This window comes from Hordeum vulgare, chromosome 5H (genome assembly GCF_904849725.1).
Source record: "Hordeum vulgare subsp. vulgare chromosome 5H, MorexV3_pseudomolecules_assembly, whole genome shotgun sequence".
In the NCBI taxonomy this organism is placed as follows: domain Eukaryota; kingdom Viridiplantae; phylum Streptophyta; class Magnoliopsida; order Poales; family Poaceae; genus Hordeum; species Hordeum vulgare.
Window position 1 is genome coordinate 483,974,693 of NC_058522.1, and position 71,063 is coordinate 484,045,755.

General features: G+C 44.6%; 3 protein-coding genes across 11 annotated transcripts; 2 read left to right on the forward strand and 1 right to left on the reverse strand.

Annotated features, from left to right (window-relative positions):
* The first annotated feature begins 26,659 nt into the window (after nt 1–26,659).
* Nucleotides 26,660–34,190, forward strand: LOC123399608 (RNA-binding KH domain-containing protein RCF3-like). 8 transcript variants are annotated; one of them, XM_045094005.1, is made up of 7 exons: nt 26,660–27,197; nt 30,437–30,859; nt 31,115–31,366; nt 32,533–32,913; nt 33,121–33,215; nt 33,439–33,553; nt 33,755–34,190. In XM_045094005.1, exons 1-7 carry the CDS (start codon nt 26,706–26,708, stop codon nt 33,896–33,898), a joined length of 1,902 nt encoding a protein of 633 aa, XP_044949940.1. In that variant the 5' UTR covers nt 26,660–26,705; the 3' UTR covers nt 33,899–34,190. The 8 variants fall into 8 exon arrangements, 6 of the variants coding, with proteins under 6 accessions (XP_044949940.1, XP_044949941.1, XP_044949942.1 ...); XM_045094006.1 differs by having other exon boundaries at nt 26,663–27,197; nt 33,442–33,553; XM_045094007.1 differs by having other exon boundaries at nt 26,663–27,197; nt 33,139–33,215.
* Nucleotides 34,191–39,126: 4,936 nt separating this feature from the next.
* Nucleotides 39,127–51,430, forward strand: LOC123399610 (calcium-transporting ATPase 5, plasma membrane-type-like). 2 transcript variants are annotated; one of them, XM_045094011.1, is made up of 34 exons: nt 39,127–39,279; nt 40,044–40,160; nt 40,246–40,288; nt 40,890–41,005; nt 41,094–41,225; nt 41,548–41,637; nt 41,772–41,841; nt 44,124–44,194; nt 44,289–44,372; nt 44,463–44,540; nt 44,630–44,701; nt 44,833–44,916; nt 45,058–45,140; nt 45,241–45,349; nt 45,449–45,504; nt 45,582–45,624; nt 45,701–45,784; nt 45,920–46,057; nt 46,124–46,189; nt 46,317–46,415; nt 46,770–46,880; nt 46,949–47,113; nt 47,639–47,698; nt 48,364–48,528; nt 48,714–48,830; nt 48,921–49,019; nt 49,357–49,494; nt 49,728–49,828; nt 49,921–49,966; nt 50,062–50,196; nt 50,399–50,506; nt 50,635–50,726; nt 50,962–51,065; nt 51,169–51,430. In XM_045094011.1, the coding sequence occupies exons 1-34, from the start codon at nt 39,142–39,144 to the stop codon at nt 51,192–51,194; spliced, it is 3,240 nt and encodes a 1,079-aa protein (XP_044949946.1). In that variant the 5' UTR covers nt 39,127–39,141; the 3' UTR covers nt 51,195–51,430. The 2 variants fall into 2 exon arrangements, with proteins under 2 accessions (XP_044949946.1, XP_044949947.1); XM_045094012.1 differs by lacking the exon at nt 46,317–46,415.
* Nucleotides 51,431–51,918: 488 nt separating this feature from the next.
* Nucleotides 51,919–55,490, reverse strand: LOC123399611 (protein MANNAN SYNTHESIS-RELATED 1-like). Its single transcript, XM_045094013.1, has 6 exons — nt 55,255–55,490; nt 54,175–54,310; nt 54,019–54,086; nt 53,843–53,928; nt 52,754–53,336; nt 51,919–52,540 (listed from the first exon to the last, which is right to left on the reverse strand). The coding sequence occupies exons 1-6, from the start codon at nt 55,354–55,356 to the stop codon at nt 52,262–52,264; spliced, it is 1,254 nt and encodes a 417-aa protein (XP_044949948.1). The 5' UTR covers nt 55,357–55,490; the 3' UTR covers nt 51,919–52,261.
* Nucleotides 55,491–71,063: the final 15,573 nt, after the last annotated feature.

Consider the following 71,063-nt stretch of genomic DNA (forward strand, 5'->3'; position numbering starts at 1 on the left):
CACTCCTAGTCCCAATGGACCTATTAATGGTGATGCTAATACCTCAACTATATGACAATAAGGTCCTTTGAATTTAGATACTACCAAAAGAATGAGCTTAGATGACATTACTACCACTTTAGTTAATGGTAGTAACCATGATTTTGACAATTGTAGTCTTTCCGAAGTTATCACCTTTTTGCAAAGAATGGCTAAAGACCCCCACACTAGTACACTCAATATTGCCTTCACCGAGCATATCACCAATGCTCTTATCAAAGCTAGGGAGGAGAAGCTCAAGCTAGAGACTTCTATCCCTAGGAAACTAGAAGATGGTTGGGATCCTATGGTCAAAATTAAATTGAATAATATCTCTTGCTTTGCTTTATGTGATGTTGGAGCTAGTGCTTCCGTTATGCCCAAAAGAATGTATGTTATGCTTGATTTGAAATCTTATGATCCATGTTCTTTTGGTGTTCGTCTTGTTGATTCTTCCATAAAGAAACCTTTAGGGATAATTTATGATGTGCTTATTGTTGTCAATAATAATTATGTGCTCGTTGATTTTCTTATTATGGACATTGAGTGTGATCCCTCATGTCCAATTATTTTGGGACGTCCTTTTCTCCGCACCGTTGGTGCTATCATTGACATGAAAGAAGGGACCATTAGATTCCAATTTCCCCTTAAAAAGTGAATGGAACACTTCCCTAGAAAGAAGATTAAGTTACCTTATGAGTCTGTTATTCGGGCAAGTTATTCTTATGGAGTTGATAATACTTGATCTTTTTGCATTATGCCTAGCTCAAAGACATAAAAGAAAGCGCTTGTTGGGAGGCAACCCAATTTGTTTTTACTTTCAGTTTTAGTGGTCTTGATGTGTGTTACTACTATAGCAACATTATTGTATCTTTATTTTTAAGCTTTGTGCCAAGTTTTAGCCTCCGATTGCAAGAAAGTTCAAAAGTTGTGACATGCTGACCAGAAAGAGATTATGTCTGCTTGACGGAAAATTTTGCCAAAAATCATCAAATCATCTTTTTTATCTGAATTGTTTTTGACAGCATGGTCTATATAATTGCCTTTATGGCATCTGTTCTGAGTTTTTTGATTTGAGTTGCACAAGTGCCCCGAATAAATTATTTACTACCTGTTGTTCTGTTTTTCACAGATTCTGCCATGTTTTGCGTTTTCATCATTTTGCAAATCTTAAGCTTGCTTTTACTTTGCAAAAACCTTTTGGCAATCATGAGAAACAGTAGCTTTTCATGAAAATCATTATTTCCAGTAGGTATTAAATTATTTTATTAAGGGTACTAACCACTCTAATTAGCTTATGATGAGTTTCGTATGAAGGGAGCTTTCAAGTATGTGATGGGAGATGATGAAAGAAGATACAGGAGTGTCAAGCGCTCAAGCTTGGGGATGCCCCCATGAACCCCAAGAAATATTCAAGGAGACTCAAGCGTCTAGGCTTGGGGATTCCCCCGTGTATCCCCTTCTCTATCAAAAATCATCAGTTCGTCCATCTCCATGCTACATTTTTATCACTTCATATGTTATGTGCTATGCTTGGAGCGTCCTTCTCTTTACTTTTTAGTTTGTTTTAGTTTTTCTTGTTGTTCATAACAAGTCGGAACCTAGCCTACCTTGTTTGGGAGAGAAACACGCTCCATTCCACTCTAGAACACAACATAGGTTTTCATGCTTATCTTTTTGTGTGTTCTTTATCTTTTCGTAGCTACTGTTATGCCTAGCTCTTATTTTTCATGCTATATCTCTTTAAGATCTACTCCCTCCGTTCCTAAATATAAGTCTTTCTAGAGATTCTACTAAAGGAGTACATACGGATGTATGTAGACATACTTTAGAGTGTATATTCACTCATTTTGCTTTATATGTAGTCACCTAGTGAAATATCTTAAAAGACTTATATTTAGGAACGGAGGGAGTATTATTCAGGTTTCTTTTGGAACTCTCTTGAGTTATCATGCTTATCTTTTTTAGAGAGTTGGCCTGTTGCACTGACTTATGTGTCTTGCATGAGTAGGTAATTGAGGTTGCTATTTAAGTATAGTAGTAACTTGCAATAGTTTTGAGGTATTGATTTGAGTAATGTTTGAACTATTGGTGCCAAGATCTTGAGCCCATTAGTGATAGGTGTCGTATTGTCACGCCCAAGATGCGACCCTATCCTCAATTTGGCACGAAGGCCTCGTCAGGGATAGAAGTGCATCGCGTCGTGTCGCAAGAATGGATATCGTTACAAGTACATGTACTGAAAAGATGAGATTTATATATAGAATTGGCTTACACTCGCCACAAGCTACATCAGAGTCACAGCAGTACAATACATAATCATCAAGAGTAATAGCAGGGTCCGTCTACGGACGAAAACAAAGGAGAAAAGAAGAACGACGTCCATCCTTGCTATCCCAGGCTACCGGCCTGGAACCCATCCTAGATCGATGAAGGAGAAGAATAAGAAGCAACTCCAAATGAACAATCAACACGCTCGCGTCAAGTAACCTTTACCTGTACCTGCAACTGGTGTTGTAGTAATTTGTGAGCCACAGGGGACTCAGCAATCTCATTTCCAAAGGTATCAAGACTAGCAAAGCTTACTAGGTGAGGTATGGTTAAGTGGTGAGGTTGCAGCAGCGGCTAAGCATATATTTGGTGGCTAAACTTACGAGAACAAGAATAAGAGGGGGAAGATCTACCCATAACAGACGTGAACTACTGAAGATCAAATGAATGATCCTGAACACCTACCTACGTCAGATATAACCCCACCGTGTCCTCGATCGGAGAAAGAACTCACGAAAGAGACAGTCACGGTTACGCACGCAGTTGGCATATTTTAATTAAGTTAACTTCAAGTTATATAGAACCAGTGTTAAACAAATTTTCCACGTTGCCACATAACCGCGGGCATGGCTTTCCGAAAGATTTAACCCTGCAGGGGTGCTCCAACTAGTCCATCACAAATTACCACAAGCCGCATAGAAATCCTCGATCACGACACTCGCGATCTCGTCGAATTCCTTAGTGGAAAACCTCAACTCTAAGATTACCCAAAGCATTACCGGAATCCCGATGCACAAGATATCTCGCCAAAGGTAAAACTAATCCAGCAAGGCCGCCCGGCGTGTCGACGATCCCGATAGGAGCCGCGTATCTCGTTCTCAGGACACGACGGATAAGCACAGCGTACGGTGGCCTGATAGAAATCTCCTGAGTTGCCCCGGGTTGGCCCCGCAAATGGCTCTAGTTTTGGACCAGCACAAACAGCACTGGCCCCCCTGTATTATGTAGAATTACTCGTCGGGTAGCGCTAACTCCCTATGCATTTCAATATTATCAAGTTATTATGTTGCGCAAATGTAGTACCAATGTTGGGCCTTGCCAGACCAGCTTTAATCTAAAACGAATTATCAAGGGGGTCCCCATAACAACCCCGATCATGTTAGGAGCGCTCAATTATGGAACATAACAATGGTAGTCGAAACTAAGGGGGCAAAGGTGGAACAAAACACCAGGCTACAAAGGCCGAGCCTTCCACCTTTTACCAAGTATATAGGTGCATTAAATTAAATAACATTTAATAGGGTGATATAAAAAGGAACCCATGTTTCCACATGGAAGCAACTACACCTGCCACTAGCAACGCTATCAACAGGGTTAAGCAAGCAGTAACATAGCCAACAGTGGTTTGCTAGGTTGAACAGGTTGAAGGTTTTCTTGGCATTGTTGAGAGGTTGATATTTAACATATGGTAGGCAACGAGACATAAACGGTAGAAACGGTAAACTAGAATGGCAATGATAGTAATGGTATCTGGGGAAATGGTCATCTTTCCTAAGATCCCGCTTGGAAGAAGAATGACTCTGTGAAGCAGACGAACCGACGTAGTCGAACGGGTCCTCACATCCGACACGCTTGCGGAACTCTATCGAGACGGGGAAAACCGGAAACAAGCATCAACACACGAAATTCAACACATGATGCAGAACACATATGATGCATGAGCAGCTGAATACATGCAAGTCACGGCATGACAATTCACAACAACCAAATACTACACATTAAGTGAAGTTCAATTTGCAACGAGTTGCATATTGACGAAACTCCACATACAAGTTATTTAGTTCTATCCCGATTAGATTCACGGCAATATTAAATGTGGTTAAACATGGCAAGAGGTGAAGCGGAAATTAAACTACCTATCTAGGCATTTTAAATGAGGTCGGAAATGACTTATAGCACCTCCGAAACGACCTCACATGTTAATTTACAATTCTGTCCAGATCTGAACTAACACATTTAATTAGTTGTTAAACATCAAATCAAATAGGTTCACGTGATTCTACGCGTCATTTCAAGCAATCTACACATAAAGAACATCTCCCACGGAGCTACGGATCAAAAGTTACAAGCACCGCAAGATATGATGGCATGAATGCAATATGTGTGCAACGGCGGTCACGAGCACTTCAAAACACACAACCAGCAAGAGAAAATGAAACTACACGAGATTCTAAGCAAGTTTCATGTAGGACACGATCAAAACGGGGCTACGGTTCAACATCTACGAGCAAAACAAGATATCACTACAATCTGCCAAAATCAGCCACATAGCACTTTCTACACCCCACAACTATGAGCTACACAACTCAAATATAATCAACCAAGGCATGACACGGAAGAGGGCAAGAAGCACTACAACAAACAACTAACAACAACTAGCATGGCATCATGGGTCACTAGGGAAAGAAGTCACAAAAAGGCATCCCACTCACTATTTCAGACTTAGTGAAAATTACACCTCATGAAAGTGCAGTTTTCGATCTGAAGCGATATTGACAGCAGCAAAACCTATAGCTACAGGCCTCCAAATGGCATGACAATTCACAGCATGCTAGAGAAACACAAGGGCTACAACTAACTCCATTGGACCAACCTCAAAAGAGCTACAGATCTAAAGATAGAAGCAAAACAAAACAGCAACAAAATATAACAGATTTCAGACTTAGAAATATTTCAGCACCCCCAAATCAGCACTATTTCTAGCAACTTGAGAGCAAGCAAACCACACCTAAACATGCATTTATATTGCAACCAAAAATACCAGGGGCTAGAGTAAACATCCAAGAACAACTCCCTAGTTGACAACTTAATCAAACGGAGCACGGAATAAATCCTACGAAAAAGACAAGAGGGCAACATGACAAAATATCGCGCGAACTAACTTGCTCTAATGCTAATACTAATTGCACAGAAAAATCCCAGTTGTGACAGCCCGATGCCGACGTTCCAGAAGATTCCCCCCTTTATTCCGTTTTCGTCGTGTGCCTATTTTCTTTTGTCGCATCATCATCGCATCATGCGCATCATCAGCATTGCATCGGCTTCCCGTTGCCGCCCGTTTTTAAAACTTGCGTTCGTTGTTAGTTGCCGGTTCTCGTCGTTGTTCGTTCCGAGCCCGACCGCACACGCACGCGCCCGCGACATCATCGTAACCCTGTGTTAAAAGTGTGCGTAAAACTTTCTCTGATCGGGGTGAAACTTGGCATGCGTTCATGATTAGTAATAGCCAGGCCGCCTGTCGAATTTTGTCGCGATCGGAGTTCGTCTGGTACCCGAACGGTCGACCGTAGTAGCACCGTATTCGGTCTACCGTCAGACGTTTGTCGGTGTTTTAAATTATGTTGCCGTGCCGCCCGTTTTCCCTCTCGTCTCCGGATAAGCACTCTACACAGCTAACCCTAGCCCGCCTCTCCGATCGGACCGCACAATCGCGATCGGAGGGTCGAAAAACCCCCAGATACCCTCTAACCTAGCCCCTCTTCCCCATTTAAACACCCCTAAACTGCCCCTAAGGGAAACCCTAGCCACTACCTCAGTTTCCGTGCCACCCCACCAGACAGCCGCCACCTGAGCCTGTTCCTCCTCCCACCTCGAGCCAGGCCCACTCGGGCCCGAGAGAGGCCCGCCCGAGCCCATCTGGACCCGGGACAGCCGCCACCAGCCTCTGTCTAGCCCCCATGGCGCGCCGCATCCAGCCACAGCTCCTCCCGCTGGCCCCGCGGCTCGAGCCGCCGCCAGGGCTGCCCCTTGCCCTCTCCCATCGCCGGAGGCCGCCTCCCTGCCGGAGCTCCCGTCGCCCAGCTCCATTTCCCGCCACCATTAAGCTCGCCAGATCCTTGCCAGCCGCCGTCCTCCGCCCGGAGCTCGTCGCCGCCGCTGGGAATGGGGCTCCCGTGCCCGGATCCCTCCAGATCCGGCCAGCCCCCACCAATTCCCCTCCCCCCCCCCCGCCGGATCGAGCCCGCCTGGAGCCGCCAGCAGCAGCAGCCGCCATGGCCTCGTGCTGAGCACGGGAGGACGAAGACGCTCGCGGAGTGTCCGCTCGCGAGCGCTAGCAGGCCGCGTCGCCAAGCCTCGCGAGGCCCAGCGCCAGAGCCGCCTCCACCAGCCTCCCCTCATGGGCCCGAGGCCCACCGAGGTGAGCCTCTTCCCCCCTTGTAGCATTAGGTAAATTCGGCCCGGTAGTATTTTTATTTAGGGTTTTTCGAATTAGTTAAATTTCAGGAAATAGGCATATTAAAACGCCCGTAGTTTTAAATCCGTAAGTCGGATGGCGACATATTGTATATGGTTTTGGGGTAGTTTTGCGCGTAGATCACGATTTCACAACTTGCATATTTGTTTGACGTCGTTTAGCGTGCCGGATGCCTAGAATAACGTGCTGTTTTAATAGGATATGTCCCGTATTTAATTTGCCCGCAAGTCCGGATTGCTCGGATGAGGTGGTACAAATGCCCATGTTTTAGGAACCATTATTCCATGTATTTTAGAGCAGTCATTTGTATTTTTGCGTGTAGGGAATTGCGGTAGTTTATTTTCCCGTGTATAGGTTGCTTTCTCGCATTTCTGTGTGGCATTATTTTTATTTCAGCACCCCAAATCAGCACTATTTCTAGCAACTTGAGAGCAAGCAAACCACACCTAAACATGCATTTCTATTGCAACCAAAAATACCAAGGGCTAGAGTAAACATCCGAGAACAACTCCCTAGTTGACAACTTAATCAAACGGAGCACGGAATAAATCCTACGAAAAAGACAAGAGGGCAACATGACAAAATATCGCGCGAACTAACTTGCTCTAATGCTAAAACTAATTGCACAGAAAAATCCAATGGATTTTTCTACCCCGAAAACATATAAAATATGTGGGGTTGCGCAACAAAATCAATGCCACACATAAATGCGAGAAAATAACCTATACACGGGAAAATAAACTACCGCAATTCCCTACACGCAAAAATACAAATGACTACTCTCAAATACATGGAATAATGCTTCCTAAAACATGGGCATTTATACCACGGCATCCGAGCAATCCGGACTTGCGCGCAAATTAAATACGGGATGTATCCTATTAAAACAGCATGTTATACTAGGCATCCGGCACGCTAAACGACGTCAAACAAATATGCAAGTTGTGAAATCGTGATCTACGCGCAAAACTACCCCAAAACCATATACAATATGTCGCGATCCGACTTACGGATTTAAAACTACGGGCGTTTTAATATGCCTATTTCCTGAAATTTAACTAATTCGAAAAACCCTAAATAAAAATACTACCGGGCCGAATTTACCTAATGTTACAGGGGGGGGGGGGAAGAGGCTCACCACGGTGGGCCTCGGGCCCATGAGGGGAGGCTGGTGGAGGCGGCTCTGGTGCTGGGCCTCGCGAGGCCTGGACGGCGCGGCCTGCTGGCGCTGGCGAGCGGACACGGCGCGAGCGCCTTCGTCCTCCCGTGCTCAGCACGAGGCCATGGCGGCTGCTGCTGCTGGCGGCTCCAGGCGGGCTCGATCCAGCGGGGGGTAGAAGGGGAATCGGTGGGGGCCGGCCGGATCTGGAGGGATCCGGGCACGGGAGCCCCATTCCCAGCGGCGGCGGCGAGCTCCGGGCGGAGGACGGCGGCCGGCAAGGATCTGGCGAGCTTAATGGCGGCGGGAAATGGAGTTCGGCGACGGGAGCTCTGGCAGGGAGGCGGCCTCTGGCGACGGGAGCGGGCAAGGGGCAGCCCTGGCGGCGGCTCGAGCCGCGGGGCCAGCGGGAGGAGGTGCGGCTGGATGCGGCGCACCATGTGGGCTAGACAGAGGCTGGTGGTGGCTGTCCCAGGTCCAGATGGGCTCGGGCGGGCCTCTCTCGGGCCCGAGCTGGCCTGGCTCGAGGTGGGAGGAGGAACAGGCTCAGGTGGCGGCTGTCTAGTGGGGTGGCACGGAAACCGAGGCGGTGGCTAGGGTTTCCCTTAGGGGCAGTTTAGGGGTGTTTAAATAGGGAAGAGGGGCTAGGTTAGAGGGTATCTCGGGGGTTTTCGACCCTCCGATCGCGATCGTGCGGTCCGATCGGAGAGGCGGGCTAGGGTTACCTGTGTAGAGTGGTTATCCGGAGACGAGAGGGAAAACGGGCGGCGCGGCAACGCAATTTAAAACACCGACAAACGTCTGACGATAGACCGAATACGGTGCCGCTACGGTCGACCGTTCGGGTACGAGACGAACTCCGATCGCGACGAAATTCGACAGGCGGCATGGCTATAACTAATCACGACCGCATGCCAAGTTTCACCCCAATCAGACAAAGTTTTACGCACACTTTTAACATAGGGTTACGACGATGTCGCGGGAGCGTGCGTGTGCGGTCGGGCTCGGAACGAACAACGACGAGAACCGGCAACTAACAACGGATGCAAGTTTTAAAAACGGGCGGCAACGGGACGCCGATGCAATGCTGATGATGCGCATGATGCGATGATGATGCGACAAAAGAAAATAGGCACACGACGAAAACAGAATAAAGGGGGGAATCTTCTAGAACGTCGGCATCGGGCTGTCACACGTATTTTGGGAAATCCGTGTGTTTTTCAAAAACTGAAAATTAGTTGAGAACTCTAGCTACTAAATTGACCGCTAACCTCTGGAGGGGTTGGAATATATAGAGTACCCTCACGTTACCATGGGGCGAGGATGCGCAAGGATAACCAAACCCCCAAACACTCCTCCTCGGGGTACTTGTCTCTTTGTTATTTTCCTAACTAGATAGAGAGTTATCGATAATAAGTGTATGAGTTCTTCGGACTAATGTGAGTATTCGATTGTTGGCACTTCCACCATCCATATTTTGCTAGCCTCTTCGGTACCGTGCATTGCCCTTTCTCACATTGAGAGTTGGTGCAAACTTCGCCAGTGCGTCCAAACCAATGACATGATACGCTCTGTCATACATAAGCCCCATTATATATTTTCTCAAAACAGCCACCATACCTACCTATTAAGGCATTTCCATAGCCTTTCTGAGATACATTGCCATGCAACATCCACCATGTCATGACTTGATCTTCATGTCATACATGCTTTTGCTTGATCGAGGAGTTGCATGCTAGTTGGGCCTTGCCCTTATTACTGCTACATGACGCGCTAGTTTGATTGCATATCCTGCTACACTGGTAGAGGCATACATTTGCATACATCATGATAGTTTTCACTTGTCTTTATGTTGAGTACTTCTTATAAAGTGTGATGATTTTCTTTTTATTCTTGTAAAACATAGAGTGTTGCCCTTAAGAGAGGAAAAGATCCCAAAGAGGACAAATTAAAAGATACCAAAGAGGACAAATGAGAAATACAAAGAAAGAGCCAAAGAAGCCAAAAAAAGATAAGTAAAAAGAGAGAAGGGGGCAACACTACTATTCCTTTTGAAAGATCCACACTCGTACTCCATTGCTATATTTGTACTACATAGAGATTATCATTCATGCATAACTATGTGGGGACCCTTACACTATAGAACTTGGTTTGCATATTCCAATGATGAGCCTCCTCAAATGAGCTCTTGGTCTTAATGAGCAAACAAGTTGGATGCACCCCCACTAGTTCCATTGAAGAGCTTACCTTAGCTCATATGTGCATCTATTACATGGCAATCCCTATGTGACAGCCCGATGCCGACGTTCCAGAAGATTCCCCTCTCTTTCCGTTTTCTTCATGTGTCTATTTATATTTGTCGCATCATCATCGCATCATGCGCATCATCTGCATTGCATCGGCGTCTCCGTTGCCGCCCGTTTTCAAAACTTGCATCCGTTGTTAGTTGCCGGTTAACGTCGTTGTTCGTTCCGAGCCTGACCGCACACGCACGCGCCCGCGGCACCGTCGTAACTCTGTTTTTAAAGCGTGTATAAAACTTTCTCTAATTGAGCTGGAATTTGTCGTGCGGTTTTATTTATATATAGGTAGGCCGCCTGTCAAATTTCGTCGCGGTTGGAGTCCCTCTGGTACCCGAACGGTCGACCGTAGTGGCACCGTATTCGGTCTACCGTCGGACGTCAGTCGGTGTTTTTAAAATTCGTGCCGCGCCGCCCATTCTCCCTCTCGTCTCCGGATATCCCCTCTACATGGCGACGTACCCATTCCCGCGTTCGGATTCGTCCAAATCCGACCGCACGGTTGGATCCGGAACAAAATTCCGGGTAACCTAGCCCCTTTTCTCTATAAATAGGCCCTCCTCCTATTATTTAGACACCAAACCCTAGCTGCATCGATTTCCGTGCCCCCCACACACAGCCACCCACTCTCTCTCTCTCCCGCAGCACCTCCTCCCCCCAGCGGCCGGCCCGCACGAGCCGATTTGGGGCCCGTCGGGCCCGAACTCCTGCAACCCCCGTGCTCCCGAGGCTCCCGACCTCCCCTCCATGGCAGCCGTGCCCGAGGCAGCAGCCCCGAGCTGCCGTGCCCCACCGCCAGCACAGCCGGCCGTCGCCAGCCCGGGTCGCCGCCGCCGCCTCCTTCCGCCCGCCACGCCGGAGCCTCGCCTTCCTGCAGCCCCACCGGATCCCCGATCCAAAACCTTCGCCCGAGGCGCCCCTGGCCACCCCTGCCGCCTTGCCTCTCCGTCAGGATCGGCCCCGCAGCTCCAGATCCGGCCGGCCCCGAGTGGCTCCCTTCCCTCTCGGACAGGCCAACCCCTCCTCCTGCTCGATCTTGGGAGAACCAGCGCCGCCGTCTCCCCTGGCTCGAGAAGAACGACGAGAGGAGACGAGCGCTCGCCCCAGAGTTGCCCCGTCGGCCCAGGTCAGCGCGAGCAGGCCACACCGTCCAGGCCTCGCGAGGCCCAGCTCCAGAGCCAAATCCACCAGCCTTCCCTCATGGGCCCGAGGCCCACCGAGGTGAGATTCCCCCCTGCGCCTGTTTTTTTTATTTTGTTGTTGTGCTAGATGTGTTGGGCCTAGTAGTAGATCCGGCCCATTAGATATTAGTACTTTTCAGAATTAGTACATTCCAGAAAATAGCTATTTTAAAACCCCCGTAACTTATATCTCGTAAGTCGGAACGAGGTGATCTATATATGGATTTGGTGTAGAATTTCGCGTAGTATCCGGTTTTGCAACTTGCATATTTGTTTGATGTAGTTTTGCGTGCCGGATGCCTAGATATGTGTGCTGTTTTATTGTCTTGGTCTCAATGTCGTATTAGAAATGTCCATGTTTTAGGGACCATTTTTCCATGCATTTTAGAGCGGTCATTTGTATTTTTGCGTGTAGGGAATTGCCACTAGTTTATTTTCCCGTAAATAGGTTATTTTCCCGCATTTATGTGTGGCTTTATTTTGTTGCGCAACCCCACCTATTTTATATGTTTCCGGGGTAGAAAAATCCATTGGATTTTTCTGTGCAATTAGTTTTAGCTTTTGAGGAAGTTAGTTCGCGAGATATTTTGCCATGTTGCCCTCTTGTTTATTTCGTAGGATTTATTCCGTGCCCCGTTTGCTTAAGTTGTCAACTAGAGAGTTGATCTTGGATGTTTTGTTTAGCCCCTGGTATTTTTGGTTGCAATAGAAATGCATGTTTAGGTGTTGTTTGCTAGCTCTCAAGTGGCTATAAATAGTGCTGATTTGGAGGAGCTGAAATATTTCTAAGTCTGGAATCTGCTATATTTTGTTGTTGTCTTGTCTTGCTTGCATCTTGTGATCTGTAGCTCTTTTGAGGTTGGTCCAATGGAGTTAGTTGTACCCCTTGTGTTTCTATAGCATGTTGTAAATTTTCATGCCATTTGGAGTCCTGTAGCTATAGGGTTTGCTGCTGTCAATATTGCTTCAGATCAAAAACTGCACTTTCATGAAGTGCTATTTTCACTAAGTCTGAAATAGTGTGTGCGATGCCATGTTGTGTCTTCTTTTCCTAGTGTTCCTTGCTGCCATGATAGTTGTTGTTAGTTGTTTGTAGTAGTGCTTCTTGACCTCTTTCGTGCCATGCCTTGCTTGAGCATATCGGAGTTGTGTAGCCGTAGTTGTGGAGCGTAGAAAATGCTATGTGGTTGATTTTGGCAGATTGTAGTCACTTCTTGTTTTGCTCGTAGTTGTTGAACCGTAGCTCCGATTTGATCGTGTCCTACATGAAACTTGCTTAGAATCTTGTGTAGTTTCATTTTCTCTTGCTGGTTGTTCGATTTGAAGTGCTCGTAACCGTCGTTGCACACATATTGCATTCATGACATCATATCTTGCGGTGCTCGTAAGTTTTGATCCGTAGCTCCGTTGGATATGATCTCTATGTGTAGATTGCTTGAAATGATGCATAGAATCACGAGAACCTACTTGTTTTGATGTTTAACAACTAATTAAATGTGTTAATTCAGATCTGGTCAAAATTGTAAATTAGCATGTGAGGTCGTTTCGGAGATGCTATATGTCATTTCCGACCTCATTTAAAATGCCTAGATAGGTAGTTTAATTACGCTCCACCTTTCGCCATGTTTAACCACATTTAATATTGCCGTGTATTTAATCGGGATAGATCTAAATAATTAACGTGGAGTTTCGTCAATATGCAACTCGTTGCATATTGAACTTCACTTAATGTATAGTGTTTGATTGTGTGATTTGTCATGTCGTGACTTCCATGTTTTCAGCTGCTCATGCATCATTAGTGTTGTGCATCGTGTGGTGAATTCCGTGTGTTGATTTGTGTTTCCGGTTTGCTTCATCTCGATAGAGTTCCGCAGCGTGCCGGATTGTGGGGACCCGTTCGACTACGTCGGTTCGTCTGCTTCACGGAGGCATTCTTCTTCCAAGCAGGATCTCAGGCAAGATGACCATTTCCCCAGATACCATTACTATCATTGCCATGCTAGCTTATCGCTTCTATCGTTTATGTCTCGTTGCCTACCACATGTTAAATATCAGCCTCTCAACAATGCCATGAAAACCTTCAACCTGTTCAACCTAGCAAACCATTGATTGGCTATGTTACTGCTTGCTTAACCCTGTTGATAGTGTTGCTAGTTGCAGGTGCAGATGCTTCCATGTGAAAGCATGGGTTCCTTGATATATCACCATATTAAATGTTATTTAATTTAATGCACCTATATACTTGGTAAAAGGTGGAAGGCTCGGCCTTTCTAGCCTGGCGTTTTGTTCCACCTTTGCCCCCTTAGTTTCGGCTACCGGTGTTATGTTCCATAATTGAGCGCTCCTAACACGATCGGGGTTGTTATGGGGACCCCCTTGATAATTCGTTTTATATTAAAGCTGGTCTAGCAAGGCCCAACTTTGGTACTACATTTGCCTAATCACCTAATAAAATTGCATAGGGACTTTCCGGACCCCGAGGATAATTTAATCAACCCCCGGGCCAGTGCTCCTCATGAGTGTTGGTCCAAAAAGGACAGACTGCGGGGCCACCCCGGGGCAACTCGAGGTTTGGTACCTATAGGCTTTTCCATCCGCCGTGTCCTGAGAACGAGGTACGCGACTCCTATCGGGATCATCGACACGTCGGGTGGCCTTGCTGGATTAGCTTTACCTTTGACGAGATATCTTGTGCATCGGGTTTCCGGGGATGCTTTGGGTAATCTCAGAGTTGAGGTTTTCCACTAGGGAATCTGACGAGATCGCGAGCTTCGTGATCGAGGATTTCTATGCGGCTTGTGGTAATTTGTGATGGACTAGTTGGAGCACCCCTGCAGGGTTAAATCTTTCGGAAAGCCATGCCCGCGGTTATGTGGCAACGTGGAAGCTTTGTTTAACACTGGTTCTAGATAACTTGAAGTTCCTTTCGTATTTTATTCTTTCTTTTATTTGTTGTCTTCTTCCGAGAAAAAACTGTTAGACCAAAACTCTTTTAGGAAATCAAAAATAATTAAAACTTGCCAATGGTGTGCGTAACCGTGACTGTCTCTTTCGTGAGTTCCTTCTCCGATCGAGGACACGGTGGGGTTATGTCTGACGTAGGTAGGTGTTCAGGATCATTCATTTGATCATCAGTAGTTCACGTCTGTTATGCGTAGATCTTCCCCCTCTTAGTTCTTGTACTCGTAAGTTTTAGCCACCTCATATATGCTTAGCCGCTGCTGCAACCTCACCACTTAACCATACCTCACCCATTAAGCTTTGCTAGTCTTGATACCTTTGGAAATGAGATTGCTGAGTCCCTTGTGGCTCACAGATTACTACAACACCAGTTGCAGGTACAGGTAAAGGTTACTCGACGCGAGCGCGTTGGTTGTTCATTTGGAGTTGCTTCTTCTTCTACTTCTTCATCGATCTAGGATGGGTTCCAGGCCGGCAGCCTGGGATAGCAAGGATGGACGTCGTTCTTCTTTTGTCGTTTGTTTTTGTCCGTAGTCGGACCCTGCTCTTACTCTTGATGATTATGTAATGTACTGATGTGACTCTGATGTAGCTTGTGGCGAGTGTAAGCCAACTCTTTATATATCTCTTCTTTTCAGTACATGTACTTGTAACGATATCCATTCTTGCGACACGACGAGATGCGCTTCTATCCCTGACGAGGCCCTCATGCCAAATTGAGGATAGGGTCACATCTTGGGCGTGACAAGTTGGTATCAGAGCAGTACCGACCTAGGAGCCCCCTTGATTGATTGAACTTGGCCGAGTCGAGTCTAGTGAAAAAAAATACTTTGAGTCTAGTTATATATCGGAGAGTAGGATTCTTTTTTCTCCTCTTCTATGCTCTGGTGAGGAATCTTGACGTAATAATTTAGTTCTACTCCTCTTCTCACTCAAAAAAAATTTAGGATCACGCGGATATTCTTGGAATCTATATGATGCCGATGTGACGGAGTTCTGTCTTGGTGCCTCCTATCTGCTTTAAGTCTCAGGGGAGTTGAGCTCCAGGGGATTCTTGAGCACATCGTTATCATTCAGATTTCTTAATATCTCAGAACGAAGGATGTTCGTAATTGCTTCAATACTAGTAGTGGCGAGATAACCCCGATGTCCCCAGTACTGGTGCAGTTTGTTCGGGAGTATTGCCATACTTTGTATCGTTGTGATCACGAGGGTCTGTTGTAGATGAAGGTCCGAGATTCTGGTCGTGTGTTGACGGATGTGATACAAGTGACGGGTTAGTATAGGAGTTGTGTGATATTACTCCTTGTATCCGTGTACCAGATTGCATGACCAGATATTTCGGGAATTCATAGGTGGGAATTCAAGTAGTTGCTTATAGGACAATCTTCCAACAAATCCTCACCCTTTGTTTTGTTGAACTATGGTAATTCGTGTTGCTTCGATGTCAAGTGGTGATTTCCGATCTTTTCTTAGAGGTGTTCTCATATTTTTATGAGAGTGCTGATCCTTTTGCTTAATCAATCGTCTTATCAATTCTTTTCAACTGGAGTCATCATATCAATTCTTTTTCAACCGGTGTGTTTCTGTTCAAGTAATTCTATCCTCTCAAATTTTGCAAGATCATTCTCTCAATTCTTACCGGAGTTTGTCTCATTTGTCCCAAGTTGTCTTTGTTTTCCCCGCCCTCCCACCCTTTTCTTGAGTGATTTAATTTTCCTCCAAGAGTTTTCTCTTCTTTGTGCTTCCGCTATCTATTGTTTTTTCTCTCTTACCCGGTGAATTTAGTTCAAACTATCCGTGTTCACTATATCCTATTCATCCCTGTAATTCTTTCCTATGTTGGAAATTCTTGTCGGTCTTCTTGTTATGCATTCCTCTCTTTTCTATCCGGAGCGTTGAAGCTATCTTAGAAGTTCTTGTTTCCAATCTTTTAATTATTTCGGGGTGCTAACCTCATCTAGTTTTCTTATTCCGGTGCAATATTTCTCGTTCTAGCAATTGTTTCGACGGTGATTTTCTTTGAGTGGGCCCATAACCCACAGGTTTTCCCGGGATCTTTCCTCGCTCTTTTGATCTTTTCGCGGAGATCATTAATTCTTTTCAGCTATGACGTAAGTATGAATTTCATCAGTCATATTCCTTCTTCATGATCAATTAGAATTAATTCTCTTATTTGGCTCAACCTTTCATTCTTCTCTATTCCGGAGTGTCTCGACAATCTTGGTGTTGTTTCTCGTCATCATTCTCAGCTTGCAAATTCGAAGGAGTGTTTCTCTCGAATCTTGGTCCATTCTCTTGTTGATTCATCATTTCAGCTTGGTGTCATCATCTTGATTGTCATCAATCATGAGTAATCCCTTTCTTGCTATCCGGTGCGTTTCTGAGTTGTTTTTATTTCTCGTTCCTCCGAAGGCCATCATTTTAGAAGATTCTTCGTTCTCAGCTTTCAGCTTTCATCCTCAAATCTTCTCAATTGTTGCCTCTTCGTTCGTCTCTTGATTATTCCGGTGCCTTATTCAAGTTTTCTGTTAGGTGGCTCAAGATCTTTTCATTCTCTTGTATCTCCATTAATTCTTGGTATTCCCATTCAATTGTGAATTCTTACCGGTGCTTCCTTCAATTTGGCCTCAAGTGGTTCTTATCTCTATGCCTCTTCAAGATTCATTTCTAGAAGATTAAGTCGTATGCTAATTCCGTGCTTGTCATCAATTAAACTTGGTGAAGGATAAGCATAACATAATTCTTGTTCTTGTTCATAGTAATCTGAATTCTTCTTCCGGAGTGGCTCATGATATCAATTCCTTTCTCTCAAGTGTTCTTATCTTTTCTTTTTCGGAGTTCTAAGTTCTATCAAGTTTCTCTCCGTGAGGCTTCATCTAAATCTTGGCAAGGTCATAATCTTATTATTTTCTACCTTCATATTTTTGCATCATTCATTTGTATACGGTGGTCCTTCATGGTGGTTCATCAAGATTTCATTCTTTCTTAAGTGTTCTTCAATATTTTTGTTGGAGAACCTCAAGTATCCTTTCTCTTGCATTTCTATGTGCAATTGTTCTTCCTTTATCCTTTGCGGTGGTATTATAGCATTCTTGTTAGTGTAGGAGCCTCGAAGAGATTTCCTTTCAAGAATGAGATAATTAAAACCACCAATTCTATGATCATGAGATATTTCAACCCATGATTTCTTCATTGAGCTATTTTGGGCTGGATTTCACCTAAAGCTTTTCCTATGGATTGTGCTATCATGGTGCTTGTCATTAATCCCAGTTCTCAATGTATCCTTGGTGTAAGAAGTTTTGATATCCTTGCTTTCTTCTATCCTTGGTTCTTGTAGTGGTTGGTTGTCACCTCATAAATGTTGAGATGATTTCCATAAGCCCACTACTATCTTGTTCTTTTCGTTGTGGGGTTTCCAACTACTACGTCAATTCTCTGTCCGGAGGCTCTTCAATCCTATTGTGAGGATAGTTGTCATTCTTTTCTTCATTCTCTTCTTCTGCTTGAGCTAGTTCCTATTCTATTCCTCCGGGGGCATTGTGTGGTTGCTCTTTGGGTCAATCTTGTTGCTCTATCAAGATCATGGTGTCTCCTTGCTCTATTTACTTGTTTGTTGTGATTATTGTCTATTTCTCCTACCTTTTTGAACTTTTTGTCCCGTTTTCCTACCGAAGTGCTGCCGAAATTTTCTGTGAATTCTTGCTTCTTTCTTATATCATTCCTCATCTCTTTGCAACCTTCAAGGATCGTTGGTTTCACTGGTTTGTCAAAGAAGCGACTAAGTTTAACCTCTTGTTCTTTCTCATCCTCTCCCCCTTTCATTCTTGGATCTCGGGGCGAGATCCTCTTGTAGTGTAGGAGAGTTGTGACAGCCCGATGCCGACATTCCAGAAGATTCCCCTCTCTTTTCGTTTTCGTCGTGTGTCTATTTTTATTTGTCGCATCATGCGCATCATCTGCATTGCATCGGCGTCTCCGTTGCCGCCCGTTTTCAAAACTTGCATCCGTTGTTAGTTGTCGGTTAACGTCGTTGTTCGTTCCGAGGCTGACCGCACACGCACGCGCCCCCGGCACCGTCGTAACTCTGTTTTAAAGCGTGTATAAAACTTTCTCCGATTGAGCTGGAATTTGTCGTGCGGTTTTATTTATATATAGGTAGGCCGCCTGTCAAATTTCGTCGTGATCGGAGTCCGTCTGGTACCCGAACGGTCGACCGTAGCGGCACCGTATTCGGTCTACCGTCGGACGTCTGTCGGTGTTTTAAAATTCGTGCCGCGCCGCCCGTTCTCCCTCTCGTCTCCGGATATCCCCTCTACACGGATGCGTACCCATTCCCGCGTTCGGATTCGTCCGAATCCGACCGCACGGTTGGATCCGGAACGAAATTCCGGGTAACCTAGCCCCTTTTCTCTATAAATAGGCCCTCCTCCTATTATTTAGACACCAAACCCTAGCTGCATCGATTTCCGTGCCCCCCACACACAGCCACCCACTCTCTCTCTCTCCCGCAGCACCTCCTCCCCCCAGCGGCCGGCACGCACGAGCCCATCCGGGGCCCGCCGGGCCCGAACTCCTGCAACCCCTGTGCTCCCGAGGCTCCCGAGCTCCCCTCCATGCCAGCCGTGCCCGAGGCAGCAGCCCCGAGCTGCCGTGCCCCACCGCCAGCACAGCCGGCTGTCGCCTGCCCGGGTCACCGCCACCGCCTCCTTCTGCTTGCCACGCCGGAGCCTCGCCTCCCTGCAGCCCCACCGGATCCCCGATCCAAAACCTTCGCGCGAGGCACCCCTGGCCGCCCCTGCCGCCTTGCCTCTCTGTCGGGATCGGCCCCAGCTCCAGATCCGGCCGGCCCCCAGTGGCTCCCTTCCCTCGCGGACAGGCCAACCCCTCCTCCTGCTCGATCTTGGGAGAACCAGCGCCGCCGTCTCCCCTGGCTCGAGAAGAACGACGAGAGGAGACGAGCGCTCGCCCCAGAGTTGCCCCGTCGGCCCAGGTCAGCGCGAGCAGGCCACACCGTCCAGGCCTCGCGAGGCCCAGCTCCAGAGCCAAATCCACCAGCCTTCCCTCATGGGCCCGAGGCCCACCGAGGTGAGATTCCCCCCTGCGCCTGTTTTTTTTATTTTGTTGTTGTGCTAGATGTGTTGGGCCTAGTAGTAGATCCGGCCCATTAGATATTAGTACTTTTCAGAATTAGTACATTCCAGAAAATAGCTATTTTAAAACCCCCGTAACTTATATCTCGTAAGTCGGAACGAGGTGATCTATATATGGATTTGGTGTAGAATTTCGCGTAGTATCCGTTTTTGCAACTTGCATATTTGTTTGATGTAGTTTTCCGTGTCGGATGCCTAGATATGTGTGTTGTTTTTATTGTCTTGGTCCCGTGTTATTTTTTTCGCGCAAGTCCGGTTAGTCCGAATGCCGTATTAGAAATGTCCATGTTTTAGGGACCATTTTTCCATGCATTTTAGAGTGGTCATTTGTATTTTTGCGTGTAGGGAATTGCCACTAGTTTATTTTCCCGTAAATAGGTTATTTTCCCGCATTTATGTGTGGCTTTATTTTGTTGCGCAACCCCACCTATTTTATATGTTTCTGGTTCTGTGCAATTAGTTTTAGCTTTTGAGGAAGTTAGTTCGCGAGATATTTTGCCATGTTGCCCTCTTGTTTATTTCGTAGGATTTATTCCGTGTCCCGTTTGCTTAAGTTGTCAACTAGAGAGTTGATCTTGGATGTTTTGTTTAGCCCCTGGTATTTTTGGTTGCAATAGAAATGCATGTTTAGGTGTTGTTTGCTAGCTCTCAAGTGGCAAGAAATAGTGCTGATTTGGAGGAGCTGAAATATTTCTAAGTCTGGAATCTGATATATTTTGTTGCTGTCTTGTCTTGCTTGCATCTTGTGATCTGTAGATCTTTTGAGGTTGGTCCAATGGATAGTTGTACCCCTTGTGTTTCTCTAGCATGCTGTAAATTTTCATTCCATTTGGAGTCCTGTAGCTATAGGATTTGTTGCTGTCAATATTGCTTCAGATCAAAAATTGCACTTTCATGAAGTGCTATTTTCACTAAGTCTGAAATAGTGTGTGCGATGCCATGTTGTGTCTTCTTTTCCTAGTGTTCCTTGCTGCCATGATAGTTATTGTTAGTTGTTTGTAGTAGTGCTTCTTGACCTCTTTCGTGCCATGCCTTGCTTGAGCATATCGGAGTTGTGTAGCCGTAGTTATGGGGCGTAGAAAATGCTATGTGGCTGATTTTGGCAGATTGTAGTCAGTTCTTGTGTTGCTCGTAGTTGTTGAGCCGTAGCTTCGATTTGATCGTGTCCTACATGAAACTTGCTTAGAATCTTGTGTAGTTTCATTTTATCTTGCTGGTTGTTTGATTTTAAGTGCTCGTGACCGTCGTTGCACACATATTGCATTCATGCCATCATATCTTGCGGTGCTCGTAACTTTTGATCCGTAGCTCCGTTGGAGATGATCTCTATGTGTAGATTGCTTGAAATGACTCGTAGAATCACGAGAACCTATTTGTTTTGATGTTTAACAACTAATTAAATGTGTTAATTCAGATCTGGTCAGAATTGTAAATTAGCATGTGAGGTCGTTTTGGAGATGCTATATGTCATTTCCGACCTCATTTAAAATGCCTAGATAGGTAGTTTAATTACGCTCCACCTTTTGCCATGTTTAACCACATTTAATATTGCCATGTATTTAATCGGGATAGAACTAAATAATTAACATGGAGTTTCGTCAATATGCAACTCGTTGCATATTGAACTTCACTTAATGTGTAGTGTTTGATTGTGTGATTTGTCATGCCGTGACTTGCATGTTTTCAGCTGCTCATGCATCATTTGTGTTGTGCATCGTGTGGTGAATTCCGTGTGTTGATTTGTGTTTCCGGTTGCTTCGTCTCGATAGAGTTCCGCAGCGTGCCGGATTGTGAGGACCCGTTCGACTACGTCGGTTCGTCTGCTTCACGGAGGCATTCTTCTTCCAAGCGGGATCTCAGGCAAGATGACCATTTCCCCAGATACCATTACTATCATTGCCATGCTAGCTTATCGCTTCTATCGTTTATGTCTCGTTGCCTACCACATGTTAAATATCAGCCTCTCAACAATGCCATGAAAACCTTCAACCTGTTCAACCTAGCAAACCATTGATTGGCTATGTTACTGCTTGCTTAACCCTGTTGATAGCGTTGCTAGTTGCAGGTGCAGATGCTTCCATGTGAAAGCATGGGTTCCTTGATATATCACCATATTAAATGTTATTTAATTTAATGCACCTATATACTTGGTAAAAGGTGGAAGGCTCGGCCTTTCTAGCCTGGCGTTTTGTTCCACCTTTGCCCCCTTAGTTTCGGCTACCGGTGTTATGTTCCATAATTGAGCGCTCCTAACACGATCGGGGTTGTTATGGGGACCCCCTTGATAATTCGTTTTATATTAAAGCTGGTCTAGCAAGGCCCAACTTTGGTACTACATTTGCCTAATCACCTAATAAAATTGCATAGGGACTTTCCGGACCCCGAGGATAATTTAATCAACCCCCGGGCCAGTGCTCCTCATGAGTGTTGGTCCAAAAAGGACAGACTGCGGGGCCACCACGGGGCAACTCAAGGTTTGGTACCTGTAGGCTTTTCCATCCGCCGTGTCCTGAGAACGAGGTATGCGACTCCTATCGGGATCGTCGACAGGTCGGGCGGCCTTGCTGGATTAGCTTTACCTTTGACGAGATATCTTGTGCATCGGGATTCCGGTGATGCTTTGGGTAATCTCAGAGTTGAGGTTTTCCACTAGGGAATCCGACGAGATCGCGAGCTTCGTGATCGAGGATTTCTATGCGGATTGTGGTAATTTGTGATGGACTAGTTGGAGCATCCCTGCAGGGTTAAATCTTTCGGAAAGCCGTGCCCGCAGTTATGTGGCAACGTGGAAGCTTTGTTTAACACTGGTTCTTGATAACTTGAAGTTAACTTAATTAAAACTTGCCAACGGTGTGCGTAACCATGACTGTCTCTTTCGTGAGTTCCTTCTCCGATCGAGGACACGGTGGGGTTATGTCTAACGTAGGTAGGTGTTCAGGATCATTCATTTGATCATCAGTAGTTCACGTCCGTTATGCGTAGATCTTCCCCCTCTTATTTCTTGTACTCGTAAGTTTTAGCCACCTCATATATGCTTAGTCGTTGCTGCAACCTCACCACTTAACCATGCCTCACCCATTAAGCTTTGCTAGTCTTGATACCTTTGGAAATGAGATTGTTGAGTCCCCTGTGGCTCACAGATTACTACAACACCAGTTGCAGGTACAGGTAAAGGTTACTCGACGCGAGCGCGTTGGTTGTTCATTTGGAGTTGCTTCTTCTTCTTCTTCTTCTTCATCGATCTAGGATGGGTTCCAGGCTGGCAGCCTGGGATAGCAAGGATGGACGTCGTTCTTCTTTTGTCGTTTGTTTTCGTCCGTAGTCGGACCCTGCTCTTACTCTTGATGATTATGTAATGTACTGATGTGACTCTGATGTAGCTTGTGGCGAGTGTAAGCCAACTCTTTATATATCTCTTCTTTTCAGTACATGTACTTGTAACGATATCCATTCTTGCGACACGACGAGATGCGCTTCTATCCCTGACGAGGCCCTCGTGCCAAATTGAGGATAGGGTCGCATCTTGGGCGTGACTCCCTACTCCTCACATCATATCTATCTTTTGGTTTCTCTCGCCTATTGTTGTCCTCATTGATGTGAGCCTTTCACACCCTTATTGTCTTCCTTCCCCGTCATTATTCTCTTTGCCATCCTAAGTGCCAACATATCTTGCTTACGCTCATCCATTGCATGAGTGCTCAAAATCGAAAGGGAGAGGATCATTTTGACTTGTGCCAGACTAGTGGTCTGGGGATGAGTCAAAATAAGATTCCGAAGGAGACTAAGTGTGAAATTTTAGTAGATTGAGTTCTCAATTAAAAATATATTTTATTCTCTAAACCCATCTCCAACTTCTTGCACGCAAACATCATTTGGAGACATTCGAGTCACGGACAGCGAGAGCTCTTGCACCTTGATGTTCTTACTTTGCTAATTTCAATACTAGATATAGACTCTTGCTTGTTATTGTCTTGACTTGAATTGCATATCTTACTTTCTTTAATTTGAAGTTCTTATATATGTGTTAGCATGTCACCACATAAATTATTGTGTTATCATTTATCTACTCGAGGACGAGAAGAAATTAAGCTTGGGGATGTTGATACGTCCCGAACGTATCCATAATTTCTGCTTGGTCCATGATCTTTTGGGTGACATTGTTATATGTTTTTGCTACACTTTCATATCATTTTACACATATTTGGACTAACCTACTAACTCAGTGCACCCAGTGTCAGTATCTGCCTGGTGTTGTCTATTCTGTAGGGGCTTTTACCCAATTTTTCGAAGCCCGAAAAATCCCAAGAAAAATATATAAAAAATCAGCGTAACGGAAGCTTCCGGATCACCGAAGATGGGCCAGAGGGGGCCAGGGGCCTCCCAGGTGACCTCTGGGCGCGGCCTGGCCCTAGGCCGCGCCAAGAGGTCGCCTAGGTGGGTCCCACCTCCTCCGGTGCCCTCCTTTTGCCTATATTTACTCCTCTGAGAGAAACCCCTTCCATGAGATCCAGAATCGTGAATTTCTCCATCGTTCCGCCGCCGCAGCGCTTCCGAGATAGGGAGCGTCAGGAGACCTCTTCCCGGCACCCTGCCGGAGGGAGGATTAACCTCCGGGAGCTTCTCCACCGCCATGGATGCTCCCCGGACGTGCCGTGAGTAGTCCTCCTTGGACCATGAGTCCATGACCAGTAGCTATGTGATGTCTCCTCTCCAATCTTGTGCTTCAATGGTTAGTCCTTGTGAGCTGCCCTACATGATCAAGGCATCTATGTAATTCTCTTGCTATTGTTGTGCTCGGTTTGTTGGGATCCGATGGATTATGAGATTATGTTTAGATTGTTATGAGTAATATATTTTATTATCCTTTTATGTTATGTTCCTTAGTGATTCATGCATGTTCTCCATTGCTATTTATTACTTTGGCCGAGTAGTAGATCATAACTACAAGAGGGGGCGTTATGCATGATTGTGGGTTCATGCCCCTCGATGTCTAGCTTGAGTGACAGAAACATGAGACTAGGGGATGTGCTTGTTGCCACCAGGGAAAAAACAACGGTGCTTGTGACCACGGTTGCAAGGATTGTTTACCTTACGCATAGTTCGTTAATGCAGTTGTCCGTTGCTTTGAGTTGACACTTTGGGTGGGGCTCGCAACTTAATACCGGTGAAATGTTCTGGATAGATATCTCAAGGTGGATGATTAGTAAGTAGATGCTGATGAATAAATGGTCTACTTGTCTTGGCGTACTGCCCATTACTATTGAGCCTCTAACTTTCAAGTAGCATAATTAGCATTGCGGTGCGTTCATAATTCTGTTAATTGCCCAGCTGTAATTTGTTTACCCAAGCATAGTTGTTTATCGTCTTTTGGGAGAGAGACATCACTAGTCAACATCATGTGACTCCGGTCCATATCACCACCATTGTTTACACCTCCATAATTTACCGCTTTCATTTACTTTTCTGTTGCAATCACTATTACTATTCCCGCTTGTGTTTTGATCCTTTGAAAACTACAAGGCCGGAGAGATTGACAACCTCTCTGTACTCGTTGGGAGCAAAGTTATTTGTTGTGTGTGCAGGTCCACGTCTTCTGCTAGACAGGGACAACGAACACCTACTTGTTGATCCTAGAAGTCCTCCTGGTTCGATAAACCTTACAGTCTCCGTGTGAGGGAAAACTTGCTGCTGACTACATCTTAACCTTCCACTTGGGGTAACCAACGAGGAGCGAGAAGTATATACATCATCTCGTCATCAGCAAGCGTCTTCATAATCACCGCTTCAACTGTATATGAGTAGAAAACGCACTTGCTAGCAAGAAAAAAAGCATTTGCGCCTCTCAGAATATCAACCGTCACTCCCGCGCATGAATCCGCAAAATTTTGATGCGTCGACATTCAACTTCATACACCCTGGGTTTGGCTTGATACTAGTGCGATTTAGCAATGTTTAATTGCAATAACAAATCATATGATTCATCACTAATCAAAAAACTAGAGTACTAGTTTCTTGGCCAAATGTTTTTTTTAATGTTAGCGGATTAATTGTTAAATTTGTTAGTCAGATAGAACATAGTTGGTCCATTCTATAAGAAAAAATGGACCAAAAAAACATACAAACGATGTCTTTCGGCAAACAACACACATGTCCCCATGAGCTAACCACAGGTCCCTCTAACCGGATCCATCTTCATGACGTTGCCCCAAGAGAGAACACTACGCCAGATAGCGCTGCCATCGTCCGATCTAATTAAACTAGATCAAGTGTTTCTCCCAGGGCAAGGGAAGGCAAGATGGGAGCAACTACATCGATGCCTCCAACGAGGAAGCGACGCCTTGAAGGCGCCGTCATCGATGACTTCAGCCATAACCAGAGTACGACTTTCACCGGTTGTCTCACCTACCTAGCCCGAACCCAGGATCCGGTAAGCCTACACACCGAAACCACTACCGCTGCCTCCATGGCCGACCACACCTCCTCGGCAAGCTAGATGTGCTTTCAACCTTGCATCCGCTTCTCCCACTGGATGGAGGATGCAACCCGCAGTGGCGCCATTCTTCTTCCGTCGGAAGGATGCAACCAAACATGACACCATTCATCTCCTCGAGGATGCAATGCTCGCGGGCCATTCATCTCCCGTCGACGGATGCAACAACCGCATCGACGCCATTCCCCTCCCTCCAACCACCATCACCTCGTCCTCCCATCCATAGCTGCATCGAACTTGCCAAACCACCATCAGGAGGATGCAACACCGATGTTGGGTCCCATTCATCTCCCACCCACTTCTCTCGCACGGCTTTGCTCAACCACCGCCCTCGTCCCGTTGCACCCACCAGCGCCAGCACACCGTGTCGTCCCAGATCAGGCGCGTTGGCAGCGACAATGGCAGCCGCACCCCATGGATTTGAGTCTGCCCCGCAACGCGCATGCCGTGACCACCGCCCCCGCCTGGTCCACCATCGCGTGCACGTCGCGCCCACCAGACCCTGGTCGCCCCGCGCTCGAGCATCTAGTCGTCGTGCCCGCTCGCGCCGCGCACGCCGCGACTGCCGCACTTGCTCGTGCCGCGCCCACCGCACCTGCTCACCGCGCCCCACGCCTCTCCTTGGCTGAGTGCCCCCGCGCTTCCCTAAACTCGTGAGAGGGAGAAAAGGAAGACCCCGCCGCCGCCACCGCCGTGCGGGCTTTTCCCGGCGGCGCTTGCCGGCGACGGCGAGGAGGGTGGGTGATCTGGGAGGGGGAGCTGGTGTGGCGGCTAATAGGATGTGAGCGCGTGATCTGATCCTTCGAAGTTCAATCGCACGGTGGATACCGTGCAGTCAAAGGCGCAACCCAAACTGACGCGGTCAGCCGGTTTTCTTTGTTAGGATCAGTAGGGTTTTAGCTCAACCGCCCCACCCCATGGAAATCTCCCCCACCTCCGCCCCGGCCGGCGCCGCCGGCGCGGCCGCACCCGCAACCCCCGCCTCCTCCTCAAATCACCCCCCGCCGGCGAAGCGCCCCAGCATCACGCTCCGCCTCCTCTGCCCCTCCAGCCGTGCCGCTGACCTCCATCCTGCGCGCGACCTCCACGTGGAGCACCCCCCCGTGGGGGACGAGGCCGTGCTCGTCGTATCCGGGCCGGATGCGCCGGCCGCGGCCGTGAGGGTGTGGGAGCGGGTGGTGGGGCACAGGGTCGGGGGCGACGAGGCGGGGGAGGGAGAGGAGGAGAAGGAGGTGGCCGGAGTCGTGGGCTGCCGGATGCTGGCGGCCGGGGGGCAGGTGGGCTGCGTGCTGGGGAAGGGCGGGAAGACGGTCGAGCGGATGCGGCAGGAGAGCGGCGCCCAGATCAGGGTCTTCCGGAACAGGGAGCAGGTGCCCCCCTGCGCCTTGCAGGGGGACGAGCTCATCCATGTACGCATCTCAACTCCCTAGGCCTTTTTGTATGCAAAACAAGATGAATATGGGTGTTTCTTGGTACTGTATAATGCATCAAACAAGTATTGCGCTCGCTGGATGTTGCTTGGTGGCGTATAGTCAATGAAATCAGTGCTGTGCCCGCGTGGGCAATGTTTAAATTGTACCCTTAAATTCAGTAAGAAATTAGCGTGGTTTAGGATTGCCATTTAAATGCTTGCTTGAACTGTGCAATTAAATTTTGTTAGGAAATAATAAGATTAGGATTGTCATTTACCACTCTGGAGTGCATTTCGTAGGTAATTATCAACATTAGTTATGTGTTGCAAAGGATGCTTTGAGCGATTTGAGTCACTCAATTAGGTATGTATAAAGATGTGAAGCAATTTACTAAGACATTCACTACAGCGCGTATACACACCGTGCGATGTTCGTGCAGCCGCTGCCACTTCCTTGTGACGTTGGCATCCACGGGAATCACGTGGCGCTGCCTCAAGCACTCGGCTGATCATGTGGAGGGGAGCCAGTCGCGCTATACGTTCGCGCGTGATGATTCCTGATTTTCTAAATATTGAAAGGAAATGTCCTTATCTGCAGCATTAACCATCAAATGTAAAAATAATTCCTGTCGAATCTGTGTCTCTTGCATCACGGAATGATCAGTGTTCAAATTATCGGCCAGTTACCTGGCGTATCGGACAGTTAATTGTATCTCGGCCACCTGCCGATACGAAAAGCATCTATTCATGCAGTTAACTGGGTGGGCCAATTTATCGGTCTGTCAAGCTGATTAATCGTCTGTCAGACGAATTATCAGCTGGGCCGACCGACTGCCTGGGCATTTTGGCCCAAATTTAGCCCGTTCCCTCCCTTCTTCTGCAGCAGCCCGTGCATTAGGTTAGCCCGTTCCCTCCCTTCTTCTGCAGCAGCCCGTGCATTAGGTTAGCCCGTTCCCTCCCTTCTTCTGCAGCAGCCCGTGCATTAGGTTAGCCCGTTCCCTCCCTTCTTCCGTAGCCGCCTATGCATTAGGTTAGCCCATTCCCTCCCCTTCTCCCTTCTCCCACTCATTCTCCTTTTCCTCCCGCTCATGGAGGAGCAGCCGCCGCCCCTAACCCTAGCAGCCGCCAGCGCCGTCCCCTCCCTGAGCACCCAGCGGCACTGTCCCTTACCCGAGCAGCAAGATCCCCTCCCTAGCAGCCACCAGCACGCCCCCCAGCAGACACATCTCCACTCCTCCAGCTGCTTCGTCGCCGGCTCCTCCTGTCCTCTGCCCATGGCGTCGCCAGACAGCGAGGTAAACTCCTCTCCTCTTGCTCTTCTGCTGCTGTGCTGCTATCCTATGCAGTATTTAGTATGTATTGATGTTATGGATTTGGCATTTGTAGCAATCTACGGCTGCTTCTACTGCAGCAAGTGCTCCAACATTGAAAAAAAAAATCAGATGCAGCCTAGGGTATATAGATATGTCCCTAGTTAAGCTATAATGGGTTACCAATAAATGCAGTTAATAGACTGGTAAGTTGATTAATCCCTATTCAGCACCCGGCTGATATGCTACGAATTACCGATATCCTGAACATTCAGTGAACATTTCGATGTCCCCCCTCTACATCAGGAGACAACCACCTGCCTGAAATGGCTGCCTTCCCCCAAGCGGACCGTCGAGCATGAAGCCATGAACTGATGCCGTTCGTTTGAACACTGTCTTATCGATGGAAGGCTCACTGCTGATTACCTGCATTTCTCAGGCCCAAATTTACATGCCCTTTCGTAGACTTGTTGCTAACCCCGACAGCCTTTAGGAGACCCAGATCAAAAACGTCATCCCCTTCTCCATGAACTTTCATGCATATCATGGTCTTGCCCTGTGTGGCTGTGTGAACCCATTGAATCCATACCGTCGTTGTGATCTTGTTGTTCAAGGCCTTGGCGCCGGCTTCACCATTAGCTTCAGCCTGCTCCATGGATGCCGCTTCCTCGCTGCACTTTGCCCTTGTCAGCAATGACTCCCTCCTGACCCTCAACCTTGTCCCGGGGCTCGAAAGCCCTGTTGTCTCCTCCTCTAACGTGCGCTTCAACTGCGCCCAGTCACAATCCCATGACTCCCCCTACCATCACTCCAAGGATGATTATTCCATCATACCACTGCGTTGTTCAGCCCCAGGGCGTGGATTGCCCACTTCACGGGTGACACGTAGGACAGTGCAACTTGCAGATGTGGTGTAGGTTAGTTCCCTGGGGTGCATCACAATATCACATGTCTTCTGACGAGGACACGGTTATGCATATGGCATGAAAGGATGACACTTTTGAGGAATTTCAGCAGGAGAGCGTGCTCAACTGTATGTGTTTCACTGTTCACACCCCATCATGCAAGGCGCTCATTTTCCAAATATGTTGACCGTTTGATTTATATTGATGTAATAGTTGTAATTCTGGATATGATGTGGAACAATGATGATTCTGCACTAGGAGTCAATTTTAGAATAAGAGATATTTTCTCTGGGTGGTGAGCTGAAAGCATAGAATAAGACATAGTTTTATAATGCACTCGTGTGCCTGAGTCAGCATGGTTTTGCTCAAAATACTAATATGCGTACTTGCGAATGAACTTGACCATATGCTGCGAATTGGAATATCATAAAATGCTGGAAAGAAGACACCGTTCTAGCATGATGATTTTGGTAGTCATCTTCATAATCTATGGTTGGTTTATGTTAAAGGTCATGGTCTTCTTGTGTACCTCAAATACATGTGCCCGTATTAGAAAATGAGCTCTGAATGAACCAATCTTGCCTGCTTTATACTTTGCTCAAATTTAATTCAAAGTTGGGCACATAAAGTGGGCTCATTCTCGTGATTTCTGATCAGAACCGTCTTATCGGTGATACGTTGTTAAGACACGGAAACAGTATTAAAGGTTGATTGTTCTTGTTGCAGAGATGCAGCGTTCATTACAATCGAGGCCCACCCCTCTTACTTGTGAACCTTTTACACAAGCAGTTTTTTTTTTCTCACCAAACCATTAGGCAAGCAGAGTCTTGCAATTTCTAAAATACTTGTGTGGATTGCTTGGATATTAATCAGTTCTACCTGTTGTTATATTTAACCGGTAATGGCTTTTTTTAGTATTGCAGTGCTTAAGATTTGCTGTTATATTGACATGTTAAGCTTTAACTTGGATATTTAATCTTTTGATTTCACCTTATTCTAACATGACGATGTTTTCCTGTTAGATAAGTGGGAGCTTTTCTGCAGCAAGGAAAGCGCTTTTATTAGTTTCAACCTGCCTCCAAGATAATCCTAGGCCAGACACAAGCAATTTTCCATCTGGAAGACCATTCGGGCCTCCAGGCAGTGGAGTTGGTTGTCCACCTGGTGTGGATCCTCATTCTCAAAGAAGCTATTTACCACCACCACATGTTCCTGACTATCATGCAAGGAATTTTTCAAGCAATGGTGCTGCCCCTGGTCCTAGATTCTTTGTTGAACAAGAGATAGTGTTCAGAATGATATGTTTAAATGATATGGTGGGCGGCGTAATTGGAAAAGGCGGTTCCACTATCCGCGCATTACAGAGTGAAACTGGTGCTTCAGTTAAGGTTATAGACCCTGTTGCTGATTCGGATGAGCGTATAATTGTGATATCTGCGCGTGAGGTGTGGCTCTAACTTAGAAAGAATCACTCATTTTCCTCTTATATAGTTTTAAGTGATGAAAATCTTATATTTCCTGTGCGAAACATATTTTGTATGGATCTGCATGTTGGTGAATACTTGCATATCATAACAATGCACAGCAAGTTGGATGCTGGCTCTATCCTGCAAGTATCGACAAGGATATGGGGATAACTTTGTCCATGCATTTTCTGTTGTCCGAAATGTTTATGACGGATGCAATTTTTGTTTGTGCAGAATTCTGAGATGATGCGTTCTCCATCTCAGGACGCATTGCTTCGGGTATATTCTAAAATCTCGGAGGCATCTATGGATAAAAGTTCTTCTGTACCTGCAAGGCTTCTTGTTCCAGCGCAGCATATTGGTTGCCTACTTGGCAAAGGTGGATCCATAATTGCAGAGATGAGGAAGCTAACAGGAGCCAGCATCCGAATTTTTGGGAATGAACAAATTCCAAGATGTGCACAACGAAATGATGAGCTGGTTCAGGTATGTTCCAGCTCCACTAATCAACCACTCCAGCTTTTGACTTTTCGTGCCTTTGTATGTTTCGATCTCGTGGACATCACAGTTATGTCTAGGTTACATGCCCTTTTTATAGTTCACTAATATGCCGGTAACCTGCACGGGTGGGCTGGGGGTTGCGATGTTGCATGCATATAGTGTTGTAGAGAAAAAAATGCTGGGTAGTAAAGATAGTTGATCTGAAGTGTCAGACTCTTAACTGAAAGAAACTGTGTTAGATGGATTGTCTGTTGGTGTATTTTCCTTAAAAGCACTGAAGGTTCATCATTGAGTGTAAACTTAGTTTACTCCACAACAAATAACACAATGTGTTAAGAATGTTCATTTAGTATGAAATGGAAATAACATCATGCATCAGCTTCAATTTGTATCAGCAAAAGGTCTCGCATTGAATAATTAAAAGTCCTTTCTACCTTTTTTAACATACACCAGGATTCAAAGAGAACTACAGAGTGCATTTTCTTCCAAAAAAAAAAGGGAACTGCAGGATGCCTTTGTCCTGTGAAGTAGTACAAGAGAACTAATATTTTCTTCGTTCATGTACTGTAGCTATGCTGGAACTCTTTCATGGTAATTTCTTAACTGCCATGAAAATAACAGTACGCGTCAACTTCAAGTTGTATTAGAAAAAGGTCTTGTGTTAAGTATTTAATATATTTTTTCTACCTTTTTTAACGTACATTAGGATACAAAGTGAACTATAGGATACCTTTGTACTGTGAAGTACTCCCTCTGTCAACTAATATAAGAGCGTTTAGATCACTAAAAGTGATCTAAACGCTCTTATATTAGTTGACAGAGGGAGTAGTATGAGAGAACTAATATTTTCCCGTTCATGTACTGTAGCTGTGATGCAACTCTCTCATGGTATTTTTTTAACAGTACCTATTTTATGCTCCAAGTCCTCCATTTGGAACATGATCTGAGTTAGTTAGTTCCTTCAAATTGTTTCCCTTGAACCTTCCTTCTAAAAAAATACACTTGTGATGCATATGTGCGTCAGTCACTATTTTGATATCATACTTAACAAATATATGGTCACCCAGAAGAAAAAAAATTAGGAGATCGCTTAAGGAGGATTGTTGAGTAGATGCAGTTCAGACTATAACTTTCTTGAGCCCTTGTTGCAGGTCACTGGTAGCTTCCAGTCCATCCAAGATGCATTGCTTCATATCACTGGAAGGATTAGAGATCTCATCATTCCCCCGAAGCCACATCCTAGTGGAGGCATGCCTCCGTATCCACCTGTTGGGAACCCTTCCCATCACCAGTCAAGACAAGAAGCTCCATCACATCACAGTGGAGGCATGCCTCCCTATCCTATGCATCCTTTCAGACCTAATCCTCCTATGGGTCCTTTTGATGTGGCAGATCCTCGACCACCTGGCCCACCTCCTTCACATCCAATGGAACACATGGGTGCTGATAGGATGCCCTACCCATATGGTTGTGAACAAGGAGGTCCTCGTCCTTTTGTTGAGCAGCCATCACCAAGAACCTGGGCTCCTGAGGTTAGTACATGGAGAATGCTGTTTGACATAAGTAAGCATAAATAATTTAGAATGCTGTTGGTAGCATATTGTGCACAAAGGTCTCTATTAAGAACTTCCACTGTCAAGTAACTCCCAGTAAAGGTTGCAGTTTAGGATGATCTGCCATTGGACTTTGTTCAAAACAATATCATTTGTAGGCACTGTGGTTGAATGTCCAAGAATCAGGTCCCTTATCATGTGCAGGCACCAGCAACTGACGCTCCAAGAAGCATGCCTGACACAGTACCAGCTGTAGATTTCAGAAAGGGGCCAGTGTCAAGGTAAGTTCAATGCTAACTGTTTGATTCGGCTTTTCCCATTCTTTTTTAATCATTACACTCTGGCTGTGAAACTAGAATTTATTATCAGATGATATAAATACCATGTGTACGATCTATGCGGAAGTTCTAGTCCATTGATAACTGAATCTGTAGGAGTGCCATACTTGAACCCGGAAAATTCCTTTTCTTAAAGAAATTAACACTGTTTTTCTGACATCATCAGCAGTGAAAACCAAGTGGCTACACCAGCAACTACAACAACTGAAGTTGTTATTCCTTGCAAGTACATAGGTTTTGTTTGTGGAACCAATGGCAGTGACCTCGACGAGATAAAAAAGGTACTTGCACTCTCTTGTTTATTGTTTACCTACATCAGATTAAACAATACTTTCCCATGTATTTCAGCTTTCCATCACTCTTGTAAACTCACTTGAAACAGTCCTTGAGTCTTTGGCTGCCTCTGGCTCTCTAGCCGTAAACTCTATGTAACTCGTTTAAGGAGCATCCGTTCACAGGGCTGACAGTATTGCACCTTTCAGATATCCGGCGCTGCAATTACAGTACATGATCCAAAGCCTGGAGATACAAATTCGACAGTTATTATATGCGGAGACCCCGAACAAACTAAGAAGGCGCAGAGCCTGATTCATGCTTTCATTTTTTGTGGTCTGTACCAAAAATGACCCGCGGCAGTGGTGATATTCGCCATCATAGAACCGTGGATCCTCCTCGGAGGTCTTCCACCTTGAGAGTTTTTTTCCCCTTTCCCTGAGAGGTTGTGTGTACATGTACAATAGTGATTGGGTTGTCTGTAGATAGGATTGAATCGGTGGCTGGACACACATGCAGCGCCATTGTAAGTTGTTGAGTCGATAGCTGGACGCATGGCGCCATTGTGTTGCTCAAAATTGATGGGTGGACAGCACCGATGTAAGTTGTTGTGTTTGGTTGAGGGAATTACCACCACCGATGTAAGTTGCTGTGCCTGTTTTCTTGTGTATGATCATTCATGGTAGGGAGTTTCCAGGAAATGCCATGGTCAGGCAAGGACAAGTTTCCAGCTGATGCTGCAAGACTTGACCTGCAGGATCAGAGACTGACCCGAGTCAACCGCTCCTCACCCACCCCACCCTGAGAGGGAGACTTGAGTTCAAACCATGTGCAAGGCCTTCGTTTGGAGCTCAGGAACTTCATGAAAACTAGTGTACGCGCTAATAACTGACAGGAATTGCAGCGGGGCCTGAATTCCTTTCTGGACAAGGCAGTTTCCGGAAACGCCGGAGAGCCCCGGCATCTTGGAATATGCATGGTGGTACGGACCGTTCCAAGCTACCAAGCGGACACGAAGAACCCACAAGGAGAAATGCACAGCCAGGACCTAAGCTAGACTTTGGCAACTACTCCCTCTAAATATAAGTCTTTTTAAAGATTCCACTACATATACAAAGTAAATGAGTGGATTTATACTTTAAAATATGTCTACATACATCTGTATGTGATTTTTAATAGAAATTTCTAAATATACTTATATTTAAAAAAGGAGGGAGTAGAAGAAATACACATCCAAGGCTTTTTGGTGGGTCTTCCCAGAGGAACTTCCAGGCAACTGCGAGCTTGACATTTCCAGGATCTTGTTGGTATGCTTTTCGGATGTACCCCCATTAATCAATTATCTATCGCCATGCCTTGGGCAAGATTACAAAGTGAAGCATGCATAGGAGTTGGCCACCTGTCATTTACGGCCTTGTAGCCCGGCAAGGAAGAGTGTGTGAACAGTACTCCCTCCGTCCATGTAAATGAAGGCTCATAAATTTTGACGATGCATTGTTTGACCAAGTTTTCATGGCAAAAAAAATATATATCAACAATTACAATGTAAATACTTCCTCCGTCACAGTTTAGAAGGCATACACATGCACGTGTACCTAGATTATCTATTTGACTTATATAAAATATATTATTTAATATAAAAATTATATCATTAAAAAAATAGAACATCTAAAGTTTCTAATGATATATTTTTTATTATATATGCCTCTTATTAAATTGGTCAAATTGACGACCTAGGTAAATGTGTCGGACTTGTAAACGGAGGGAGTAGATAGGATACGAAAAATATAGTTTCTTGTGTGTCCAATGATATTAACTTGGAATTATATAATTCTAGAGAACTTTTCATATTACAAACTTGGTCAAGCTGTACACTGCTTAGTCCTCGTTCCGACGATGCGTCTAGCATCATCAGAGGACGTGTGGAGATTTTTCTCCGACGGATCTCGTGGAATTCGGTCGGCGTTTGTCTTCAGTGAATCCACTTGGATCCGGTTGTTCGTGTGTCTTTAGGTTAGATCCTTCCTATCTACACTTTCTTCATCGGCGGCGGCTGCTGTTCTAGTGCGCTGGTCCTCTTGGGTCTTGGTATGACGACTTCTTTACTGTCTATTATAACAAATTTTGCTCGGCTCCGATGATGAAGGGGCGATGATGACGGCGCGTCTTTGGTTCGTTCTAGTAATTGTAGTTGTTGGTAGGTGGTTTGTAGACCTAGATGTAATTTTTACTTTTAGTGTTCTTTGTACTGTCTTGACAGTTGATGAATAAATCAGAATTTTTCCTCGTAAATAAAATAAAATTATACACCGCTTGATTTCAAATAAAATATATAAACTTTCCTTACAGACTCAGGGAGTACACAATAACCTCCCATGCCACGTTGCTACATGTTATCCACTCCAAAATGATTTGTGTTGGCACTCGAGTGATATTAATAATTCATGAAAGTGCCAATTCTCCACTTGGCAACGACGGTGAAGACGTTTTGCTGCAGCTGTGTCTGATTTTGATACAACCGACAAGATTTTTAGCTACATCGTTCATGGCAGAGCGGCGACCCGCGACGATGGCGACAACATTTGTGCTACAACCACCATCATTTTTTGCTATAACGGGACAAGAAATTTGTTACATCCTTCGTGATGGAGCAGCGACCCACGACGACGTTTTTGCTACAACCAACATCACTTTTTGCTACAACCGGGCGGGAAATTTGTTACATCTATTTTGGATGGTAGAGGCTGGTGGCCGACATTCACGGGGATCATGAGCGATGAGCGTCAGCAGCAAGGGGCGACAGGCATTGCACTGGGATGTTGGAACCATAACGCGTTGACGGCCGTAGTTGCAACAGGCGACGACCTGCGGGACCAGCATTGTGGCGAGTTAGGCGAGCAACGGTGATGGTTGGAAGTGCTCATCCATGATGGTGTCAGATTTTGGATCGCAGAGGCTTTTAAGCTCAACGGCGGTGTGCTTCGAGCTCGTCGGCGACGTGCTTTGAGCTTGCCGGCAATTGGTTGGGGCGCGGTCAACGCGGGGGGCACACGGGGATGCGCTGGCGACAGAGAGGAGCGAGGGGAGGAGGAAGATGCAATACAGTAGATTGAGCCATTGACCTGCCTCATCCGACGACTGTCAGGAAACGAATCAAAGGGCTACACAGCACCGACCCAAATTTGGGCCCGTGCGCCGACGCCTATCGCTACCCTTTGGTCAAATAATAATAAGTGTACATATAGCGACATGTCTCAAAAAGAGTATAGATATACCGTCAAACTTTCTCTAATTCATTTTATTCATTCACAACCTATTTGGTCATTTGTTTTATATTTAGCGTTGGATGTTGTCCAATTATTATTTTTATCGGGTGGTCTGGCGATCTTTAGGGTTAAAAAAATGTTAAGTCATAATCATTTTATAAGTTTTATAAAGTTATTATGATTTTCATTGATATTTGTTATGAAAAGTATCAAATTTTCTTAATCATGTAGATCATCTTGTGGTCTCTGTTGCTACTTAGTTGTTATTTTTAAATTATTTATAGTTAATTATAATATACTTCCTCCGTCCCTAAATAACTGTCTTAAATTTAGTAAATTTTGCATTAGAGATAGTACAAAGTCAAGACAGTTATTTTAGGACGGAGGGAGTATTCACGTAATCATGAATTTTATGTGAAGACATGTGTGTGCACCGTGTGTTACACACACTCACATCGCTGTGCATGAAACACATTAAATGGCTTGGTGAAAAAGAACTTGTGAAATAAGAAATAACATAAAATATTTGTTTTTATTATCGTTTACTATGTTCTTTAGTCTTTGGGTGTAAGTGCAACATAAATATTTTTTATCACAATACAAATGAAAGCGTTCATATACACACGCATACACTCACTCTTATGAACGTATACATACATCATATCATTATAAGCATTTTTGAAAGATTGAACCAACATATCATCTTAAAATTTACAAAATCATCTTAGACGTCTCGTCACCAACGAAAACTTCTCCTTTCATTAAATGCACATCATTAAAATCCTTAAATAAATTCAAAAATAATACGACTACAAGAATTTAAATTCTGATGGACTCTGGATACTGCCGTTCCTCTAACCATTCAACGATAGATTGGTTCGCAAGTGCAACATGAGTTTATGTATGTAGTCATACTGCTCTTGATCGCGTGGGACGCCGAGGGCCAAACAAGTTAACGTGCAACTCACCATCGTTGACATTTCGCGCCTAGGGACCATACATACCGGCAACAATCCATACCTAATAATAAAGCGGCTATTGCTTCCGTCGGAAAATCCACCGCGGCATTTTTATAAAAAAGTGTAATTTTCGCGAAGACCCTGGTCCACCCTGGCTTGTGCCCAGGCCGCTGCCACACCACTCGCCGTTGCGGCCGACCTCAACCACCACTGTTGTCGATCTCAACCCACCCGCCTCCGCGGCCGTACCTCTGCCCGCTTGATGCCCCCGTTTCGGCGCTCGAGCACAGCTTCTGGATCAAATCAACGCGACAACTACAATGACTGAGGCTGATGCGTCTGCTCAATGCAGAACGACGGTGGCGCGCGGATAAGGCGCGGCGGAGCGAAGTACTTGCAGGTGGAGGCGGGCCTCCATGGGTCACACGGGGAACTCCGAGGTTATGGCGCGGCAACGACGACTCCTTATGGCCAGATAGAGGCGCCTAACCCTTGCTCCCCTCATCGTATCCCCTCCTCCGGCAGGAACTCATCATCTGGTGAGATCCCCTCCCCATGCCTCCAACCGTGTGCCAAGCACCGGCAAGAAATTTTATTTTATGGGGATTTGTTTGTTGATGAATGAATGTATTGAATGTAAGATTGTATTGTTGTAGAGACAGAGAATGGAACACCACTTTCAGTTTGTCATCTGATCTCATATTCTCTACCCCATGAGTGAAATAAGATAACAGTCCATTGATCAATTCACGTAGCCTTTTTGTTTTGCTTTGCTTGTCCCGCTCAATTTCTTATCATGATGGAATTAACAATGGACGGGTTGATTTCTTAATAAAATAGGATATGACTGACTACGTTAGTTAGCTTATTATTTTAATAAATCAAAATGATTATAAAAAGATTAAAAACGTGTGGTATTTGTTTCTCCAGTTGCAACGCACGGGCCCTTTTGCTAGTAATAGGCAAAAGGACTAGAGATAACAAACACTGGCAGCTGTTGAGTTAAATCTGGCCGTCCGTTGATCAGATCCAACGGCCAGTACGCTACAGCCGCGATATTTGCTACCCGCACCCACCGGGGTACCCGAGGACGAAGCGCCATCCGCTGGCCAGTCAAGCGCGGCGCCTTCCTGGAAGCTTCCCTCCCGCAGCTGAGCCGCTACGGGTACCCCGATAAATACGCTGGACGGGAGTACTACAGGACAGGGGACTCTGCTGCTGCCACTGAACGACGACGACGACAACACACACACAGTTGGTGCGCACGCGAAAACCGAGGCGAGGCGATCGCGCCGGCGTCCCCCGCCGAGCTCCAGAGCCTTCCGCCAGGCCGGCGGCTCGGCGTCGTCTCTCCTGCGGCCGCGGCACGGAATGGCGTCGCCGCCGCCGCCGCCGGAGGTCGCCGTGGCGGTTGGCGAGGAGGAGGGGGAGGGCCGGGAGGCGCAGGGAGAGGATGCGTTCGACATACCCGGCAAGAACGCCCCGCGCGATCGCCTGCGGCGGTGGAGGGTACGTGTGACTGCCGTCCTCGACACTGCTCCTTCCGGTTCAAATTTCAGTGGGGGTTTGGCCTCCACGACGTCGCTTCTTTCATTGGGGTTTTCTTGGTTTCCTTTGAATGGCCATCAGCTTGATCTGACATCTCTGAGCTTCTGATTGATGGATGGATGGATGAATGCCTGACAATGATGGAGGGTTGGATTGATTTGATTCTTTTAAAACAAATAACTGAATTTATGAGCAATGACTTGATGTGTTGAGAAACTCTGTGGGTTAATGATTGTTGATTTATGTGCACCAGGATGTTGCATCAGCTACTTCATCCTACTATATCTGCTGTGTCTGTATATTCTGTCCATATACTTCTAAACTGGAGTGCCTTGTGTGATTGTTGCGGTTTTTTGGAGATGATAATTGTTGCAGTTCAGTTTATTAGGTAATCTTATAGTAATAACTGTCTCAAGGTTATCATGATGTTAAGCCGCACCATTGATCATTGTGAAGCTTACTGGTAGACTTGTATAAAGTAGAAGGATGCTCCCCCCAGTCTAGATACATCAGAATCTGGAAAGTTTGTTAGCCTATATTTTTCTTCAGGTAGTACGTACTGGAATAGATTTTAAACTGTGGGGGGGTTTTGATATTCCATATCGCCGATGGAAATTCTCAAGAAAAACATAAAGTGTGATGTATAGGATGGGAAGAGGTATTTTGTACTTCACGTCTCGTCTTATATTATTACTTATAGTAAGCCTCTTCTCCCTTCATTTCAGCAAATTGCTCTTGTGCTCAACGCTTCACGCCGTTTTAGATATACTCTAGATCTGGAGAGGGATGAAGAGAGAGAAAACTTGAGAAGAATTATACGAGCTCATGCACAAGTTATACGGGTAAGTAATGCGGCATCTGCCAGTTGACAAATAGTGCCTCTCATTTACCTATTACATTTGCTCATTCTATATTTGGATTCTTCAGGCAGTGTTCCTTTTCAAAAAGGCTGGTCAAAAGGAGCTACAAGGTACAATCTCCAATGTCCTACTAGTCGCTAAATGGTTGGATGATTGCACACATTCCTAATAAAATGGTGATGCGTCGCCATGCACGACCATATTTACATGTAAACACTGTCACTATATTGTACACAGCCACACAGTTCTCTGATCCATGTAATAGCCATTGTTATGTGACGAAAACTTTTCACATTTGAACTGAAATATGATATGCACACCTATCTTAGCAACCTTTAGCTTGCTTCTTCTTCTGCCTATTTCTGATTATTTGGCCACCTATATAGTACTCCCTCCGTTCCTAAATATAAGTCTTTAGAGAGGTTTCATTAGTGGACTACATACGGATGTATATAGACATACTTTAGAATGTAGATTCATTCATTTTGCTTCGTATGTAGACTCCTAGTAAAATATCTTAAAAGACTTATATTTAGGAACGGAGGGAGTATTTGTTTGTGTGCAGTGTGTGTGCTTAGTCAAAACACGTGATACCTTATAATATCTCATTTCATTAAATCTCAATCCAGTTATTCCTGCTAAAACACATCTTTATCTTTCTTTTAGTTTTATGTTGTATAATAGCTGATATAGTTCTGTCTGATCAAACAGAATCTTACAATGGTACAAAACCGGAGTCACTCTCTCAAAGATTTCCAATTGATCTGGAAAAGCTTGTAATGTTGAACAGAGATCATGATGCAATTATGCTTCAGGAGGTTGGAGGGGTAGGTTCAAATGAATTTCAGTTGGATTGACACCCTTTTTTATTTGCTAGGCAGTTATTCATATATTTATAATGGCATGTCCTTGCAGGTCAGTGGGCTTTCAGATTTACTAAAGAGTAATTTAGAGAGAGGAGTTAGCTCAAATGAGGATGATCTGTTGCACAGAAGAGACCTTTTCGGAGCAAACACCTATCCGCGCAAGAAAAGGAAAGGAATATGGGTACGCTGGTTTTCCTTATGATTGACAGTAACTTGCAATTCAGTTTTCTAGCGTGCCTGTCTTATTTTTCGTTGTTATTACTTTATTGTGGGCGGTAGGGGTGATCAAAACATATTTTATGATGCTAAACTATTTTTCCGTGACAAGTATAAATTTATTAAAGTTGAATGTATATGTAGTAATTGCAGAAACAAATATACTTTGCAATGTCAGAACTTAGAGCATACATGCGCACCATGTGAAGTTTACTCTTCCTTATGGAACTTCTGAGCCTTAAACACATATATCCCAAGTTTAATATCTACCAAATAATTATTTGCAGCGCTTTGTATTTGAAGCTTGTTGGGATTTAACCCTTGTGATTCTAATGGTAGCTGCTGCTATATCATTATCACTGGGCATTGCAACAGAGGTACTTCATGACATTATGATTTACCTTGGCTCCTTTGTTCATGTATTCATTTTGTCTTGTCTTTACACTGTAAGAATGGTTCAATTTCGTAACACTTATTCCTATTTTGGTTTCATCGTTGACGCTTTATTTAGGGTGTAAAAGATGGATGGTATGATGGTGGAAGCATATTCTTTGCTGTCTTTCTTGTGATATTTGTTACAGGTAAAACATTACTACGTTTTATTTTTATTCTCTTCTCTCCTGTTGTTATTGAGTTTTGTGCACTAATCAACTCATACAAAAACTTACGTTGTAAAGGGAAGTGACAGTTATACTTATATTTCAACACTCTCCCTAACATTGGGGGATTATTCAGGCCTACATTGTAGACAGTATGTGTTGTATTGCTATATTGGGCTGCACATGTAGGCAGGATGCATCTGTGCATTTTTTTTCTCGAACAATGCATCTTCTCAAACGGTGACTTGTGAGTCAAGGGGACTCCACATCACCACAGCTATTTGTCCTCACTGTCGACGCGCTGGGCCACCTCATGCATCGGGCGCTCCAGACCGGCATACTCCGGCGGCTGCACCCCCGCTGTACTGTTCCGGCCGTCTCTTTATACGCCGACGACGTGATGCTGTTTTGCCATGCTGAGATGGATGAGGTGCTCGCGGTGAAGGGCATCCTAGGCATTTTTGAGGCCGCGTCGGGCTTGCAGGTCAACTATGGCAAGAGCTCGGCCACGACCCTGCATGGCGACGAGGATAGTGCTGCCTTGCTGGAGGCGTTGGGCTGCCAGGCGGCAAACTTGCCCATCACCTACCTGGGCATACCGCTCACTACCAGACGACCCACTGTGGCTCAGATGCAGCCGTTTGTTGATTCTGTGGCCGGCCGCCTCCCGACATGGAAAGCATGGCTCATGAACAAAGCTGGGAGGTTGGCATTGGTCAAATCGGTCCTCAGCGCGATTCCAATCCACCAGATGCTTGCCCTTGCGCCCCCGAAGAAGACCCTGAAGCAACTAGAGAAGATCCAGCGGGGCTTCCTTTGGGCTGGCCGCGCGGCTGCACAGGGAGGACACTGTCACGTTAACTGGCGCACGGTCAACCGGCCACTAGCGCTTGGAGGGCTGGGCATTCGAGATCTAGAGCGCACAGGGCTCGCGCTCCGACTGCGGTGGCTCTGGTTATCAAGGACGGACGCCGACAGAGCTTGGCAAGGCCTGGACCTGCAGTTCTCCCGTGAGGAGATCAGCCTCTTCTACGCCTCCACCTTCATGGTGCTAGGTGATGGCCACACGGCGCTGTTCTGGGAAGACCGCTGGCTGCATGGGCAGTCGATTCGCGAGCTAGCACCCCTGTTGTACCTATGCATCCCCAAGAACAGGAGAAGGGTGCGGACGGTGGCGGAAGGCCTAGCCGGCAATGCTTGGGCCCGTGACATCCGCGGTGTCGTGGGGCTGCAAGAGATTGGCCAATACCTGACGACATGGCAGCGCGTCACGCACACCACCTTGTCCGCTGAGCCAGACAAGCTTATCTGGAAATGGACTGCTAATGGAGAATACTCGGCGCGATCCTGCTATCAGGCAACCTTCCACGGATCCTTCACTTGCCATTCCTGGCAGTTAATCTGGAAGGGATGGGCTCCGCCGAAGGTCAAGTTCTTCCACTGGCTTGCGAACCTGGATCGATGCTGGACCGCGGACAGACTTGCTCGCCGCGGCCTCCCACATCACGCCCGCTGCCTGCTTTGCGACCAAGAGCCAGAGACCATCCACCACCTGCTACTGGCCTGCCCCTTCACGCGGCAAGCCTGGCACGAGGCTCTTTCCTGGCTGCGCTTACCAGCCCCCACACCGGAGCAGGATATCTCCATTCAGGATTGGTGGATTAGGGCGAGAGATGCAACACCACCATCGCTCCGCAAGGCGCTGAGGTCCACCACGCTGCTAGTTCCATGGATGATCTGGAAACATAGGAATGCGTGTGTATTTGATCATGCCACTCCGTCGCTCTCCGAGCTCTCGGATGGGATCAAAGATGAAATGAGGTGTTGGGCTAGAGCCGGGGACAAGGGGCTTAGGGTAGTCTTGCCCCCATCCTGGGATGTTCATTGAAACTGCTTGTAACCTGCTGTAATAGTCTCCTCTGAGACTGACTTCCCCTCTTTTCAATACAAAGAAACGCACATCTCTGCGTTTTCTCGAAAAAAGTATTTTCACACAGCAGTACCTTTCTTTTAAGAATGAAGTAAAATGATCTGCTGACTGTCAAACTCAGAACCTTTTGCTCTGACATGATAATGACTGTAATGCGCTAACCAGTCCATAGAAAACCTTAAGATATTAGGGAAAAACATGTGTTCCACTCGAATATCAGCATTGTATTTGTGCATGATAATCTAATAATATACATTGCGTTAGTGATTTGCATGCATGTTGCTGTACTGGAAATAATCATGCCCTGATATTTGTTTCTTCACAACCATTTTAGCAACCAGTGATTATAGGCAATCTCTTCAGTTTCAACATCTGAACGAGGAGAAACAAAACATAAAAGTTGAGGTGAGTATGTTCATCCTGATAATTTTGGAGCGTACTTTTTTTGTTTAAGATGTGAGTCATTGGCAGTGTATGATTTATTGTGACCAATCATTAGGTTATCAGAGGTGGTAAGAGAGTAGGAGTTTCAATATTTGACCTTGTGGTCGGCGATGTTGTTCCCCTCAAAATTGGCGACCAAGTAATGCATTCATCACATATTCCACCTTTTGTCTACATTTCAGCTATTTTTTGCAGATTGACGTGATTACATGCATTATTTGACTTTCAGGTCCCTGCAGATGGTGTCCTGATATGTGGTCATTCTCTTGCAATAGATGAATCAAGTATGACGGGAGAGTCCAAAATTGTAAGTGTTGATAAAAGGAAAAGAGCAATAATTATTGTTTTCTGAAATCTGCCTTCTTAAATGTTCCAAGTATGTTATACTACTGCCAGGTTCATAAGGACCAGAAGGCACCTATGTTGATGTCCGGTTGCAAGGTCGCAGATGGCTATGGCTCTATGTTGGTGAGTATCACTTGGTTGAGCCTTCCAAGTGCATGAAGTATTCAGCTTGTTCTTTCGTATTACACAATTGTGTGGCTGCCGGTGTATTTTCTATAATATGTTAGCATCTCATTCATTCCATAAACATATAGGTAACAGGCGTGGGTACTAATACTGAATGGGGTATGTTGATGGCCAATCTTTCAGAAGATATTGGTGAAGAAACTCCGTTGCAGGTTAATTCCTTATGTTCGTTTTTTACGACAAGTTAATTAATTTCTCATGGTATGTACCACACAGAGAATAGCGTCAACTTATATTGACCTTTTTGTTTATATTTTATGGCTATGTTCCCACTTGTTCAAATTGTGGAGTAGGTGCGCTTGAATGGCGTCGCCACTTTAATTGGTATCGTGGGTTTATCTGTTGCTGGTGTTGTCCTTGTCGTACTTTGGATAAGGTGGTTTTCTGGTACATTCATCCATTGTTATGGTGCACTTTAAGTAAATATTCTGCATTTCGTGGATATGCTTCTCATGGTCACCTTCCATAAAATGCAGATATTTTACCGGGCATAGCAGTAATCCAGATGGAACTACTGCATTTGTGGCTGGGACTACTGGTGCAAAACAGGGATTTATGGGGGCAATCAGTATTTTTACAATTGCTGTATGTAATCCTAACCAAGCTTTCTTGCTTAATCACTATGATGATGAAGAGCATCACTTCTTTCCAAGTGAGCTGATTCTACAACATTTGCCACTGTAGGTAACTATTGTGGTTGTTGCTGTTCCTGAAGGACTCCCTTTAGCAGTAACATTGACGTACACATCTTTGACCTTTTTTATACAAATTCCTTAGAGATGATAGGTGCATTAGACTGATGCTAGTTTACTTTTAGCCTTGCATATTCAATGCGAAAGATGATGCGAGACAAGGCTCTGGTAATACATACAAAGAGATTTACAAAGAAAAACCTTGACTCCAGTATATAATCTGTGTTTTTGGTTTGGCATACAGGTGAGACGACTTTCATCTTGTGAAACAATGGGGTCGGCGACCACAATTTGCAGTGACAAGACTGGAACTCTTACCTTGAATAAGGTTTGTAAAGTCAATAGGCACTCCTCACAAAACGAAATGAAAAATGCTATATGTACTCCACTGCATCGAATCAGTAATGTCTTCAGTTTGTGTAGTGATTCTGTATCTTATTATTGTTTCTAATTGATCGTCTAGATGACAGTCGTGGAAGCATATTTGAGTGGGACGAAGTTGAATCCTTGTAATAATACCGGGATGATGTCTAGCAGTGCGGCATCTCTACTTGTTGAAGGAATTGCACAAAACACGGCAGGGGCTGTGTTTTCACCAGAGGTACAGTATGGCTCACGTGTCATATCAAAGGATGTCATCCATGTTAATATGTTTTCATGTATTCAGGATGGAGGAACTGCTGAAATTGCGGGTTCGCCAACTGAAAAAGCAATTCTTTCTTGGGGTCTTAAGGTACTTCATATGTTCTCTTTTGTTTATCATTAACTTCTTTCAAGTTTGTCCCATTAAATTGACAATCTCTTTCATTCATCATTATTTCTTCAAGTTTCTTCCATTAAATTGACAATTAACTGCATAGATTGGGATGAATTTCAACGATGTGAGATCAAAATCTTCAGTTCTCCATGTTCTCCCATTTAACTCAATGAAGAAATGTGGTGGCGTTGCAGTGCAAGTGGTAAGCACATTTGCATATTCTTGAAATTATGAAGGAAATCATCTCATTTAAATAAGAAACGGGCCTTTTCATATTCATTATTTGTGGCTTACTACATATCTGACTTTTTCATCGGTTTTGCATCTTGTAATTTCTTTGTGCGCTTTTATATCTTTCAGAAAAATAGTTCTCACACACTTTCTATGTAAGTTGTATGTGTTTTTTCTGATCCTGTCAAGGCAACATTTGTTTTGTTTTGGATTTTCTCTTTTTCCTTCTTTATGTATCAATATATATTGCAAATGCTTATAATGAAATCTTTCCTAGTTCATTTTGTTTATGTTATCTCAGTGCTGTTTGGTTTTATAAGTGCAGTCGGATGCTTATGCACACATCCACTGGAAAGGTGCTGCTGAGATAGTATTAGCATCTTGCAAAAGCTTGCTTTCTATTGATGGTTCAGTTCATCCGATGAGTTCTGACAAGGTAATACCAACCCAAATTAATTGGGGCTTCACTTCTGAAGTTTTACTAAATTGCTGGTACTTTTACAGTATAATGAATTGAAGAGATCCATTGACGATATGGCAATGAGTTCACTGCGCTGTATTGCTTTTGCATATTGCACCTGCGAGCTCACAATGGTTCCTAGGGAGGATCTCGATAAGTGGCAGTTGCCTGAGGATAATCTGACTCTTCTTGGAATGGTCGGGATAAAGGTGTGTCTTGCAAGTTGGTGTTTATTTGTGCTTCTGCTAGCATTTGAATAGTTTACACTGATTCTACTCTTTCTATCTTCATTTATGGCTAATTTTAGCAATCCATACCATGACACCATATCAGCAAAAAAGAGTACAAGGACAGAATAGGCCATCTTCATCTTGCTAGTTGGATGCTTGAAAACCACAACGTAAATTTTGATGTAAATGAGACACTACAGATTAATAAGAGATGGAGAAACTGAACTAAATGTGTCTTGTTTGGAGGTTTCTGAAAATAGTTAGTCATGAGGTTGGCAAGCACGTCAAGCAGTCCCTACCAACCACAGTTTTTGGATGATACTTGGCCATGCTAGTTCATCAGTTTTATTTGCGTCACTTGTTCCTCATGTCTCCCATCATCTTTCAGAACTCTTTATGTTCGAATCTGTTTAGGCACATTTTTTTTCCAGTTTTACCATATAACTGTTATCTCCTGATGATTGCATGCAGCTATTCACCCCTATAAATTCTTTTTTGATGTAGGATCCCTGTCGCCCAGGAGTAAGGGATGCTGTACAATTATGCAGTGCTGCTGGTGTGAAGGTTATTATCTTCTGTGGTTTATTATTCTTTGCTCTTATTTTCTTTCCTTCTATTCTATTTCAAATTCTTTCCCTGCGATTTTGAACTGATTGAGTTTGAGGTTAGGATCAAAGCGGTTCGCTTCTGAGATATTTATGATGCTTCAGTTCCTTTTTTACATGTTGTCAACAATATATCATATGAGGCAAGTTCCGAACGCTTCACGATGTGAATTTGACTAAACAGGTCCTTTATGTACCAATGGAAGCACTATACTTCCACAGTTCCAATAGTTCCTTCATGTGGCCACTTTACAAATATTTGCCTGTACCTTCTCCATTTGATTTAAATATCCTTGGTACTGCTTCCATACCATGTTAGGATAGTAATTTGTCATGCCTGATGTCTGTTAGTTGATCGAATAATGTGATGGAAGTATGACAGAATAACGCCTGATGCCTGTTTTGTTGTTCATTTAAACTAAATTAATAAGGTAAAATTGCAGATATACTTGGATCATCGTTGTTGATTTGTTTCAGCTATGTATTGCAGTGATCAGATGGGCAGAAGTTGTAATATTAAGCTTGATTCTGTTTTTATGTTTTAAGATAAGTAGATAACACATTGGCTTCTCGCATTTGATTAAAGCATTATCTTGTTGTTCTCAGAAAGTATATTTGTTTTAGGTACGGATGGTCACAGGAGATAATGTTGAAACAGCTAAGGCCATTGCTCTCGAATGTGGAATACTAAATGCAAAAGATGTTGCTTCAGAGACAATAATAATAGAGGGGAAGGTGTTCCGTGAAATGTCTGAAACTGCACGAGAAGAAGTTGCTGACAAGATTACAGTAACCCACTTCTCTCTATCCCTTCATATTCACCATCTACATCATTTCGGAGCTTTCAAAACTACAAACAGGATATTATTTAGTATAAATAAGAATAAATTGTCTATGATGCAAAGTACTTTGTAATTTCCAGATTTTTTTTTTTTGCTAAGTGGACTCAGTCAATTTATATACTTTTATTTCAGGTAATGGGACGGTCTTCTCCAAACGACAAACTTTTGCTTGTACAAGTTTTGAAAAGGAAAGGTCATGTAGTAGCTGTAACCGGTGATGGCACCAATGACGCCCCAGCATTACATGAGGTCTGTCTGCAACTGCAACTATGTCATTATGTGTTGAATTGTCAACCTAGAATCATGTTGTTGTAATCCTATGTTATTTTTGTCATATAGGCTGATATTGGTCTTTCAATGGGCATCTCGGGAACAGAAGTTGCTAAAGAAAGCTCGGACATTATAATCTTGGATGATGATTTCACATCCGTTGTCAAGGTGATCTTCTCCAACATCAAAGCATAATTTCTATTTTTTATAAAGAAGCATAACATCAGCATGTTAGCCTGCCATTGTGCTTTCAGTTATCCCGCGCAGATACCAGCATGGTTTGTCCATGTGCAAATATCTATTTCCAGAGATACATTATGACAGACGTGCATGCACAATATCTTGTGTGTGTCACACACCATAGCTGTGGTCTATTTGAACCGGGCTACCCCCCTTTTCCGTTACTTTCATAACGGAAATACAAGGACCATAGCTGTGGTCTAGTGACTACTTATTTCAAACTTCTATGTAGAGCATAAATCTTAACTTTCCTTCCTTGTGTTAGGTTGTTCGTTGGGGACGGTCTGTCTATGCAAATATTCAGAAATTTATCCAGTTCCAGCTGACTGTTAATGTCGCTGCCCTGGTAATAAATGTGGTTGCTGCTGTGTCCTCTGGTGCTATTCCTCTGAATGCAGTTGAGGTTGGACTCTTTTCTTGATTTGTGTTATTTAGCTGACATGCACATAAAAAATATTGAAAGAAACAATCATAAATAGGTAGTAATATCTTTGTGGCAGACTGCTAAATCTTATGAATAATATGGCGAACTACTAAGATATTATAGATCATGCTGCAAAAATCTATCTAAGATACTCTGAAGAAAATAGTGCCCTGTTTATTTGTTTTCAACCACATCATTATTTCTCTTGGCAGCTTCTTTGGGTGAACCTTATCATGGACACACTAGGAGCCCTTGCATTAGCAACTGAACCACCAACAGACAACCTAATGAAGAGACATCCTGTTGGCAGAAGGTACGATACACAGTCCCACAAATTATTGACAATTTCCTGTATGTAATAAGTCAAAACACCAATATATAACACTTCTCATTTCACTTCTGCAGGGAACCTCTTGTTACAAATGTCATGTGGAGAAACCTGTTTATCCAGGTCTCTAGTTGTCTAACTCACCTGTCTGTATGCACGCATGCTATTAGAAACCTGTTGAATCAGATTTTCTTCATCTCTGTATGGATTTGTTGCAGGCTCTTTACCAGATAGCAGTTCTTCTCATCTTCAATTTTGACGGCAAAAGGATTTTCCATTTGCATAATGAAAGTCGAGAGCACGCTGACAAAATTAAGAACACCTTTGTCTTCAATGCATTTGTCTTCTGCCAAGTAAGATCACTTGGAGGAATTTTCTTCCAACATCCACCGATTTAATATTCGAAATTCGAAACTATAGTTTGGTGTCTCTTCCTAAGCTATCATTGATTCCTTCAGCACATCCTTGCCGCATACCAATTTTGTCATCGGATGTGTCATATATGTAAGAAATCATAGAATTCTTTTCTTATGCCTCATGTTCCATTTATGTCAGATCTTCAATGAGTTCAATGCTCGCAAGCCTGAGGAGAAGAATGTCTTCCTAGGAGTTACAAGCAACCGCCTTTTCATGGGTATAGTGGGTATAACTACCATTCTTCAGGTAACAATGCCGTAACATGCTAGTATATGAATGCATACATGTTTTCACAAGGCACAAGTAGGATCATCATCTCATCTGGTGGATCTTAAAAGAAACAACTGAGTTTCTGAGCATCATCCATCTTGCAGATCTTGATAATTGAATTTCTCGGGAAGTTCTTCGGAACTGTTAGGCTCGGTTGGAAGCTATGGGTGCTATCAGTTGCCATTGGTGCAGTAAGGTATACACAGGGGAACAAAACACCCTGCGTATTGTGTGATATACTGATTTCATATATCCAGATATCTACTGCCCTTAGTATATGTGCCAGAATTTTTTTGTCATTTTAGTCTGGGTGTTAAATTTCCAACACGTTGATGGCAAGCCATAAATTGCTCTCTAAGAACTGTTAAAGAGTGATTTATTCTTCCTTCCAATGGCCACATTACCATCTATCTCTATATTTCTCAATCCAGCTGGCCTCTCGCGTATGTTGGCAAGTCCATTCCTGTCCCCGCCACACCTTTCCAGGATTACTTCAAGCATTGTTCTGTCTGGAGAAGGCCATGCCGCCGCGGCGGTAATTCCCTGCATACACAGTTGCTGATCCTTGTGTTTCCTTTGTTTTCGCCCAATGAGCTTATAGTAACTAGCCCCTACATGCATTACATTGTGTGCTGCAGACGAAGAGCAGGGCAGCAAGAGCTAAGACTTGGCCCGAGGACTAGGAACAACTTTTGGAGAAAACCGGGCAAAAATTCAAGGCTTCATCTCATCTGGAGCTTCAGAGAGGGGCAAAGAGCAGTGTCCCTGTAAAATAGATGGCACTCAGTTGTAGTTAGAAAATACTAGTACTGTATGGGGTTAGGGTTAAACTCCCATCCATATGGCTGTGAATTTGGAACAAATTGTGCTGCTATAGAACAGTGTTTGCTTTTGTTGTAAGTTGCAGTTGTTTCCACTGATTGCTGGTGCCAGCCAGGTCCCTTTTGCACATTCTGTTGGATTTAACAGCTCCAACTACCAAGCAACTATTGTGATTAAGCTACTGCAAGGTCCAATGTAGCCCAGTGCACTTTCATGGCTGCCCCCCGGTCAGTTCACTTTGCAGCAGTTCATCGGATTCTTAGATATATTCGAGGTACCTTTTCTCGAGCCGTCCTTTTTTCTGTCATCGTCTTCTTTAGAGTTGCGTGCAACTACTGATGCCGATTGGGCCTTCAGATGGGAGCCTTCACCCCCGATAAGTGCCCCAGATGGGAGCCTTCACCCCCGATAAGTGCCATCAGGGGCCGGAGACGGAGATGAAGGCAGCAAATCATTGAGTTGAGTTAGCTTTTCTTGTGAGCTGTTGCTTCTTGATTAAGTAGAGAAAATTGCAACATAGTGATAATGACCACAAAGTGTCATTAATAGAGAAACTTGCACAGTTATTAGACAGAAATCATATCTTCCATTGAGAACAAAAACTTTAGAGCCATTTCTGCCAGAACTGGTGAGCTGATGTAGGATGATTAAGCACATACAACTTGGTACATGAGGCACGCTCTTTTCACATGCCTAAAGACTCTCATGGTCCACTCTGTAGCACACTGTAATCATGTATGTGTCTGGTGTTTGTTCCCAGACAACATTCTAGTAATACTGTGCTTCACACAACAAAACCTAAATCAGTAATAATACAACAACAGCGCTTGCATATCTACCCAAAGCACGGCCAAGCAGCTCACCCCAGTTCATTATTATTACTGACAATAAACGAACTAGGCGGCAGAACTAGCAGTAGCACGAGTAGGCGAAGTGGCTCTTCTTGGTGATGTATGTGGAGACGAAGTCTGAGGCCTGCGCTGAAGCGCCCCCAACCGGAGCGGGGACAAGGATCTGGGTCAGGCCTGACGCGATCCTCCTACCGGCCACATTTCCATAGAACATGCCGGGGATGGCAGGGACGAAAACGTCGCTCTGCGAGCAGACCTCAAGGTCCAGGGCCCTTGCTAGGTCTGAATCGCCAGAGTTCAGGAACTCTCCTTTCTTCTCAGCCGGCATTATGTCATCCTGCACAAAGACAGATTGTATGTCAAAATCCTGCCAGGTACGCTTTTTACCTGTAGAACATGGTTCTGCTGCACCACAAGTTACAAGAACAAACTGAGTGGATCTCTTGGGTTTTCTGTGTGTTTCAAATATATCATCGCAACAGGTGAAATGGGTCAGGAGAAAACAGAATATGATCCACACTAATTAAATGGTACTGGATGAGTTACTTGCCTTGGTATAAGTGTGTGGAAATGCCTTCTTCAGATTATTCAGGCCTTTGTGCCACCATGTCTCTGTCAAGTAGATGGTTGTGTTAGCAGAGAAGCCGACCTTCTTCAGGAAATTCAGAACCTCCTGAGGATTATAACAGCCTTTCCTTCTTGCACCTCCGCTTGTTTTACAGGTCTTCTTCTCTAGCAAGTCGGTCCGCATATCGACCGCCAACACCCTGCCATCCGACTTCTCGCTTAGTTCTTTAAGCTTGCCCACCATCTGTTCAGCCACTTCTGAATATTCTGGCTTCAGTTTGAGCCCCGCGAACATTGCATGGCAAGCAGTTGAGTCCAAGTCCTTGTTATTCGTCCCTTTCGGTTTCAAACTTACTGAAGAGAAAATAATTGCAAGCCGTAGGTAACTATTCTTTTGGAAGGCGGGCTGAATGGTGTCCAGGATGAAGTCCTCTGTCACCCGGTTTGGTACTCTAATAACTGCTGGCTTCTTAGTGGTCCATTCAGCAGGAAGTTTATCTACTATTTTGACAACACCATCCAAGTTCTTCTTGAATTTTTCCACATCATACATTTCTTGGAATTTTCTGTTCATGGAATTTATATCATTAATTAAGAATTGAGATGCCACTCCAAGGTATCAGTCATCAATAATTGTTCTCCAAAGTAACAAACATCGGCGTCTATGAAATGAAAGTACAGTGGTGTTGTGGTCTTGTGGAATTCAGAGCATTATTGTATATTTTAGAGAACTTACTATTCATTATTTTGAATTGCAGAACCAAATGTAAATTTATCTGGGCAGGACAGTAGAGAATGTGATAAGAAACTTCTTTTCATTGTTTATCCATACTAAATACACAATTCAGTATTCAAATAAAACTAACCACTCATTGACAAATAGAGTCACCAGAGTTATCTTAAGAGTTATCTTAACAACGATGATCCAAGAATGTCACCAGGTCCTCATGTAGTGAACAAGGAATTTTTCCAGATTTTCATGTGGTGAACACATGTTTTCACCAATAGGTGTCTGTAGGAAGCCTTATCTTATGGAACTGATTAAAATTGCATCATTTCTTTAGAAACATACCGACTCTTTCCTAATTCACTTCCTCTGATTTCTGGAAGTACAAGTGTTGCACCCAGATACCTTGCAATCACTACAGCATCAGCAATCTGCAGACAAAGGGCCAACACAGGACCATAAGCTGATTTTCTTGTTACTCAACTATATTCATAAGGGCAAGTTCCAAGCTACGGGCGTACCTGTGATGTATGATATTCAGGGCCAATAGTCAACGACAAGGTAACAAAACCGTTAGGCTGATCATCCTCTGCAGAAACCACAAGCATGAGTAACCAGATTAATCGGTAATAGTTGTGGATGTGACAGAAAACTTGTTGAGTAAATAATATTGTTACTTGGGCTTGGTTTGGTCCAGCAGGGCTTAATCTCCTCAGTAGCCTCCGTTTGGAGCTCCACTCCAGCCTTAGTAATTTCAGTATTGCCTGCGACCTTCATTGCAGTGAACTCCACGCCTGTTGCGTCTACGGCGAGCTGTTGAATGTTCAGTTTGAGAGCAGTTATATAGCATGGCCACATCAGTTAAAAGCAGCAAAAAACTTCCATCAGTTAAAAGCAGCAGTTGATATGTTTGTTGGCATAGCATCTGAACAAGCCAAGGAGTGTGAGACAGGGAGAGTATAAGCTGGAGGAACCTAAAATGAGATTACTCTGTATAAGTCTCACTGTCTAGCTCATACTCTAAAATGAGATTACTCTGCATAATAAAGAAATTAAAGTCTTTACTTTGCCTCCCCTTTTGCATTTTTATATCTTTACAATTGATGGTTTCTTTTGACTGATATGTCCCCACAAACCGTGCTTTTTTCTAGGGAAAGCTCGTGGTCGTAGGAGTAATAATTTATTAAGTACCACAGAACCCAAGCTTCTGAATCTCTTTTTTTTTTTTTGACCCAAAAGCTTGGTGCAACGTGCTGAAAAACTAGGATTGGGTTATTAATAAACCCTAGCTAAGCCCTCAAAGTCAAGGTCATGTGACAGTCTGACACACAACCCTCGAGATGCCTTTCCTAGTTTAGATCCACCAGTCACTTCAGATTTGGAGCCATTCATTGCACAAATCTCAGCATTAATTGAACTTTTATTCGAGTGTTTCAGGTGACTGGGGCAGCAAATCCGCTGAGATTTCTGGCAAGAACAGGTGCGAGAAAATGAAAAATCCCCAATCCTAAGCACAATACTGCATAGACGAGTCAAAACCCGCAGAGGCAAAATCGTCCCTCGCATCTAGCGCTCTCTGGACCAACCAAACGACGCGGAATCAAGCGAATGGCAACCCAAATCAGGAACCGACGGAACAGAGCAGCGGCAGCGCCCCCCCAAACGCACCCCCTGCAAATCTCCTTCCAGAAAAAGTACACCCCCCCTGCAGCGCAAACCGGAAGCGGGAGGAGGAGGCGGGAGATCTCGGCTAGTACCTCGGAGACGGAGGTGAAGTGGTCGTGCTTGATCATGTTGCCGAGCATGACGAACATGGAGAGGGTGAGGAACCCCGCCAGCACCTGCCGCGGGTCCACCATTGCGCCGGCCGGCCGGCGAGCGAGCGGAGCGGAGGAGCACCGACAGTCGGCGGCAGCAGCACGCGGGGGAGCGCCGGGCCGCGCGTGTGCAGTGCGTACAGCCGCGCGATGGGGGCGTGTGGACTGGGACTGGGACTGGACTGGAGATGGGAGTGGCGCTTTAACTGCGGAGATTGCGATCCTGACACGGGCCGGGTCGCCCGGGCCTGCATAATTTATCCGTCCTGTTAAGCCCCGATCCGGAGAAAGTGGGTTTAGTACGCTTGACAATGGGGATTGGTAGTGGCCTAGTGGGCTCGGTTGTTTTTAGTAAACTCCATGGGACCTGCCGGTTGTGCTTGCCATCGTGCTCCGTTTCCTGATTTTGTTATTAAGTGGGATCATCTTGTGAATATAATCACGGTTTCCTAATTTTGTGAAGACAGTTGGGTGATCTTCTAGTAGGCTCTGGTTTTGTTTCGGTGGAAGCTTCATCTTGTTTTGGTTGGTTGATTTGCTATTTTGAAACCGTGGGCATTCCGGTGAGTCGAGGAATGGTGAGATGTGGGGGTAAAATTTTATCTCGTTGGCTCTTATTTATGGGATGCTTCTATGGTCTCATTTGTGAAATTGCTGAAGTCATACTTGTTTATGTTTGTTTTGTCGAGATGCGCGAGCATCCGTCACTGACTCTATCGCTACAGCTGTAGCAGTACGTGGTAGGGATGCGCATCATGTCTATAACAATAACTTTCTGGATCTTCTCGTCAACTCTAGGCGAAGCACCATAAAAAATTGGTTTCTCACGGTCCGGTCCTCTCACTTGGTATTGTTTGGTTTTTGATAGGCAAAAGAGCTCATGACTTATAGTAGAGTTATTGCCTATCACGAACATGCGTGCTCGTGATAGGCAACAACTCTACAGTTTTGAAATGTGTAAAGTTGCCCACCATCCTTTCCCGACAGGCGCTCGGGTCGCATTTCTCCTGCAGCCACCTAGTGACGACATAAAATGAAAAAGGATGGGCTCCGCGTGGTTCGCATTTTATTGTAAAGAGAGAGATTTTCATTCTCTTAAAGAACCTTGCGCCCATGCCAGTAAATCTCAGCGAAGCTATAGGGGGCACTAAGCAATGTGGGCATGAGGGCGGCTCCGCCCCTGGGTTGGACCGCACCACATGCAAAAGTCCTTCCACGACAATAAAAGGGTGATTGAAACAAGAAAAGTGAGGATAAGTTTTCTTTACCAATGTTGTGTCCCACAACCGTGGTTTGATTGAGGTGGAAAGCTCCGCAAGGAGATGCCTAGAAGTAGAACAAAAGATCCGACGCGAAGAAATCCCCAAGAGTAAAGCAAGCCTCAAAAGGGTTGAGCATGGACATGCTCTACTCTTGTTTAAGTCAAAGGACCTCAGAAGGCAATTAGAAAAAAAAAGCGGGGTAGCTTAGTAATTCTGATTCTTTTCTCTTATAACCTCGGTCCCCTCTTTGATAAGGAAAATTTTCATTTCTAAACGAACAACAAATGAAAATCTAGTTCGATGGCTCTTCTCTACTAACCAGAAGGATATTGATACTCTATATTTCATCTTCGATGCAATTGCATGATTGATGGGCACATGCTTCTCCATACTGATGGGCACATGCTTCTCCATACTGATTCTCCTAGAAGTAGAACAAAAGATCCGGCGGGAAGAAATGCCCAAGAGTAAAGCAAGCCTCAAAAGGGTTGAGCATGAACATACTCTACTCTTGTTTAAGTCGGAGGATTTGAGAAGGCAATTAGAGAAAAAAAAAGAGCGGGGTAGCTTAGTAATTCTGATTCTTTTCTCTTATAACCTCGGCCCCCTCTTTGACAAGGAAAATTTTCATTTCTAAACGAACAACAAATGAAAAATCTAGTTCGATGGCTCTTCTCTACTAACCAGAAGGATACTGATACTCTATATTTCATCTTCCACGCCATTGCAGGATTGATGGGCACATGCTTCTCCATACTGATTCATATGGAATTAGCCCGACCCGGCGATCAAATTCTTGGTGGGAATCACCAACTTTATAACGTTTTAATAATGACTCATGCTTTTTAATGATATTTTTATGGTTATGCCATCGATGATAAGTGGATTTAGTCATTGATTTGTTTTGATTTTTATAGGTGCACCTGGCATGGCATTTCCATGATTAAATAATATATCATTCTGATTGTTACCACGAAGACTCTTGCTCCTATTAAGCCCAACCTTAGTAGAAGTGGACAACGACACTGGGTGGAAAGTCTATCCGCCCTTAAGTGGTATTACCAGCCATTTTGAAGGAGCAGTTGATTTAGATTTTTTTAGTCTTCATCTATTATGTATTTCCATCAGTTTTAGGTTCTACCAATTTTATAACAACTATCTTCAACACGTGTGGACCTGGAATGACTATGCATATATTACCGCTTTTGTGTGGTCTGTTCTAGTGACAACATTCCTACTTTTATTATCACTTCGGGTACTGGTGGGGAAATCACAATGTTATCTAGGCATGGTTTATGTCATGATAAGTATAAGTGTTCTTGTATTTCTAGTTTGGACTCATCATTATGTTTACTGTGGGCTTAGACGTTGATACACATGCCTACTTCACCACATCTACCATGACCATAGTTGTTCCCACAGGAATCAAAATCTTTAGTTGGATCGCTACCATGTGGGGAGGTTCAATACAATACAAAACATCCATGTTATTTGATGCAGGGTTCATATTCTTGTTCACCATAGGAGGACTCACTAGAATAGTTCTTGACATTGATCTACATGATACTTATTATGTGTTTGCACATTTCCATTATGTACTCCCTACGGGAGCCATTTTTTGCTTTAGTTATTTACTGGCTTTTAATATTGGGTAGGTAAAATATTTGGTCGGATATATCCTGAAATTTTAGGTGAGATCTAGTTTGGATCACTTTGTTTGGAACATGCATAGGAACATAAAGGATGTGCATAACACTCGCTTTTGTTCTGCAAAGAGCATTGTTGGGCTGGCATGCCATATGCTTTAGGATGCAAGGTCGCTCGAGTACCTTACACTCAACACCTCTTGGCCCCATGAAATTTCGTGTTCTAAGAGTGACAATGAAAACAACATATGCCTCCCGATGAGTAGGGATATGGTGATAGAAGCCCGCAATGTGCTCTTGGCCGTGGAAAGATACATTTTGGGGAAAGTCCCCTCTACCATGGAGTTTGAAGTTGTGAAGCCTTGCAGCCGGTGCAATAGTCTTGAATTTTAGGCCAAGAATAAGTGATCTTTTAAACCATGTGCATGTTCTTGGCATTGTAATTTCACTTTCCTTGCACCTTTTGTTTTCGTATAGTTCTAACTCACAAGATTAAGTGGTATTTATATTTTTTGTTGTGTTCCATTAGGTTACGGTAACTGTCGACCGATTAGGCTTTGTACTTTAAGTGCACCAATTTTGTGCTTGACTGTATATGCATTGTAATACTTGACTAGCGATTATAGTTAGGTACAATAGTTGTGATGCATCATCTTGGAATCAAACAAAAAAACAATGGTCACATAACATGAATTTATATAAGAGAAGTTCATGTTACCATCAGCGAAGCTACGGTTGGATCTGGAGGGGGCATGCCTCCCCCCAACCTTGGTCAAAATTGAGAAGGGAGTTTTGTAGGTTCCTCAGATTACAAAAATATATACTTTTCCCCATCCCCACCCCTAAACATCTATATTTCGCCCTCGAGAATATCTGGGCTAGCTCTGTTACCGCATGAGTTAGAATAAATTCGAGGCACGTAGTCGATTATCCGAGGAGCAAACAATCACATGAACAAGACACCGAGATTTATTAACAAGGTTCACCAATATGTCTACATCCCCGGGGCTTGACTACACGCACCCCGACCGCCCTGGCGCCGGCACACGCCGCCGACTCCCCTGCGTGTTTGTGCTATTATGTTGGCATATGTTACATCATGTGTCTAGCCCCGCTATATCTGAGAGGCCTAGGATACAAGTATCCTACTTGGACACGACTCCATTGAAAGTGCAGTCATGCCCTTAATCGTGTTTTGGTGTTGCTGACAACACACATATAGATAACTAATCACTAATCCCCTTTAAGCTCTTGTTAATGATCATGTGTGGATAAGGACAAGCTCATGTGCTAACAAGGACAAGATCAAGATAAGCATTCCTGAGCACTACATGCTTGATTCCTGTGGATGTTCACATGGTGGACAAATGAAGATGAATGCATAAGCTAGGCTTTCCACATTGTGTATGGGAGAGCTACTTGAAGACTTCATCATGTCTTGCTTTCAACTTGAGCCAAGAAGGAACAACAACATCAAGCTCAAGTGAAAGGGCTAACTCAAAGGTATCAATTCCTTTGACGTTAGTGGTGCGGAGTGGTGATCAGCGAATAAAAGTATACACTCAAGTATGGATCATGAGTACCCTTTTATGATTCTTGAGTCTTTAGGGATCCCGCACTATTAAGAGGGGATCACAGGTTTTGCGATGAACTTGCTCAAACTACATCTCTACTTTTCTGCTCATACCACATCTCCACTACTCTGCTTTTATCTCAAAACAGAACCAATGCCTCGGACGTCCGGCTTCCTCCGGACGTCCGAGGGACGGACGCCCGACCACTTCGGAAATCCGGAACCTTATACCAGAGAAATCCAGAGTCAAATAACTCGGACTTCCGGCTCCCTCCGCACGTCCGAGGGCCGGATGCCCGACCACTTCGGAAAACCGGAACCTTGCACCAGAGAAATCCAGAGTCAAATAACTCGGACTTCCGGCCTCCCCCTGCCGTCCGAGGGCCGGACGTCCGACCGCTTTCGGAAAACCGGTGCCCGTGAACAGAGCCAAAGTCTCGGACATCCGGCTCCCTCCAGACGTCCGGTCCATGTTCATCTATACAGTGGTTCCTGATATATATACATCTCTCGGACGACCGACCGCTGTCGGACATCCGACCCCTTGTGGGCGTCCGGACATCCGAGAACTGCCGGACGTCCGACCACTGTCAGACTTAAGTGACCCCAACGGTCACTTTCCCCTCTCCACTATAAATACCCCCTCCCACTTCGTGAGAGGGTGCCCAACACAGTTGTATCCTCATAAGAACACATTTCTACCTCACACACATTTGCTCACACCAAATCTTAGATCCCAAGAGCATTTGTGAGCCCCTTTGAGAGTTGTTCCAATCAAAAGATAGATCGTCTCCCTCTCCTCCTCTCAACCTAAGCTATTTGAGATTTGAGCAAGTTTTGAGCATTCCCCGTGATCTTGTTACTCTTGGAGGTTGGAGACTCCTAGGCGGTAGGAGTTCTTCGGAGAGGAATCAATCCGTGTGATTACCCCCGAAAAGTTTGTGAGGGTTTGGAAGCCACCTCAAAGGCTTACCACTAGTGGTTGAGAAACGCCTTCGAGGTGTTATCTCAAAGGGAGAATAGGGTGAGCCTTCGTGGCGTTGGTGTGCCTTCGTGGTAACATCCACCTCTCTAACGGTGACTAGCTTCCCTCCAAGGAAGTGAACATCGGGATACATATTTGTCTCAGTGACCTTGGTTATCCTTAACCCTAACTCCTTACTTGTGGTTTACTTGTGTTACTTGAGCATACATACATTGCATATTGTTCGTGCTCATTATATTGTGTTGTCTATTTCTTTGTACAAGATTAATCGTTCAAGCATACCCTCTATATCCACACGTTCACACTTGCAGCTTTTGATATATCGTGTGCTATAGTGTGATCTAGTATCTTGTGTCGTTCACCTACTTGTCGTGTGATATAGCTCAAGTAAGTTTGTGTAACTTACTTGTGCTTGTTAGTAACCGCGTTGTGTCCATATTGGTAGATCGTGTTGTTGGTGCACGTTGCGGTGCCTATTGCATTTAGGATTTGTGCTTGAAAAGTATCCTCTTAGTTTATTTCCGCATTAGGTTTAAGCCAAATCCGAAGAAGTTTTTAAATAGCCCATTCACCCCCATCTAGGCGTCATTGTGGTCTTTTCAATTGGTATCAGAGCAAGGTCTCTCTTTAATTAGGTTTCATGACCTAGAGAGTATCGATGTCGACTATTGGATTAGTGCACAATGACACCTTTGACTTTGATGGCACAAATTATATCCTATGGAGAATTCGTATGCTTCATCACTTTCGGACCATGGGCCCAAATACTTTACGAATTGTTCTTGTAGGGATTGCCGACAAAAAGGATGATGCATCTTCATCTACTAATGAAATGTATCTTGATTGTGAGGCTTTTCTTGTCATTCATCGAACCATAAGTCCTGAGGTGTTTAAGTCTATCTCGACTTGCAAGTCAGCTCATGAAGTTTGGATTAAACTTGAAGATTTATATGGTGGGTCCAATCTTGATGAAGACGATATTACGATGAAGGAGTTGGTGCATGAGCTCTTCACTCTTTTCGATCATAAAGAGTCCACCACTACTTCCATATCCGATTGCTTGCACACCTCAGCATCTTCAGTCTCACAAGGTAATGACATGGTGAGTGAAGAAATATATGTTGATGAAAATGTCATAGCCTCTATGGACACGAGCATATCTAGCACCACACATAGTGTAAATTATTGTGCTGATAGGTCATGCATTTCACCTAAAGATCCCTCGACAAATGTCTGTGGTGATATGCCTGCTATCCCGTGTCCTCTTGATCAAAATATCTTGTTTCTCCCTAGTTGCTCTATGACTAATCATTTAGGGGAAATCAAGAAATATGAAGTACTTTTGACTAATGAAGAATTTGATTCACCAAAAGAATCATCATCAACTCCTCTAGTTCACATGTGCCTCATGGCAAGAGGTAATAATGAGGTATCATCTTCTCTGTGCAATAACGATGATATTTGCGATAAGGATGATGATGATGACTTGACTGAAAATATCTATGTGATCAGTAAAATTCTTCATAAAGCTAAAAATAACGCTCTTCAAAGATTCCAAGATGTTCTTGCTTACTTTGAAAATTGTAATGATTCACTTAATCATGAACAAGCTAAAAGTGAACAACTTGAACATGAACTTGAGAAGAGTCATCAAGCATGTAGAGACTTAAGATCTTCAAAAGAAGAGATTGAAGTTGCTCATGATAAACTTAAAAAGGATTTTGAGGTCCTTCTCCTTGAATGCAATAGTGTCAAGGGAGAGTTCATCAAAACCTCTAAGATCTATGAGGAGCTTCAATCTACTCATGAGAAGTCTCTAACTGCTACTTACTCCTCTCATGTTGTTGATGATACTTGTACATCTAACTCTACCTCATTTGAAGTATCAACATTGAAGGAGGATGTTGAGCTACGTGCTCAACTTGATTTACTAACTAGCAATTATGGGAAGTTGGAAGAAAACCATGTAATGCTCACAAGTTCTCATGCCAATCTTCTAACATCCCATAATGTGCAAAAGTTAGCTCATGAGGCTATCATCACCAAGGTAACATCAAGTGAGCCTCATGTGGACAATGGCACTACTTCTAGTCAAAGTACTATATTTCCATGTGCTAGTCCTCGTAATTCGTCTACTCATAATGTTGCTACCTCGTGTGATCAATTACTTTCCTTGCCTTGTTGCTCTAACATTGAAGCTTACACTTCCTCTAGTACTTGCATTGATACTAACCATGCAGAGGAAATCGAAGAGCTCAAGGCCCAAGTCACTTCTTTGAAGAAAGACTTGGAACAGTGTCATGAAGGGGTGTCCACACCCAACAACGTCATGTGTGAGCAAACATCTCCGAATGACAAAAATGATGTTGGAGTAAACTCAAACAAGAACAAGAGTGGCCTAGAACAAGTTAATAATTCGGCCAAAATCATTTGCTTCAAGTGCAAAGTTAAAGGGCACCATGTTAGATCTTGCCCTATGAAGACGAAGTCTCAAAGTCACAAGCAACAAGGGAAGCGGCCACAAACTCAATCACATACTCAGCTACAAGTTGAAGGAAGGCCTCTTCCCAATAAGACCCAAGCCAACACTCCCCGAGGTGAGAAATCAACTGGGAAGAAAGCAAAGGGTAGATGTTGCTACTTATGTCGTGAGAAGGGTCACGTCGCTTCGTCTTGCACGAGAGGTGACTTATCCAACCCAATCACTATTGATGATAGCTTTTCCCTTGGGAAGGATAAGGTTGGCAATGTGTTTGCCAAGTTTGTTGGTACTCAAAATGGTGTCAAGAAAAGAACCATTTGGGTTGCCAAGCCTATTGTGACTAACCTCTTAGGACCCAACGTAGTTGGGGACCAACAAGCTCAAACTTGATCAATAGGTGACTTTGGAGGACATTGGAGACTGGGATACACAATGAAGATTTTAGGACTCTTCATCATTCGTATTATCTCAAGCCAAGTCATTTGGATTATCGAGCCCATATCCCATATCCAATGTGCCTCTTTGCGGTAACTTGTACTTAAATTGTTTACATTGAAAGTTGCCTGCCCCACTCCTTCTCATGTCTAGGTTTGGTACCTAGCATGTAATTTGACATGTTGCGCCTACTAGTATGATTGTTATGTGTTATCTATCATGTGTAGGTCGTTATGTATGTCATATAGTTGTGTGTAGTCCTGATCATTACTTGCATCCTAGTTGCACCGTTGTGTGGGTCTTTTGAGACGTTAATAGCTCATCACATTAAGGGGGGGGGGTGTTATGCTCTACGCACATCACTAACCCAAAATGTGTATATATGTATTGGACTCCATCTAGTATTCACGGTGCAAGATTATCCAATCAATTCGTTTGATGTCAAAGCCATCCGAAGTTCAAATTGGCATCCACTTATCAGCTTAGTTGGATGATTGATTGCCTTGTATGATAAATACATGGATTATTACATTAAGGGAGTGTGATATGCTTTGTGCACGTCACATCCCCTGGTAAGATAAAACATCCGATGTATGCCACTCAGAATCTACCACATAGGGTTATTCTATAACTGTGTGGCGTGTCATGCTCCACATGTCTTAATTCGCATAATAACCCTGTTGGTGTCTAAATCCCTTACATGTGCGTGAGTATGACGTCCTACTACACCAATACTCATGGCCTAGCCGCTAGATCATACCTAAAAGAAGGGCATAGATGATGCATGCTTTTCGAATTATTTCTCTACACTATGATCTAACTAATTGGGATGCTAACGTATGACATCTAAACACTATGCTTATGGTTGAACTCCCATATCACACTTGTGTGAGTATAAAACGATCTTTGTGCTCGTTTGGCATCTACCACCACTGATAATTCTAAATACCATTGTGTTCTCTCACACATGGTATCTCTGGCTTGGTAGTGTTTTTCATGGTCATTCTATTTCGGCTTTGTCTTCATTTGACCTACATAACTTGCCGAGAAATTCATGTGTCTCCCGGTAATCTCCCATGCATGTCTTTGAGCTCGTACTATTTACTTCATAATATTGTGGGAGTTATAATCATATTACCTACACTTGTACATCTACTGGGGTGAGACATGCATGTAAGGTTGTGCAAAATGCATACCCTACATGGTCTGATGCTTTGACCGGTTCATGTGTTGAACTTGGGGTGCTATCATATGTTGATTTGTCACCCTGATCCATTTTGGACGACATGAATGTTCTGTAATTGACAATTATGTGTTCATTTGTCCAAATTGAATATCCTTGGATTTTGATAGGCTTGTGTAGGCATATCTACTATGTGTAGATGCACATGTCGTGTCTATCGTATCTTTGATCCAATATATGTATATGGTAAATCAGACGTATCCATTAAAAGGTTAAGGTGTGCTTGAAAGTAAAACTTATATCTATATGCACATAATTGAGTGATCTTACCCTATATATATTGTAGTTGGACTAACTACTTCGGACCCAATAAGTTTGGGGACCATATTGTGCTTAAATGGTGGTTTAGGTACTTTGGAGAAGCATCACTATCTTGACTTATTCTCAGAAGAAGATGGTGCTAGTCATGAAGAAATTATAATCAAGACAGGACTCGGCTACTTCTACGCCATACCAATGCTTTTCCGATAACAAGTATTTACTTCATACATGTATAACATTAGAGTCAACCCTGTGTAGGTTGCATCATTGCATGAACATAATACTTTTTCCACTTTGTAATTTCCTACATGTCCTTGTCAATCACACTGATGAAATGCTTAGTGTTGGTGTTCTCTTAGCACTTCATGGTCATATGAATGAGACAAATTTGTGCCATGGCCCTTGTGTCATGTGCCTTGCTCTTATAATAGGATAACTTGTGCATGATTCTATGCACTCATGCGTTTGACCGTATTTTGGACCCACACTTATCATAGTAATCGAATTAGAAGATTTACATCATACCATGTCCAAAATATGTTAGTTGAGGCCCTTGGTTGCTACACATGCGAGAATACTCCTTATCACCTCACCATCATGAGCAAGACAGAAAATGCTTAAGTATCCCTGTCTCGAGGTAGCACCCGAACTTGGTGGTTAAACCCACCACACACTCCATTGCTCGAGCGTTGGGAAGGTATAGTCACTATATGAAATACTGTTGGATGTTACCTCCGCTCTATTCACTTGAACCATCTCACCATCATGATTCAGCCCTGTCTTCCTCCCTCTTGGACGTCCGGCACGGCTCGGTCGTCCGACCGCTGACGGCTTCCGGACGTCCGGCACGTGTCGGTCGTCCGACGGCTGATGCTCTCCGGACGTCCGACACATCGGGAGCCTCTATAAATAGAGGGGCGCGGGCTGGGCCTTGCCCTAGCCCCCACGCGCCCCCCTTTCTCACAGTCGCCGCCAGCTGCCTGAGGAGCTCTGCCCTGCGACCTCGCCGCCACAGGGGCCCTGCCCCGCGATCTGACCGTTCTCTTCCGTGGGATCCTTCTTCCATTCCTCTCCTCTCTCGGTCTGCAGGTATCCTCTCGGTCTCTCTTGTGATTGGTTCCCCTTTCTCACTAGTTCATGTGTTCGTTCATGTGGTTTGATCGTGACCGTTCCCCCTTGGGTTTCCAATCGTGTAGGCCTTTTTACATCATGCCCAAGATTAAGAACACTGCCCGGAAGAACTCTGCTGGCTCATCCGCTCGTGCCCCTCCTCGCTCGGGGTCGGATGACTCCGATGTACCACTCCGTCCCTTCAAACGGCTCGCCCGTCGTCCTCCTTCACAGCCCCACTCCTCGTCTGATGGCTCTGACTTCGAGGATGAGCTTGCAGCTGAGGAACGTGCTGAATACGTTGCCATTCGGAAGACTATGCCGAAGCCGGGGACTCGCAGGCCCTCATACATGCCACCGCCTCCTCCTGAACAGCCCGAAGGTGATGCTCGTCGCATCTCCCTTGAACCTCCTCCTGCTTTAGGTCGTGAAGTCAAGGACTTCACCAAGGTTCCTAAGTCTTCCTACTTTACATTCCGCCGCGATGTTAACCAATTTTCTGTTGAACATGACTCTATGGACTCACGTTTCCACACACACGTTGTAGTGCCCCAAGTGTAAAGCTTCCCCTTTTTGGAACCTTCTCTATGTGGGTCCACCTTGACATTGATATGAGAGCTCAATGCATATGATTTCATGTGTGTCACCTTGTTTTGATTTCCCTTTGCATGCATGCATCCCATCCATCCTATGTCTTGTGTTTGTGCCTTTGTGAATCCATGTGTGTTTGTGGTGTGATGAATATGTCATGTGTTGTTAGTGCATGTGAGTGATGGAGTGGTGCAATTGCTAGTAGGAACTATGTGGTTTGCATGGGCTTCAAACCCTCTCCCTCTTTTTCATCTCAAGCCCAATATTTACTTGATCCTTCCCTGTTTTAAAAATGTCCATGATTTAGTATATTTTGTGGTGATTGTGGAGATAGGTATTTGTTGTTCTACACTTTGTTTGAGAGGTGCTATATATTCACAAAACAGTGGTATAAATACTGTTTTTGTAAATATTTGCTTGCCACTAAAATCCCTTTTCTATTTTATTCAAATAGGTCATATTTTCTATGACCAGGGGATATTTTTGTTTGATTTAATCCCCAGTATTTTATTCGGTGCTTTAATTTATTCTCTGTGTTTTTTTGTAAATGGGAAATGAGGGAATCCCTTTCCCTCTGTCTGTCTCCACCTGTGGGCTTGCTCCCACAGGCCGGCCCATCCCTCCCTCTCTCTCTCGTGCGCCAAGATCCCACACGTGTCCCTCTCTCCCATCCTGACGCCGTCTCCCTTCTTTCCCCTTTCCGTTAGCTTGCAGAGAGATAGGGAGATGCCGCCGTGTGCACCAACGTCGAGGACCACCCCCATATAACGTGGGCGTCCGTGCCCTCCTCCCTCTCCTAGGGTTCCCTTCTTCCTCAGCCGCCGCCGCCGCCGCCACCTCTCCCCATCTCCATCTCTTCTTCTTCCTTCTCCTCTGGTAAGTACAGTAGGTAGCCAGAGCAGCCTCCGCCGTCGATCGCCGTCCTCTCGTCGCCCTCCGGTGCCGCGGCCATGTCCAGGGGCATGCGGGACTCCCCCGCGCTCCATTTTTTCCCTCGGTGAGGTCGAGGAGCCTCCTCACCGACGGCAGGGACGACGTCTTCACCGCGGACCCGAAGCCCCCCTCGTTCTGCTTCGTTCTACTTCCACGAGATCTCCGTCGCCGGTCTGCTTCCTCTCCGTCGCCTCTTCCTCTGTTCGGTCCTCTCCTTCCTTCCCCAAGGTGAGGTACCTTCCCCCTTCCTTGTTCCCCTCTAGATCGGCCGGATCCGAGGAAACCTGTCGCCGTGTTCCCTCTGATGTAGTTCGTCAGAACAGCAGCAGATGTTGGTGCAGTGGGTTGTCGATCCCGTGATGTGCAGTAGTAGTAGTAGCTGTTGTAGCAGCGTGTAGATGTAGTTTTCCAGGCGCAGCAGTAGCAGTGGTGTTGCTGTCGAGCAGGGCATGCCGACCCCCCTGTCGCCATGATCTATGTCGAGCAGAGTCGAAGCAGAGCAGAAGTTGTGGTCGTGTGCATGTGTTTGTGGGTGCAGTGGTGTTGTGTGACGCAGAGCAGGGGCCCCCTCCCCATCGTAGCGCCACCCCTTCAATTGTTGTAGATCGCCCTCGCGTAGCACAGTAGATGCAGGATCGTCCCGACGTCTTCTCTGTCGCCGATGTGCAGAGCACAGGTAGATGCGCATAGGGGTAGCTTATCTGAACAGACCCCCCTTCTCTGTCAGTAATCGTGTCATAGCGCAATGGTAGAGACTCCTGTTGGGCATCGAGAGGTGCAGGGTTCGAGTCCCAGCTCCGTTAATTCTTGTTTCTCGGCACAGTTGCATGCAGTAGCTGTAGTTGCATTATAACTTGCTTATTCCTTTGTTGTTGTTGAGCACAAGGCACTAGCAGGGTGGTTTGCACCACTGAGCAGATCCATCAGGTCTGGGGTTCGACCCCAGCACCTCCCCTTTTATTTTTATTTTCCCCTTTTGTTTCCTATTATTCTTTTTCCTTGCTGTTTCACCACCTTGCAATCTTGTTCATTGCAGTTATGTAGTTGTTTTGCACATTAGGATTGTGTTTAACCTCCTCTAATAACCTGCACGGGGGTTTTGTGTGTTGATAGCTATGGATCCATGTGTTGCATTGTGTGTGTATGTAGATGCCTATAAGTAGAGCAAGTGTAGGGAGTTTTACTCTTGCAGGTTGGCAAGAATAGTGTGTTGTTATGTGGATGCGCTAGTTGTCTTGTGAAGTGCATGTTATAGATGTAGAGGAGTTTGTGTATGTGTGTGGGTGGTTTCCCCCCCTCACCACATGTTTGTGTGTGTGTAGCACTAGTGATGCATGCTTGGTTGTATTCAAATGTGGGTTGCACTTGTGGGTGACATGACACCAAGGGTGTTCCTTTGTGGTGCATGTGAGAGTGTGCACCATCACATGCCCATATGTGAGGGTGTGCATACTCTCTTGTTAGTATAGGAGTTATTTTATTTGTTGTGCTTGTTGCTATAGATGATGTGGTGGTGTGCAAAGCACATAGACATTAGGTATACCCCTCATAAAACCCCCTTGATGTGGTGCTCATGTGTTCATGCTAGTGAAGGTTAGCTCTAGTGAAATGCACATGAAATGTTGCACTATTCAATTTGTAGGAATCTATGTAGTTTTCCTTCCTAGTTTGTGGCCACTTGCTCTAAACAAGTGTATGCATATTATATATGATTTTGTGGTATAATCTCCCAAGTAACCCATTGGGGAACTCAGTTTTTCCATTGGAACATTTTCTGGAGATGACATATTTTCATTTTCTTCTATGTTTGGAGCTTGGTTCCATGAGTTGTGGTGTGCCTTTGTGTTTGTTTCTTGGTTGTGGTAGTAGAGGGTGACCCCCTCTACCTCATGTTGGTTTCATCTCATCATTAGGATTACATATGTGCGAGTTATGCCCACTCAAAGTAGGCATGTGGATGAAATTCCAGATTAGTGAAAATCTGAGATTTTCACTAAGTCTGAGAATCTGTTTATATTTTCTTCCCCTGTAGATGAGGTTGTGCTGGTCATTGTGTTGTGATCTAGCCCTAGCTTTCAACTAGAAAGTTGGACCTGATATGTTTTTCTAGATCCCTGTAAAATTTCATGTCATTTGGAGTCCTGTAGATATTGTTTTGGCTGCTGTCAAAAAGCTTCAGAGCAAAGACAGAAAGTTAGGTGCAGGAATTTTCACTAAGTCCCTGAGATCTGATGGTTTTGGGAAAGTTTGCAGCCTTGTATCTTCCTGTGTTTAATTACTTTTTGTGTGATTCTTGCTTGTGCTGGTAGCATCCTTGGCTAGCTACAGCCACATATATTATTTGTCATAGTTGGGTGGTTGTAGGTGCTTTGCATGTAGCTCACAAAGTGCTAAGATGCAGTTTATGGCAGATTGTGTAGTTTTGTCATTTTGTTGTTTGTGAGTGATTAGTTGGTGATGTGGCGTTCTTCCTTGCTCCAATCCATTCATTTTGGGTTGTTATATGTCTTGGCAACCTGGGAATACCAGATTTGTGCCATTTGAGTGTGTGGTGATGATTTTGACACGTAGGGCTTCATATCTTGTTTCGTTGATTCCCGTTGATCCGTAGCTCCGATCGTAATGTTCTTTATATGGTTTTGCATCGTTTTCACGAGACGCATCTGATCATGTCATTCTCATGCATGTCAAAATAGGTTAGCATGCAGTTCTGTCCAGGAACTTGTTTTAACTCCTTAAGCTTGTGCTAGTGATAGAAATAGTGATGCATGCTCATATTCATCTCATGCATCATGTGATTGTTGCATATTGAGGTGCTGTTGTTCATTGGATGTTATTCTTATGTTGGGAAGCACCGGGATCGGAGAACGAATACGTGGAGTCAGGAGAGTACATGCAGGACGATCAAGAACCATTCCAAGCTGAGGATATCACAGGCAAGATGATATGGCCTTGATTCCATCTCTGGACTTGTTATGCTAGATTGTGTTTCCTTGTCATATGCTCGCTGCCTACCACTGAAATATTTGCCTCTTGAAATGCCATGAACCCAAACACTGATCCCTTCCTAGCAAACTTGAATGGCTAAGTAGGCTTTGCTCAGCTACTAATGTTAGCGTTGCTAGATGCAGGTGCTTTGACTCATGTGAAAACATGAGCTTGATATCATTATCTTAAATTATGTTATTTAATTAATGCACCTATATACTTGGTAAATAATGGAAGACC

Excerpts from the sequence above, each read along its gene's own strand:
- LOC123399610 (XM_045094011.1), top strand. The coding sequence starts at position 39,142 with ATGGCGTCGCCGCCGCCGCCGCCGGAGGTCGCCGTGGCGGTTGGCGAG. Across the intron at positions 45,141-45,240 it reads CTTGTCGTACTTTGGATAAG|ATATTTTACCGGGCATAGCA; the intron begins GTGGTTTTCTGG and ends CATAAAATGCAG. Across the intron at positions 49,495-49,727 it reads TTCCTCTGAATGCAGTTGAG|CTTCTTTGGGTGAACCTTAT; the intron begins GTTGGACTCTTT and ends TTCTCTTGGCAG.
- LOC123399611 (XM_045094013.1), bottom strand. The coding sequence starts at position 55,356 with ATGGTGGACCCGCGGCAGGTGCTGGCGGGGTTCCTCACCCTCTCCATG. Across the intron at positions 54,087-54,174 it reads CTGGACCAAACCAAGCCCAA|AGGATGATCAGCCTAACGGT; the intron begins GTAACAATATTA and ends TGGTTTCTGCAG. Across the intron at positions 53,929-54,018 it reads CTGAATATCATACATCACAG|ATTGCTGATGCTGTAGTGAT; the intron begins GTACGCCCGTAG and ends CTTTGTCTGCAG.
- LOC123399608 (XM_045094005.1), top strand. The coding sequence starts at position 26,706 with ATGGAAATCTCCCCCACCTCCGCCCCGGCCGGCGCCGCCGGCGCGGCC. Across the intron at positions 31,367-32,532 it reads GAAATGATGAGCTGGTTCAG|GTCACTGGTAGCTTCCAGTC; the intron begins GTATGTTCCAGC and ends CCCTTGTTGCAG. Across the intron at positions 33,554-33,754 it reads ACCTCGACGAGATAAAAAAG|ATATCCGGCGCTGCAATTAC; the intron begins GTACTTGCACTC and ends TGCACCTTTCAG.